Genomic DNA, 72,089 nt, shown 5'->3' on the forward strand with positions numbered 1-72,089 from the left:
AATAACGATAATAATTCTGATATTTGTTAAGCACTTACTATGTGCCAGGCACCGTACTAAGCCCTAGGGTGGATACAAGCAAATGGGGTCGGACACAGTCCCTGTTCCAAGTGGGGATCACAGTCTCAATCCTCATTTTACAGATGAGGAACCTGAGGAGCAGAGAAGTAAAGTGACTTGCCCAAGGTCACACAGCAGATGACTGGAGGAGTAGGGATTAGAACCCATGACCGTCTGACTCCCAGTCCCGTGCTCTAGCTACTACGCCACGCTGCTTCTCTGAAAGTGGAAGGTAGGAAAGAAAGTGTCACACTGACAGGAAATGTTCACGACATAATTCTTAGGCACTCACTGATCCATGCTGCATTGGAGATGCCAAACAGCACTTAGCTCTTGCCTCATCAATTCCTGCTGTTGCACAGCCAAAAAACCATATCCAGAAGGGCAAGGGAATAAAAATGTTTCTGGGAAGGACATTCAGAATGATATAGTGATATTTTTCAAGGGCTTACTATGTGCCAAACACTGTACTAAGCGCTGGTGTAGAGACAAGATCATAGATCCCACGTGGGGCTCACAGTCTAAGTAGGGGGAACAGGGAGCGAATCCCCATTTTGCAGATGAAGGAACTGAGGCGCAGAGAAATGAAGGGACTTGCCGAAGGTCACACAACAGACAAGTGACAGAGCAGGGATTAGAACCCAGGTCCTCTGACTCCTAAACCTGGATACTTTCCCCTAGGTCACGCTGCTTCTCACTTAACTCAGACAAATCAAACTACCAGATAATTAAGTCTCTGACATCCGTCAACCTTCATGAACCAGAAATGTCTATAAAGTACTTCACAACCTTTACGTAACAGTTGCAGCGAAAACCACTGTTCACCTCACGCTCCAGACGAAGCTGGCCCAGCATGGGAAGTAGCGTGGCCGAATGGAAAAAACACAGACCAGGGTGTTAGAGAACCTGATTTTTAATCCTGACTCTGTCACTTTCCTGCTGGGTGACCCTGGGCAAGTCACTTAACTTCTCTGCGCCTCAGTTTTCTCATTTGTAAAATCAGGATGAAACACCTGTTCTCCCTCACTCATAATCAGTCAATCAATGGTATTTATTAAGCACTTATTGGGACAAGAGCATCACAGTAAGCACTTGGGAGAGTACAATACGATAGATGTGATCCCTCTCTACAAGGAGTTTATAGTCTATAGGGGACACTAAGTCACCAGAATAAATTGCAGATAGGGGAAGTAGTACAGTAGAATATATATTTCGAGAGATAGAGAAAGAAAGAGACAGAGACAGAGAGCTAAAGAGAGAGAGAGAGATACTTTTATACATATAAGTGCTGAGGAGCTGGGGTGAGTATTAAACTGCTTATAGGTTACCCAGGTAAGTGCATAATCAACACAGAAGGAAGGGTGGTTTGGGGGAAAAGAGGACTTTGTCAGGGAAGGCCTCTTAGGGGAAACATAATTTTAAGAAGGATTTGAAGATGGGGAGAGTGGTGGACTGTCAGATATGAAGGAGGAGGGAGTTCCAGGTCTGAGGGAAGATTCATTCATTCGATCATATTTACTGAGCACTTACTGTGTGCAGAACATTGTAGTAAGGGCTTGTACCATAATAAACAGATACATTCCCTGCCCATACTGAGCTGACAGTCTAGAGGAAGCTATGGGCAAGGAGTCGGCAGCAGGACAGACGAAATCAAAGTACAGAGAGGAAGCTGTCATTAGCGACAGGATCTATGACCATGATTATCTCCTATCTAATCCAGAGTCTGACACACAGCAAGTGCTCTTATAAGCTCCTCCACTACAGTGTAAGCTTTCGGAGGGCAGGGATCGTGTCTACCAATCGTATTATACTGTATTTTCCTGAGGACTTAGTAAAGCACTTAATAAATACCATTTATTAATATATGCCCTCATAATTATTGTCATCATGTTACTTGTCCCCACACTCCTTTCTCTCTCCACAATTTTCCTCTCTCTACAGTTTTCTTCTCTCCACTTTCCTAAAGAAGCAAATCAGGCTCTGCTTTGAGACCAAGTGGGCGAAGAGAGTCAGGACAGGAAAAAGGGATCTAGAAGGTAAGTGATAAGAGTGAAGCATCGGAGGAAGGAAGGTGGGAAGGATGAGTGCGAAGATGGTACGCATGGGGAAGAGATGCCTCTAAAGACAGTCCTTCCCTTCCCCCTCCTTCTCTTTCTTTCCCCCTCCTTCTTTCTCTTCCTTCACCTTTCTCCGCTAAACACACCCCAACGTGAACATTTTACTCCAGCGATAGATTTCACTCAAAATTGTTTTACTACTAAATAGTTCTGGACCAAATTATTTTGATACAGTGCTTTAGACAGCACAGCCTAGTGGAAAGAACATAGAACTAGAAGATAAAAAATATAGATTCTAGTCACACTTCTGCCACTGGGCTGATGCGTAATCTTGGGCACTTTACTTGACCTCTGTGTACTTCGGTGTCCTCATCTGTAATAAGATGTCTGCTCTCCTTACCCCTCAGACTGTGATCACAGTGCGGGAAAACGACCGGGACTCTCTCTACCTCAGTGCTTACCACAATGCTTGAAAGAGTACTTAATAAATACCATTAATAGTAATAGTCCTTAGCAACCCCAGAAAAGCATAAAAAAGACAACACAATTAGCAGTTAAAACTCATGCCGGTAATAATCACGTAACAAATAGCTATATTGACGTTACACCATATTCACGAGGAAAAACTATCCCAACTACCATTCTCTTTTTCTACAAGCTTTCCTCACTAGCTCATTCTGCTCCAAGTAGAGATGGGGGAGAAAAAAGAAATGATTTTCAGACACTTTTCCCAAATCCATACTTTCTCAAAGTCAGTCCATCAGATTTTTCTACTTTTTATGTAAGAAACTTTTAGTTCACTTTTAAGATTTCTAATTGACCTGATCTACTCACACAATAGTACAATGAAGTGTGTTCTGCAATGAATAGCCTCAGCTGACTGAATCATTCTAGTCTTATTCTGGGTATAGGCGATACGGATTCCAGTTAACGTCAGTGAAAGAGAGGTGCTTGTTTTGATGGACCAATACCACCTGAACAGTCTGCTATATTACCCACAAGTAGTGCTGGATACGTGTTCAGTTTCTAGTCACACAGGAAAAGTTGGGCTTAAAGGGGAGTTAATAATACCTTTCTAATTTTTATAAAAAAAATTTTATTAAAAAATTATACAACAGTATTATGATGCATAAACTTAATTCCCAGAATCAATCAATCAATCAATGGTACTTGAGCACTTTACCATGTGCAGAGCACTGTACTAACCACTTAAGAGAGTACAATTAGCAATTACCACAATTAACAGAAGCGTTCCCTGCCCATAAAGAGCTTAGAGTCTGGGGGGGGTGACATACATGAATATGAATAAGTAATTTAGAACATATAATTTAAAGATACATACTTAAGAACCACTCATCAAGCATCTATGAATTCAATGAGGGCAGCATATTCTGACTGAGGCTTTCAATTCAATAGTATTTATTGAGCGTTTACTATGTGCAGAGCACTGTACTAAGCACTTGGAATATACAATTCGGCAACAGATAGAGACAATCCCTGCCCAAAGACGGGCTCACAGTCTAAGGTTTCATTACATTATCTGCTTTCTTCACTGATAAATAGTTTAAGGAAGCAGAAATGACAAAAATGTCATAGCATCTAATGTCTTGGTCTTCCTTAATATTAATCTTCTACTGTTAGTGTATGAATAAATTCTGTACTGTTATATCATTCAAATTGTAATATAAACAGGGAAGTAATTTTGAAATCAGATCAGAAAGTGAACTGAGATTGCTGGGCTGTTTATCTTTCATCTGATTTTGGAGTTGCTCTTGCTGAGAATGATTTCCCCTGCATAATGTCTAGACAACTTGTATGCAATCCATTGCCCACAGACCATTCTTAAAATAGCAATTTATTTGAAACACTGAAGAACCGAAGATGGGAATTTATCTGTTTGGGCCAATAACATTTCTTTAGTTCCTCCTCCAAATCAGACTCGTTTCTGTTTGACACTGGATCTGCCTTTAGAAGTCAAAGATACTTTTCAAATTTCCTAGTGAAAATCAGATGTGAATTTTATATCATTTAATTTATTAAATTTATTTTTGAATAGCATTTCCCATTGAAATTGAAGTAAAAAATAAGCCTCTCCAAAACTATGCGACTTCGCCCCATGGTTCCTGAATATTTTAAGGGAAATTTGTAAAAATTTGAAGATGATCAATTGTTCACCAGACAAAAAGAAATTATTAAAGATGGACTGGAAAAAGGAAAGAAATGAATTGCCTTAAAAACCGTGCTTAGTGGTTCCTACGAAGGAGGAAAACAAAACAACATTTTGTGAATACAAATCTACCCTTTGAATTCTACAATTATATTTACTTTTTAAGGGCTGTATTATAGGAGCTTGCTAAAAGAAGTATCCTTTTGTGAAAAAAAATAAGTTATGGTCTGTACGCGGCGGGGGTGGGGGGAATCCTTCATAACCTTGAAAAGTTAATTCCCACCATATTTTACTTTATCACATCCAGTGGCCTGTCTGGCATTATCTCTATATACCTGCTAAGTTTAACACGTTTCAAACAACACATTGTATTTGTGACAGGTCAAAATAAACAGCAACTCTTACCCATGAGAAAAAGAAAAGAAATCAGGGCCTGAATTACGGCTGAGTATTCCTATCTAGGAAACAAAAATTCTCCTGGCAGGAATCCTTCCAAATCCTAAAGCTTCAGGGCTATTTTTGTTTCTCATCTGAACAGAGCTGTGGCTGTTGAAGGAGGAGAAAAAGGGGGAGGTAGGAGGAGAGAGAATGGTGTGAGCGTAGGGTGCATGTAATGTGTCCACACACACACATACACACACGCACACACACACACCAAAGTACTAATAGTATACAGAGTGAGGTAAATCAATATAGTTTGCAAACAATGTGAATTTCATCTTCTGCAGCAAGTTATAATACCCTTAGACCCTGGCCGTAAACATATTTCCTGATTTAAAGTTCTCAGACTGAAAACAAACAGCCCAGCCTCCTGATTTTCACCTACCCCCAAAGTGACATGGCCTCTATATCGGCCTGGCCTCCCTACTGGCCTGGCCTCCGTAATAATAGTGATAATAAGTGGTACTTGTAAAGCGCTTACAATGTGCCAAGCACTGTTCTAAACACTGGGGCAGATAAAAGTTAATCAGGTCAGACACAGTCCCTGTCGCACATGAGCCTCACACTCTCGTCCCCATTTTACAGATGAGGTAACTGAGGCCCAGAGAAGTAAAGTGGCTTGCCTGAGATCACACAGCAGACATGTGGCTGAACAAGTATTAGAACCAGGGCTGAATCCCAGCCCTATGCTCTTATCCACTAAGCCACGTTGTTTCTCTGGCCTCCCTAACGGCCTGGCTCTCCTAGATGTTTTCAAAATGTCTGATAATACTGGAATCCGGGGAGACCCAATCATTCTATTGTATTTATTGAGCACTTACTGGGTGCAAAGCACTTTACTAAGCACTCACCCATGACATCAGGCCCAAAGTTTTGGATAACGGTGGCCCGCTCCACATGTGTTTAGAGGGTGACACTCAGCTGTTCATAACACCGGTCACTGGGCAGAGGTTCAGGACGCAATGCCTGCTCCCCCAGTGACCGCATCAGACCCAGGCCTGGGGAAGGGAAATCCAATCCACTTCCAGTCAGTGAGAGAAGAATCTGTAAGACTTGGAGATTCGCCCCCCTCTCTCCCTCCCTCCTCGTACCCTGCCGAATCATTGCCACTGGTTCTATTAATAGTGCTCCTTGTGATAGGGACTTCCTATGTGCCAAGCACTGTGCTATGTGCTGGGAGTAGATACGACACAATCAGGTCGGACAAACTGCCTGTACTTCACGAGGCTCACAGTCTACGGGGGAGGAAGGACAGGTCCCCTTCTAGACTGTAAGCTCGTTGTGGGCAGGAAATGTGTCTGTTTATTGTTATATTGTCCTCTCCCAAGCGCTTAGTAGAGTGCCCTGCATGCAGTAAGCATTCAGTAAATTCGACTGAATGAATGAATGAAGATATTTCATCCCCATTTCGCAGATGAGGAAACGGCGGGATAGAGACGTTAAGAAACCGGCCCAGGGTCACACAGCAGGCAAGCAGCAGAGCCGGGATGAGAACCCAAATCTCCAGACCCCCAAACCCGTGCTCTTTCCACTAGTCCACGCGAAAAGCCCCCCTTTCCTCTTCTCCCACTTCTTCCTGCATCACCCTGACTTGTTCCCTTTATTCATCCCCCTCCCAGCCCCAGGCCACTTACGACCAGATCTGTCATTTTTTCATTTCTATTCATGTCTGCCTCCCCTTTATACTGTAAGTTCCTTGTGGGCCGGGAGCCTGTCTGTCTAATAATGATGATGGTATTCGTTAAGCGCTTACTATGTGCCAAGCGCCGTTCTAAGCGCTGAGGTAGATACAATATTCATTCAATAGTATGTATTGAGCGCTTACTATGTGCAGAGCACTGTACTAAGCGCTTGGAATGTACAAATGAGTAACGGATACAGACAGTCCCTGCCCTTTGACGGGCTTACGGTCTAATCGACGGGTTTACAGTCTAATCTAATACAGGTTGCCTCATGTGGGGCTCACAGTGTTGATCCCCATTTTACAGATGAGGTAATTGAGGCCAGAGAATGATGATGATGATAATAATAATAATAATGGCATTCGTTAGGAGCTTACTACGTGCCAAGCACTGTTCTAAGCACCGGGGTAGATACAAGGTAATCAGGATGTCCCACGTAGGGCTCACGGGCTTCATCCCCATTTTACATTTGAGGGAAGTGAAGCCCAGAGAAGTTAAGCAATTTGCCCAAAGTTACGCAGCTGACAAGGGGCAAAAGTGAAATGAGAACCCATGACCTCTGACTCCCAAGCCACTAAGCCAGAGAAGTTAAGTGACTTACCCACTTAGTGAGCAAGTGGGACAACCTGATCACCTTGTATTCCCTCCCCACAGGGCTTAGAACAGTGCTTGGCACATAGTAAGCGCTTACCAAATATCATCATTATCATTATTAGCATCCGCCACAGCTCTGTGTGACAGGGGGGAGAAAGAGAGGGCGAAGGACGAGCCCGGGGCAGCTCTCTGGAAAGAGGAATGGATGTTTCTTAGACCGGTCCATTAAAACAATAAAGTGAGAGCTGTAAAGAAAGGTGCCGGCCCGGCATTTCGGTCCATCCCAGAGTCCAGTGCAGGAAACCTCTCTGCGCTGATCCCAGGGGCAGATAAGAGGCCGCCGAGCCACCGACCCCGTCTAGACTGGGGACCTCACAAGTCAAACCAGTTGTTTGGATTTTCGTCTCCTAGATCTCCCAAACCGATCAGGGGGAGACACTGGGATGCAATCTTTTCTTCTTGATCCTGCTGCTCTCCCAGCGGCTGCAGGGGACATCACCTCTCTGCTCCTCTGCGCAACTCTGCGCACCTCTCCATACTTGGGCCTACCGGGCCTGGACACCACCACTGGGGGCCTGGTGTTCATTCATTCATTCGGTCGTATTTAGTGAGTGCTTACTAAGTGCAGAGCACTGTACTAAGCGCTTGGCGGATGGTGATGAATACAAGGTGATGAGGTTGTCCCACTTGGGGCTCACAGCTGCAATCCCCATTTTACAGATGAGGTGACTGAGGTGCAGAGACGTTAAGTGACTTGCCCAAGGTCACACAGCAGACAGTTGGCAGAGACGGGATTAGAACCCACGATCTCTGATCCCAAGTCCTTGCTACTAGGCCACGCCGACAGCGCCTCCGCCACTTTTCTGCTGCGTAGAGAACGACGGGGCCGGGAAAATAGCCGCCGAGGGTCAGTTGAGGGGACGGCCGAGAGGAGACGAGAACAAGGAATCGGGATATCGCGCACCTTTGGAGAGAGGCGGCTGCCAGTGACGATGATGATGGTGATGATGGTATTTGTTAAGCGCTTACTATGTGCCAAGCACTGTTTTGGGGGAGTTACAAGGTTATCGGGTTGTCCCAAGTGGGACTCACAGTCTTAATCCCCATTTTACAGATGAGGGAACTGAGGCACACAGAGGTTAAGTGACTTACCCAAAGTCACCCAGCTGACAAGTGGCAGAGCCAGGATTAGATCCCACGACCTCTGACTCCCAGGCCCGGGCTCTTTCCACTAAGCCACGCTGCTTCTATGTTTCTCAGTGTTCTTCTGCATCCGTGACCCCATCGTTAATGAGAAAAAATCACAGCAGGCTGTGAGGAGGAAAAAGGCACGCAAAACATAAAATACATATATTGCAGTGAATATTGTATTCGTAGACATAAAACACACACCTATCTATACACACAAATGTACACATAATTATCCATGTACATTATACACTAACACATAACAATTATGTATACATAATGTATAAGTAATACATTATACAACTATATGTATAGCATATTAATCCTTTTTTACATTCTATATTCTATAGACTATAGGATATATATTATGGGGTAGTATTACATCCAGAACCTATGACAAATTATATATGTGACATACCTACATAATAAAGGATGCAAAAAAAAAGATGTATTGTTACGTAGAACGTTTATGTTGTATAACGTAAAGGATGTAAAAAAAGGATGAAAAAAGGATAATATGTTATATAGAACTTGAGCCCGTTGTTGGGCAGTGATTGTCTCTGTCTGTTGCCGAATTGTACATTCCAAGTGCTTAGTACAGTGTTCTGCACATAGTAAGCACTCAATAAATACGATCGAATGAATAAAAAGTTTGTGTTATTTAACATAAAGGATATAAAAAAGGATGTAGTGTTCTATAGAACATTTATGTTATATAACATAAAGGATGTAAAAAAGGATGTAATGTTCTATAAAACATTTATGTTATATAACATAAAGGATGTAAAAAAAGGATGTAATGTGTTCTTTAGAACAATTACGTTATATACCATAAAGATGTAAAAAAAAGGACGGAATGCATTCTGTAGAACATTTATGTTATATAACATAAAGGATGTAAAAAAGGATGTAATGTGTTCTATAGATCATTTATGTTATATAACACAGAGGATGTAAAAAAAGATGTAATATGTTCTATAGAACATGTATGTTATATAACAAAGGATGTAAAAAGAGATGTACAATGTTACACAAATATATATATATATAAAATATTACATCCTTTATCATAGATACTGCCTGTCCTATATTATCGTGGAGTGTTACATCCTTATATATTACATATACTATATGCATAGACTATATACAGATAAAGGTCGTAATAGTTCAGGACGATCAAGTCGCGAACAATCAGTGGAATCTTCCCCCTCGCCCCACCCCCACTTTTCTCCATGCGAACCGACCCCTCCGTCTACACTTGAGAAGGCTCCGGGAGGTGTGGAGAGATCCTCCATCACCAACCGGGACATTGTTAGCTGTTAAAGTTTATGTTTCTGGCGCCTGAGCTCAAACACCCCTTCGGTGGCTTTCTCCGTTATCAAGAAAACAACAATCAGAAAGGATCAGTAAACAGGATCTACTCGCCAGCGCCCTTTCTTAAACTACTTGCAGCTTAGTGGGGGAAGACAAACAGCAGGAGTATTCTTGGCCGAGTTTGCCATTTTAAGAAACCAATATTTAAAAGATCGTTGGGCGACTCCGAATGACAGACCGACCTGGGTGGGGTTTAAGCATCTCTTGCCCTCGCGCAGACTTTTCGGCGTTCCCACGCTAGCTTGATTCGGGAGACGATCGAAAAAGCGTGAACGAATAAGCTTCGCACCTAGAGAGGGGGGGATGAGCCGCCTTTACTTTCTCTCCTGAAGAGGGAACGGAAATTCCCAGGCACGAAAACTCACACTCACTGGTCACTGCTCACCTGAAGGGGCACCGTCATTTCCACCACCACCGGCCCTTTCGTCCCCGTGGCTCCGCCGATCTACATCCGAGCGAGTGAAATATTCAAACGGGGAGAGATCTGATTATTCCAATCGGATTCCCACGGTTCGGAATCCGGATCGGCTTTAGGTGGACGCAGTCAAAATAGGGAGGGAAAGGAAGGTCCTTCAGAGAGAGCAGATCCAACCACCGGTCGGTGATGAGAAAGAAACAGTGTCTCGGGTAAAAAGCACAAAGGGTTGATTTGACTCACTAACAAGTGAAAAAAAAAATAAATAAACCGTCCGTCCGAAGTTTTTAATACAGTCTATAATACAATATAGTATTATTTTAAATCGGATTTATTGAGCGCTTACTGTGTGCAGTGCACTGTAGAACGGTGCTTGGCACATGGTAGGCGCTTAACGAATACTATAATCATTATTACTAAGCGTTTGGGGGAGTACAATATAAACCAGACGCATTCCCCGCCCACGACGAGCTCACTTTCTCACCTGACGACGGGAATAACGAAGTAAGAATTATGGTACTCGTTAAGCGCTTCCTATGTGCCAAGCACTGTTCTAAACGCCAATCTCTGGGACCCGTGGACTCGACGCCCACCCCACATATACACGAGTACACGCCAACACACACCAGCCCACACGCATCTTCCGACAGGAATTGTTTTCAACGAGAAAATGGCTTGGGGTCTCAAGTTATTCATTTCGCATTTCTGAAGGCCCCGAACTCGCCCTGGACGAACGTTCTCGGGACAGGACGGGTCTGGTGTTGGAAGAGAAAATGCGGTAGAAGTCGAATAAAACGGTCGGGGTAGACAAGGGACGAGGGAATCCTGTATCCTCCCAGAGGCATTTATGGAGAGACAGCGAAGTGTCGTCTGCAGGCGCATTGGATTTTAGCTGCAGAAGCAGGAGGAAATTAGTCGTAATGTCCAGAAGGACGGATTCGGAGCTTCGAGGAGGGGGAAGCAGGAAGATGGGGGAGGGAGATCAAGGCTAATAGCAAGCAGGAGGGATTTTATGAGCAGAGTACTCCACATGCTCTATCTGCCCCACAGATAGGGAAAGAGAGAAAGTGTGCTTGGGTGACCTCCAACTAATAAATACGCGGGGAATCAGAATAAACTCCTTCTCGGGTCCCTGAACTATTTAGCATCTAGGTCCTGCGTGTGTGTGTGTGTGTGTGTGTGTGTATTTTGTCTCTTTCCAGTTTCGTAGCAGACATTTGGGCTACCCCGCAGGTACAGAGGCGGAAACACACAATCCCTTATCTGTTAGAAACATAAACACACGCCCACAACAAAAACAACGCCATTGACCACAACGATAATTTTCAGCATAAAGAGCCCTAATGAGACACCCCGGGGCGCTTTCTCCTCCCTCGCCCTAACAAGCTCACCGAATTTTTTTTTTTTGGTTTTTTTTTTTTTTTTTTTCCCCCGACCTTGGGGGAAGAGGCTGATTTTCACACCCCGGTGAGTCTGGGGGAGTCGGGCGGCGGCTTGGTGGGGGAAAGGGAGAGGAAATTTGTCAGAGTCTCTGTTAATCCCATGCCAGCCCTTGTCCTCACCGCAAACTGGAGAGGTTTGCAAAATCCTTCCACCGATGGGAAAGAAAATAAGAAGACGGGGGTTTGGGGGGGGAAGGGGGGTGGAAGGGGAAGGGAGAGAGAAAGAGGAGGAGAGATAGGGGGGAAATCAGTGACTTCTCTTTTTTTTTTTTAACAGACAACCACAAGCCATCATTACGGTCGGCCATATTATTACCACCGTCAAGAATTAGAGCCAACAATCATGGTAATCAGCGGCCATGTCTAATGCACTGTAGCTTTTTTTCACTGCAAAGTTTGTTTTCCCTGCCCCGCGCCGAAGCCTGCAATTAGCCCGTTATGCAGAAAGCCGCCAAACAAAAGGCTAATTGAAGCTCCCTCCTCGCAGCAGGTTTGGGGGGTGGGGGGGTGGGGGGTGGGAGGCGACTTAGAGCCCAGAAAAAGACTTGGCCCTGCCCTCATCCCACCCTTAGACTCCCCCCTTTCCCCCCCCCAGGCACTAGCCAAGTGGCTTGTGACCGGTGAATCCAGCACGCAGAACTGACCGGGAAGGACCAGCCAGCTTGAGCAGAGAAAAAGCCGAAAAGCCGAGGCGTGGAAGGGCTCCTGGCTTGCCCGGGGAGGAAGCCTCCGGGCTGACCAGCTTCTAGCTTCATTCCAGTCGCCAGGGCCTGTACAAGGGGCAACCGGGCCAGCAGGCCACGGTCCCGGGGGGAGGGGAGAGGAGGGAAATTACAGGGAGCGATCCCTTAGGGATAATAATAATGATAGTAATAATGGCATTTGTTAAGCGCTTACTAGGTGCCAGGCACTGTTCTAAGCGCTGGGGTAGATAATAAGCTAATTGGGTTGGACGCAGTCCCTATCCCACACGGGGCTCGCTGTCTTAATGAATCCCCATTTTCCAGATGAGGGAACTGAGGCACAGAGACGTGGAGCAACTTGCCCCAGGTCGCACAGCAGACAAGTGGCAGATACCGGGATTCGAACCCCTGACCTTCTGACTCCCAGGCCCCGAGCTCTATCCACTAGACCGTGCCTTTTGCAATACGAGAGGCGGCGCGAACAAGAGACGGCCCAAACCTTCTTATCCAAATAGAGCAGCATTTTTCGAAAGGCCACGAAGAATAACGCCCATACCTGGCCGACTCCTCCGAACGAGCCTCTTCGACCTGAAATGCGGTCCCGGGATGCGCCTCGAGCAGCCAAGCCTTTGCAGAAACCACTCGAAATTAGGCCGGGGCGGGTGGAAGGGGTGGGGGAGAGAGAGAGGAGGAGAGAGAGGAGGTCCTGAAAGCAAAATACGGGATCTCATTTTCCGAAAACAAGAACGTTGTCACAGCTGAGTGCTAACGGCATCCAACCAGCTTTGATCCACTCCTCGACCCGAAATTTACAAGCCGGACCCTAGTTAACTACTTGCCATAAAAGATCACACCTACTGTAAGTCGCCCAGGCCCGCTCCCATGCAATATTTGATTTCACGTGTCTAGCAGCTAACTTGTTAACATATAAAAGAGGGACCTGGATCGCAAGGTTTAGTTCTTTATCTATGCCAAATGTTTATTAGTGAAATCGTCCTGAAGATATGATTCTACATATGGCGCTTTTATTTCACAGAATATTTAAGAAAAAGGACAACACATAGAATTGGACACAGAATTCAAAGACCACGGTACAACCTTCTTCTCCTTTTTTTTTTTACTTCAGCAAACAAAAAAAGTCAAATGACATGAAAAGTGGCGAGTCTTCCGACAATAAATAATAAATTACTTTATAATTTTTGCAATGCAAGAGCGAACAAAAATGTTTCCTTTTTTTCTCTTTATTTCCAGAGAGAGAAAACAGTCGTTTTAACCAATAACTATACACATCTTTGGGGGAAAAGTTCTTGGACGGACACGAGTCAAACACAATCCCGAGACGCTTGTGGCAAAATAGAGGTAACCTTGTTGCAATGCTTTCTAAAGTTGGTTTTTAAATCGGAATTCAAAAACCTTTAAAGTCGCTTCAGACTTCTTGATAGAGGATGGATCTCAAAAACAGAACAAAAGAGAAAGAGAGAGAGAGAGAGAAATAGAAACCAGCTATGGGGCATGCTAAGAGACCTGGTTTTTTAGGCAAGCCCGTGGAAGAGTTCACTTTAAGCATTTCAGACCCACGCTGACCCGCAATCCTTGCAACGTCGCTTTCCATGTCGACAGCAGCTTTGTCTCTTTCCCGGATCTTGGAGGAGCTCCGGTTTGGCAAGGCAACGACCAATATAGAAACAGCACCATTCGGGAATCGATGAACTAGGAAAAATCTCTTTCCCTCGGTTCCTCTCTAGATGTGCAGTGAAATGAAAATGCTCTTTTTTGAGATCCGCGAATATAAATCCTCTACGTTTTTAAAAACTTTTTTTTCAGTACTCCTACTTGGATAGCGTTTCTGTTTGTTTGTTTGTTTTTTAAATTCTAGTAAAATCCCATGATTGTCTTCACAGTGTTGCTACCATATCACTTTGTCATTAAAACAGACTTCGTGCGTTTCATGGAGCGCTCATGTCTAGATTCAGTTTTCGTTAACTCGGTTGTTAAATACTTTTGCCGCAGAGTCCGACGGTGTAACTTCCCACTTGCTCCAACGGGGAAAAGCCAAGCGGGAAGGAAAAACAAAACAAAACAAAAATCCCTCATTCATGCCTCGATCGGACTGGCTACCATGCTGTTGGGGGTGTCTGGGAGCTGAGAAGACATCGATGCTACTTCACTCCCGGTAGAATTGGAACCGGGGCCTCCTTCCGAAAAATTAACCTGCAGCGAAGACGGGAGACAGAGAAAGGAAGGGGGTTAGTCCTGAGCCCAGCAGGGAGGAAACACGAGTGGGGCAATGTTCAGGCCTGCTGGGTCAGCCCAGGAACCCAACTCCGGGGAGACACGCGTGGCTCTGTACAGACGCCACGGAGCAGAAAGCGATCGCGGGCCATTGGATGCCACTGATTTCCCAACACGATGTGGCGTTCTCGAGGGGTTCCCATGTTGCTTCCCACAGTTTTTTGGTTTTTCCCAGCCCTTGGGTCACTGGAATCGCTGGTTCTCTCTCTCTCTACACCAGGTGGGATTAGAAGGACCCTCCGGGCCATGGGAAAGGAGAGGTCCGTCTGGGCGCTGCCTATACGGACCAACAGCCGAGACGTCCACTGCCTCTCCCCCCGCCCACCTCGGCCCCGACTTCTGGACGCCTGTCCTTCACGTGGATGCCACAACCCGACCTTAAACACTTGTCTTGACCTCCCCCCGCCCCACCTCTCCTCTAAACATCCATGAAACTCACCCACACTCAGCCAGTCCCCCCAACACCAGACCCCGCCCCCCCATGTTTGAGTCTGTGAGCCCCATATGGGATAGGGACTGTGTCCGATCCTATTACCTTGTATCTTCCCCAGCGCTTAGAAAAGTGCCTGGCACCTAGTAAGCACTTAACAAATACCATAATCACCCTTCTTTGCCCTGTAATCTGTCTCCCTCCAGCTCCCAAAGACCTCCAGGCCTCATTATGCCCGTATCCGCCCCCCCGCAAACATACACATCCCCAGCCCCCCAACATTGACTGCCAGTCAATCCTCCCGGGGGAAGCCCGGATCGGGAGGGAGACAATGAGGGCCTTTCCCTGGGATAGGGGGAGGAGGGACGCTGGTTAGACACCCCCGGGGTTTCTTGGGGACACCATTGTTATTCAGGACTCTCTTCTTTAAACACACACGCACACACACACACACACACACACATTAATTAAGGTGTAAAATTCAGTGACTAGGTGACTCCGAGTCCCTACGGTCAGGTGGGGTGGAGGAAATGTGCCCTCGGTAATTTGCAGCTGTAGCGCAGAAGCATCTAAAAGACCTTATCTTCCTGCTCACATCCACGGATGGGGTCCATCACCACCACCAATTCAACAACAACAATAACAATAATAATATGTTTACTGAACACTCACGGGGTCCAATGCTTAGTGCTTAGCACATAATGCCTGAACCAGTACCATCAAGACAATTACTAAGCCACATGGATACCGGTCGGGACCACCGTGGCTCCCCACTATGCCAAGTGGGTGCATTGGTGCCCCGAGGCCCTGGCAGTGACTGAGCAGGCCGCATACCCTCCTCGCCCGGTAGGGCATTTATGCCTAGACATTCATGGTAGCCTGGGGGCGGCGCATCCAGAGAGAGGGGCCTAGTACGTGTGAGCTCGCCATTCACACACCAACACTGCAGCGAAGACGCTCCCGGGCCTCTGGGGCGCCTGCATGTGTACACACACACACACAATCACACCTTCACAAACTGGGATCCTGACGGCCACTGCCCACCTCTTACAGTCTTTACAATCCATCCCTGAAGGCCGGGAATGATTAGAGATCGGGGTATCGTGGTGGGGAGGAAAGTTCCTTGTGTATGTGTGTGTCTGTGTGTGATTGTCGTGGGCCTGGGTGCCGTGGGGATGCCCTGGGGGGGAGGAGGTGATATGGAGGATGCTTGGGAGGAGGGGGTTACCGTGCGGGGTTGGCAGGGGACTACGAACAAGCTTCCACGGATTTGGGGCGGCGGCATGTGAAGGACCAGCCCGAAGGACCGGATTGGGGAATCAGCGACCTCTCCACACCCACCTGCGGGGCGGCCAAGAAAGAGTGGGGTGGCTTTCCGGCTCCCTCCCCCCGCCCCCCACCCGCCCCTCACCAGTTGTTGGAAGGCGGGCTGATCGATGTCGCTCTGCAGGGCGAAGTCGCTCAGAACTTTCCAGGGCGGCTGGTAGCTCTGCACCTCCACGGGGTTGGCCTGCAAACCGCCGTCGTGCCTCTCCGGGCTGGCGGCCACCATGGGGGTCCCCGCCATCCCCTGGATATTCTGCAAACGAAGCCCACCCCCGGGGGTGGTGGGTCAGCGAGGGGAGGGAGAAGGCCCCCCTTTCCCTCCTAACCTCCCACTCGGCCTCTGGCTCAGTTCTGCCTTCTCAGGGCACAGTGGTTGGCACTGCCATGCCATGTGCCCAGCCAGGCATCCACGGGATATGGATCTGCCATGGGTCTGCACACGAGTGGGACTGTGTATGTGTGGCTTTGTGCCTCGTCTTTCCTCTCCAACTCTGCCCAACCAGTCTGCCCAGCTCCTCCTCTCTCCCAGCACACAAGCATAACACCATCCCCACCAACAAAAAATGCACAGCCCCCCAAACATGCACGTGGATGCCCACACAGGGGAGCCCAGCTGGACACTACAACCTGTGTTGCCTCTAAGCAAAGACACACAAGTGAACTCGGCCTCCAGCCTCCTGAGGTCTGTAATGCTTGTGACACTGACCGGGTTCGGCCCAGACTCACGAATCACTGGCCCAGTCCCCTATACCATCCTCCCTTTACTCCTTTCCTTCTGCCCCCTGCCCCCCGAGGGTTGCCCATGTCCCCACAATCTACCCAGGGAGCAGAGGACCGGAACGAATCAGAGGAACGGAGTTCCAACCCCAGCTCTGCAACTTGTCTGCTGCGTGACCTTGGGCAAGCCACTTACATTCTCTGGGCCTCAGTCACCTCATCTGTAAAATGGGGATTAAGACTGTGATCCCCATGTGGGATAACCTGATGACCCTGTATCTACCCCAGTGCTTAGAACAGTGCTTGGCACATAAGCGCTTAACAAATACCTCCATTAGTAGTAGTAGTAGTAGTAGTAGTAGTAAGCGCTTAACAAATACATTATTACAATTATTGGCTGCTGTGTGACCTCGGGCAAGTCACTTCGCGTCTCTGGGCCTCAGTTATCTCATCTGTAAAATGGGGATGAAGACCGTGAAACCCGGGTGGGACAGGGACTGCGTCCAAACCGCTCGTCTCGTACCTACCCGGCGCCTGATACACACCACAACAAATACCATTTAAAAAAAAAATAATAAAAACCCAACCGGGATCGTGGTTCGCAAGAAAGAGTCGGTCGGTTCCACGGGCCCTATCTTATCTCCGAATTCTGCACCCTGGGCACCCTTTCCTTCACCTCCCGGGCCCGGTCACCCCAGCCCAGGGCCGGAGGGTCCAACCGGGAGTCCCCCTCACCGTCTTGTCGTTGGGCTGTTGCTGCTGCAGCTGTTTCATCATGATGCTGCGCTTCTTGTCCTTACAGCGCTTGTTCTGGAACCAGACGCGGATGACCCGGGGGCTCAGCCCGGTCATCTCCACCAGCTGCTCTTTCATGAGGGCGTCCGGCCGCGGGTTGGCCGCGTAGCAGGTCCTCAAGGTATGCAGCTGCTTCTCGTTCAGGACGGTCCGCACCCGGGTGGTCTTCTCCGGCTGCTTGTGGACGTGGGGTCGCAGGGCGGGCTGCCTGGCGGAGATAGGTTCTGCTGTAAGGGAAGAGCAGGCTCGTGGGTAAAACGGGAACGAGCCGAGCCGGCCGGACACCGTGCGCTGTGCGCTCCGCGCTGCGGGCTTTGGTCGGGGTGGGGTGGGGTGGGGAGGGGAGGGAGGGAGGGAGGGAGGGAGGGGGCCGTCGCTTAGATTCGAGCCCGCTGCCTGAGCTGACCCTGGAAGGTCCTGGATGTCCAGGGCGGTGGCTGTTTCTGGCGGTGGAGACAATAGGAGGGGATGGATGACTTGGCTCATCCTCTTCTTCGGGTCCGGCGTCGCCCACTCCACAGGGAGAGCCGTCCTCCCACCCGCGCCCTCTCCGCCCCTAGACTGGAAACTCCCTCCATCGTCCCCGTGGTGGAGAGAAGACAGCCCCCTCCTCCCCAGGGACCCTCACCAGACCCCCGAACCCGCAGGGAATCGAGCCAGAAACGCACCCCAAAGAGGGATCCCCAGAGGCGCGTTAATGCGGGGGAAGGGGAATTCTGTCATTTAGCGCTTGGGCCACGACCTTGCCGAGCCTCCTCTCCTTCCCAAGTGGCCACCGAGCAGGGGGGGGAGGCTGTTGGGAAGCTGCGGGCCGGGAATATGGGGAGTCCCTCCTGCCATTTCCCCGGGTGGATGACTGCCGAAAGCGCCCCTCTCCATCCAGGCGATCGGGCCTGCGGGCTGCCGCTGAAATCCGAGGAGGCCCGGGGCCAGGCGAGCCCGGCTCCCCGCCTTGGGTTGCCGTGGGCCTCTTTGCCATCCCAAACCGGCCCCTCTTCGACGGCGAGGGGGCCCGTCCCTGCCCTATCCTTCTCCAAAAGTCGAGTTCCTAAGAACCCGCTTGGTTCCAAATCTCCCTCTTGGAGAAGGGAGCGATAACGCGTTTTTACGAGCCGGGGAGGGGCGGTCGGGACCCGAAGGTGGAGACGGGCTACCCAGCCGGATCGAAGATGAAATTCTCAGCAGACCACGTAAAACGCTCCAAGAAGTCGGCTTCGCTTTAAAACGGCAATTACCGCCGATTAGCTCGTTGACAAGTTTTAAATTACCGCTGGCCGCCGCTGGCCTGCAGTCATTAGCTCTGCGGATCCGGACACCCTCTTTCGCGCAAAGATCCTTCGGAATCAAAATCTCCCTCGGCGTGTGGGCCACGTTTTAGCGGGAAAGGATTCGAAGGAGTGCTCTGCACGCGGTAGGCGCTCAATAAATACGCCTGAATGAATGAATTCACTCCCCGAACATCCAGGCTTTCTCACCTCTCTCTGTAGGAGAGGAACGCTCCGAGGCCGAGAAGGCCACGGCTGCTGAAGGCTTTAATATCCGACGGATGGGTGCGTGATGGCTTTCTAATAAACCGTGGTTGAGAGGTTAACCGTGACCGGGAGTGTAATATATCATAGGTGGGTACGCGTGTGCACGCGTGCACACTTTAAAGGTGAATAGAGAGACGCATCCACGTGGAGCATTTGCGAGCACGCTCGGTCCTGCAGATCCTCCGGGTGAGTGTTTTTTATGGAAGACTGTGTGAGCCCCACGTGGGGCAACCTGATGACCTTGTATCTACCCCGGCGCTCGGAACAGTGCTTGACACACAGTAAGCGCTTAACAAATACCACCGGCATCGTCATCATTATTACTAGGCTGACAGACGGCGGGTCGGAGAGAAAAAGTTGAAGCGGCAAGGAGACGGCTCCTCTCCCTGGCTGGTTTGGGGCTTATTCTGGAGGGGAGTGGAGGGGAACGGATCCAGGCGTTTCCAGCTCCTGTGCTGCATGCAAGACTGGGGGGGAGGAGAGGTGCCCGAAAAATACCTGCCATCTGGAGCGGGCGGGCGGGATGCAGGGGGCTGAGCGGATCTCCCGCGCCCAGACTGGCCCTTTCCACCACATCGTGATCAGCCCGGCAGAAGAGCCCGTCCTCCCGCAGCGCGAACTCGTCCCCGGGGATGAGCTGGCGGCTGCAGGCCACGCAGCGGAAACACTCGATGTGATAGACCTTGGAGCGGGCGCGCATCACGAAGTCGTTCTTGCTGAACCCGATGCTGCACTTGGCGCACTTGATGCCGTATAGCCTGTGCGGGCCCACCCGGGGTAGGAGGGATGGAGGAGGAGGGGGGAGAGAAGAACAAGGACAAAGAGGGTTGGCTTCATTCCCCCCCCCCCCACCCCCCCCCCCCAGGAGGCACACACGTCCCCCATTTGGCGAGGAGGAAGGGGACCCCGAAGTGTCCCGGTGCGCGCTAGGGCGCGTTTCTCCCTCTCTCTTCCCCCGTCTCCCCGCGTCCCCCGGGCTGCTGCTTCTCCTCCTCCTTCCCGGCCCCGTTGCCCCTCCTGGAACCCCCTTCCAGCCCCTGTGGCCCGCACCGCTTGGAGAGGGCCGCATTCCGTTCCCCGCGGCGGTCAGGTCTCCGGGACACCTCAGTCTCCTCCAGTTGCAAGCCCGGCCGCCCCCCGCCCCCAAATCCAGAAGCACAAACATTCAGCTCGCCAGTCCCTTCCTGCACCCTCTCCAAGGAGGCAGGAGTTCAGCGCACAGGACACCCTCTCTGGGGAGCGACAACGAACAACAACCAAAAAATAAAAAAAAAGGCACCAACCCTATCCTAGTCCTAATCTGTTTTCTCCATCCTGGGCTGGCGGGAGACGTCAAGGCCCAGATCCAGACCCGAAAAGGGAGAGACAGCGGCTAAAGACTTCCTTGCTGGCATTTCAACAGCGCTAGGCAAGCAAACAAGACACCTTGTTGGTTTAATCCTCGCTGCCTATTCACATGACCCTTCCCCTCTTTAAAACTCAAAAGGAGATGGTTCTTTTTTTTGGGGGGGGGGGTGGTTAGGCCCTCTCTAAGGGAGCAGGAAATCAACAGAAAGCGCACACAAAGGGACAACGGACGACGAAAACAGAGGGGGAAAAAACTCCCTCTGGAAAATGCAGGCTAGGAAAATGCAGGCTTTTTAAAAACCTCTTCTTATTAGGTAGTTATAAAAGTGATATGAGCGAAACCTTGGCTTTAGAGAAATAGCCGGTCGGGTTCAGTATCATTTGGAAATAAACGCGTCGTGAATTCAGCACACGCAAGCGTGTACCTATCGTGGCAAAAAAAAAATTCTCTCCACTCGGGTATTCCCAAGCTTGCACACTGAGGTTAAAAACACATTCCCGCGTGGGGTAAGCAACATTTCCCAGAGGGCTCGAGTTCTTATTCACGACAACTAGCAATCCAAATACCAGTTTAGTCGTCAATATTACAAGATGGAAGCGAAAAGGGTTTTTTTCTACTTATATAATCATGATATAGTCCAGATACTCTTGGCCTTTCCTTGAATACGCTAAATTTTATACCTCGGTTTAAATGCGATGCTTTTAACGCCTCCCTCACACACAACCCCTCAAATGTGTAGAAAACTTTTGTTTTTTAGAATAGTAATAGCTCTTACGTTTACCCTGCCCAATTATACAGTTATATTATGAACTCAAGCGGATGGAGGGATTGTTTTTACGTAGTATAACAAAGACATCCTCTATTCCGTCAAAAGGCTGGACTAAAAAGAAACTTCCCATAGAATATTCGAGTTAATGAGAGCTAGAATTATTCTCCGGCGCTGTAGTTTAATAGAACGAATTCCTGGTTTGTAAGGCATTCGGGAAAATCAGAAAAAAAACCCAAAACATTTGATGTTTTGAAAGGAAAAATTTGGGATAGAGGCAACTATATGATCGCTTTCTTACACGAACTAAGAAAAAATAAAATTCGATAAACAATGGCTTTGGCCGACGTCTTTCGGGTACTGCTGATTATTTTGTCATCTATATAGTGGGGGGGGGGGGGACCTGAATTTAAACGACAGCTGAAGTTGGCATCACACGATAAATACTAAAATAGCCCGAAGTTGCTCTTGGGCTTTTACTCGTGTCGGGGATTGGCAACTCACACATTTTATCAGTTACCAGATTTTAATGTGAGGAAGGAAGCAGTTCCATTATCTAAATATACCGATTGTTCGAGGACAGATGATGGGCAATTTGATCTGCTCTGTCTAATTCATCAGGACCGATAAGATAAGAGAGAAAAGACAGTCAGATGTCACCGAAGGGTTAATATTTAAAAAGATTAAATGTCAGTTAATTTTGCAGAGAATATATGAGTTTCGTTTTGCAGTGGTTTGTTTTTTTTTTCCAAAAAGGAGTCCTTCCTCTAAACCCGATGAACAATACCTTTGTTTTTAGTGGGGAAAAGTTCGTCCACAAATGTGATTTCTTTGAACTTCTGTTTCACACTGAATTCAAGTGGGGAGCAAATCTTTAAGCGATTCCTAGCGCACCTCACGTAAAATCCACTCAGACTTCTTAAACTCCCGAGAGTTCAGACGCCTCCAAACCCGTATCTAAGAGATTAAACCCGAACGAGTCTCTCCTCGGAACTTGTTTATATCGCCATTCGAACACCGCCCCTGCAGACAACCTCTGTTTCATGGACTGTAGTTGTTTTTAATACAGAGGCCGAGGACTCGCATTATTAACTTTTCCTCTAGGCTTCAAAAGTGAAGGGTGTGAACAAACAAGGCGCATCAACAAGGGGAAAACAATCTTTCAAAATAAGGAAATAGTTGTAAACGGCGTACCTGATATAATCTCTTTTACAGTAGGTTTTACCATCTCTAACAAAGCATGTACAGGTCTCGTCCAGATACTGGTTACACTCGGCACATTTCAAACACGCCGCATGCCATTCCAAATCCGGAGAAACCCTCAGAATATACTGATCGTGAATCTGATTGCCGCAACCAACACATAGGGAAATCAGACGTTTTTCTGAAATGAAAATAAATACATGATTGACTCGGCGCTCACTCTCCTACAGAGATAAACACACTTTCAGCGTCGTCCCCTTAGAGGGTAAACTCTAGGAGGGTTTTTGAAAGAGCATTGCACTTTTGGGTGGTAATTGGAGTGTGCCAGCAAAACCTTGACTCGTTTTAAAAGGAGGTGGAACGTATGTAAAATGCAGATCTGAATAGTCTTCGGTGGGATGGTGTCCCCCCCCCCCCCAAAAAAAAAGCCTAGCAGGCAATCAGAACTGCTCATTCGTATTTCTCTGTCCCCTCTCTGTGCCATGATCTTTGGCCAGGCTTCTGGAGAAATCCGAGTGGAAAGGAGAGGATTTTGAGCCGGTAGCGTTCGGTGACCGCCCGAGTGTCTACACTGCCCCACCAACCCGCTCTTGAAATGGAAAGGGGACGGAGGGTTTAGCAGAACCCGAGCTCGACGCGGTTCTCCGCCCCCCGTTCCCCTCTCGCGGCTCAATCCCGGGGGGTCGGGACAGAGCAATGACCCCGGCTTCCCTGGGAAGGGACCCCCTCCCTCTTAGACGCCCCCAGCCCCATCCCGGCCAGCTCCGAGGAGATGCGGGATCCCGGAGGAGAACGGAAACGCAAGGTATGGGCCCACCCGGGCCAGACGGAACCGACAGCAAGCATGCACCCCAGGCCACCAGACAAAAATCGTAATGAAAAAAAGGACATATATTCCTCCCTCCCCGGAGCCAGTTCCCCCGATCCGGCCGGCTGGATTTCCCCCAGGCCCAGGACCGGCCCCGAGCCGTTCCGACGAGGTAGAAATTTCCTTCGCTTACTTTTTGGTGGATCTCCCATGTCGCCCATGTCTGAGAGAGGGTGTAATGTCCACAGTGAAATGGTGCTTGGAAAGTTGCTCAGAGAGCCGAGAGGAGGCTGGGGCTGAGTGGGAGAGGGGTGGTCGGGCAGGGTGGCCGAGGGGGTGCGGGGCGCGCCGGGCCGGGGGTGGGGAGCGGGTTGGGGGGGGGGGGGTCGCCGGAGGAGAGGAGAGGAGAGGAGAGGAGAAAGGCGCGGTGGCGAGGGGCGCAGCGGAGAGGAGAGAGGGACTCAATCCGGCTCGGGCACCTCTTCCTTATCTCTTTCTCAAACTTCTCTGCTCCAACTCAGCTCCATCTCCATTGGTGTGACGCAGTGTGAGGGGACGTCAGCCCAGCTCCCGAGCTCATTGGCCGGGGGGCGGCCCGGACCAGCTGTTCTGATTATCATATTGCAGCCTCCGCGACCCGTGCGCCACTGGACCCTGGTGCGCCCTCGGGTGCGCAACGCGGGCGCGCAGCGCTGGATCCCCTTCTCCTCGCCCTCTCCTGCCCCTCTCCCCCCCTCCCCCCCCCACCCTCCTCCCTACACACCCCTGGACTCGTCCCCTTCCCCCGATCCCCTCCCAGCTGACCCCCCACCCCCCCTCCCTCGTTGACCCCGTCCCCGGGCCCAGGGCTCCGGTCACCTTAGCGGTGACTCCGGGAAGAGCCCCGCCGGACCGGACGCGCTCCGGCCGGGAGACAATGGAGGGGCGGCTCTTGCGGCAGCGGGGGTGGTGGTGGTCTTCGCCTCCTCGCCCTCCCCTCCTCCCTCCCCCGGGCTCCCTCCCGAGCAAACTCGACCCCCGAGGGTGGACCGCCCAAGGCCGTCCGTCTGGCCGTGCGCCTAGGTGCGTGCATGCACGCCTGGGGATTTATCCATCCTCAGTCTGAAGCTTTTTTTTTTTTTTTTTGCCGGCTAGAAGGATGGGAAGGAGGGGGGCTACCGGGTCGGGAATATGTCCTCCTACTTCATCAAACGTGGAGACCCTCAATCATCCACCCACGGGAAAGCGCCCTAAAGAGGTGATTCGATGCGCCTTCCCGTCTCCTGTCTCCCCGGCTCTGAAATTTGCCACCTCTCGCTGGCCTCGCCAAGCCAAGTCCGGGAAGCCTCCCTGGCCTCCAGGGAGCTCCGATTTTCTTTTCTAGAGGGCTTGTCCGGTCTTCCAGAGGGTCCCCTCCCCCTCCGCCCCAAATAGGGGTGCGGGGGTTGTTGGGGAAGCCCTTGGGGGGGGGGGGAGGGGGCGGGGAACTCGTTTCTGGGTATCTCTTGCCGGGCCCAGGCCGGTCGCCTTTGCAGAGGGGGTAACCTTGGTCAGCTTGCACAGATGTGAGCTGATTATGCGGGGAAAAGGGGGGACGGGGAAGGGGGTTTCCCTCTCTCCCTCGAGTCTCCTGGGCAGGGGTACCTGATAGAGCCAAAGTTGTTCCCTCAAGAGCACTGGCACAACGCTCCGGATATGGTGCGAACGATATATCTATATGTCCATCTCTCTTTCTTTCTCTCTTTCTCTCTCTCTCTATTCTAGATGTATAGAGATAATTATGTACATGGATAGAGATCTCTTGCAGAAGGTTGGGCAGAACTAAGTGACGAAGAGTTTAAAGAGCTGGGAAAATATTAATTGTATTTTTAAAAAACCCACTTAAGACCAAAGTTTTGGCCTCCAGTCCAGTTAGACCGAATGCCTCGTTAGGAAAAAGGCGGAGGTTGGGAAGGTGACCACCCTCTGCAGCGTGCAGAGGGGAAAGTGGCTTCCTGCTAATAAAAAGGAAGATGCTGACTCCAGTAAAGATAACCAAGTTGACTAAAGAGCAAAGGTACCAAGATAGCGCCTGGAGGTAAAGGGATGATTTTAAGCGAATATATCTGGGCATCCCGACTCTAGAAGATGTAAGTAAATACTGGAAAACGGCCCCTAATCTGGCAGCTCTCCCCTCCCTCCCTCCCTCCCGCCCTCCCTCCCCCTCCGGCCCCCACCCTTTCCCCCTTCCAGAGCCGGGGGTTTTTAGCTCCGTAAACCAATAAGCAATTACAAAGAATTATTGCTGATGATGGCGATTCCAAGCAGACAAGCTGGCATGCGGCTGAGGGAAAATCTTCAGTAATGGGCAATTTCGCCCTAACAGTGGAAGACAATGCGCTTTTCTGTTGTCAACCCACACCAATACTGTAAACAAATATTTTGCTAATGAGTCCCCAACCTGATGAAGAAATTCCATGGAGACATGTAAGGAAACCCAAATGGGAGATTCGATGCGGTCTGAACTTCACTTCCATTCTCTGCTGCACCTCGCCAGAACGTTTCGCCTCTTTCGATCGAAAACTTGTTATTATCGCATGACACGTGTAAAACAATTAGGATGGCATGCAGTATGGTATATGTGATATCGGAAAACCGCTCCCACTTTAACGCAGTTCTCTTAAAAATCAATTATCATCAACAATATAATCTCCAGCCTTATTAACCCGTTTCAGACTTCTTTCTTATAGCCTACCCATCCCCGTATTTGTAAAAAAAATGCAGTTATGCGTGGGTTATTGTAGAATAAATGAAGAAGCGATTAACAATTTAGGCAATCTCTCAAGCATCTGATCGCAGGAGCGACCTCGTGTGGCCGAAAGGGGAACGATCCTTTTATGTCACCAATCGACGCATCTTTTGACCTTTGTGTATTTTCTGTTTGGTCAAAAAGAAATCCTTCGACAAAGGGCCGTACGAGCCCCTTCCTCCAGCAAAGAAATAGCGTGTATCGTTATTAATTACGAAAAGTCCCAACGGGGCAAATAGCATTCGTTTAAGAAAGCCATCCCAAATGTTTCTCTACAAGATTAGTAGGCTGAACACTTGTCCTTGCATAGAAGCAAAACATAACGCCTAGATTGTATTAATTTCTTCGTTGGTCCTTTCCCTGTCAGTGTTTCGTGCTCGTCTCTAGTCTTCTTCCAGTTTGAGCACCCTCGACTGAGCCGAACTTAAACCTAAAATATATTCCCTGGCTCTCTGAAGCATGCAATCTCTTTCTAAAGGAGGCTGAAAAGAAATGACCCCCGCAAAACTTTTTTTTTTCTTCTTGTTTTTGACAAAACCTCAGGTCGAGCGGATTGAATTTTACGATGGATCGACGGTAATTGGTGTGCAGTAAGAGAGAAACCTGTCTCCGCCCCCCAAAAAAAACCAGGATGGGAAAGGAAAGGAGGGCTTAGATCACGCTTTCGCTGAGCTACTGATTTGCTTACTGCGATTTCGATTCGCGTTGGGCTTGAAGGCGAAGCTCTATATTTAGCAGACACCAGAATCGGGCTGAGATAACGGACTAAATGACTCTCTCGGTCAGTTCACTGAGTCAGGTATTTAGAGACAAAGCCTACTGAAGGACTTCTTATATTTTATGGTCTCCATGTACATGTGATTTGGAAGACATAAAGCGGGATGTGTACGTATTTTTTTTCCCCATTCGGAAAATAGGTTTCATAGGATGGTTAATTCTGCTTTTCTCTCTTGTAGTATATATATATATATATATATATTCCTTTCTGTGTGGGCGTCTCTCAAGGAGTGTGTGGCTATTCAAGCAATCACACTATCTTTCACCACATTTAGGGGTTAGACGGGATTTTTGCGCTTGAAAAAGAAGTCCTTTCGTGCCATTAGAAATATATACTTTTTTTTGTTGTTTTGTCTCTTCTACTCTTCTTAAAGACTTTGAAATGCAAGCTTTCCATTTCGCTTTAATCAGGAGGAAGCCGAAGAGGGGGAGGAAAGGGATACATGGTTTATTTTCTCTCATCGATGATCGAACCAAAAATGATTTCAATCAATTAAAGTGCTTATTACTTTGGCTCACAAGCAACGTAGATTCTGTGTGCTTGACTTTGTGCAATCGATCTTTAACGAATGTTAATTGTTTTCTCACCCTTTAAAACAACTCTACCAAGAGACGTTTCCATTCACTTTGTGTTACGCTTTCGGCTCCATCTTCGCCAACAAGTTATAATAATAATAATTAATGCTAAGGATGGTATTTGTTAAGCGCTTACTGTCTTATTTTAATCCGTTGCCGGATGTTTTATTCTTAGTGGATTTAGGGAAGGGGGTGTGGAGCATAGAACTACAGTATTTTTGCGGGGGGGGGGGGATGGGATTTCCCTAAGAGGAGACACGAAGTGAGAAAAACCCTCGCCCAAATTCAGTTCGAAAAGGTGCCTTATTTTACCAGGTGTTTTCCCCGTTTTCCGGACGGGATCGGACGTCTGATGGAGCGTTCGCCAAGTTGATGTCCACCGCCTCGGGAATCCCCCTGCAATTTTCTCCAGGAAAATGGGCAAGGGCTCTTCTCCCATCGAAATAGCAAGCAGTGCGTCAGAGAAATCAGTCACGGTATTTATTAGATTCCTGAGAGAGGTAGCTTTAATCTTCCAAATCCCGATTGCTGAGGTGCAGAAGAAAATGTTCTCTATCAGCATTAAATCTCTCTGGCCACCAACGGGACCGGCCGACTTTCTGGAATAATGATAATAGTAATGATAATGATGGTATTTGTTAAGCCCTTACTATGTGCCAAGCACTATTCTAAGCGCCGGAAGCCCGGACCCTTCGCCAATTCGGTATTTAAAGCGGTTTTTTTTTTAAAAAAAAAAATAGCACCAACGTTTGAGGACGCAGCCCGTGTCCACTGCAGCCCCTCCTTTATCATTATTATTATATTAGTAATAATAATAATACTCGTATTGAATGAGCGCTTACTGAGCGCAAAGCACTGTACCAAGAGCTTAGCCTTGCGGTACAGCATCTTCATTCATTCGATCGTATTTATTTAGCGCTCACTGTGAGCAGAGCACTGTACTGAGCGCTTGGAATGGACAATTCGGCAACAGATAGAGACGATCCCTGCCCGACAACGGGCTCACGGTCTGTGCAGGCTGAGTGAAGGGCTGGGGGAGGGGGAACTGCTGAAGCTGACCCCGAAGTCCAAAGGTGACCCCTTCAAACAAGTTTGCCTGGATCGGGGAGGGCTTCGCCCCAAGGAAATCGGGTGGAGAGCGTTGGTTAAGCGCTCACTCTCTGCCAAGCACTGTTCTGAGCGCTTGGGATAGATACGAGGTCAGCAGGTTGTCCCACGTGGGGCTCACAGTCTTCATCCCCATTTCACAGATAATAATAATTAATGACGATGGCATTCGTCAAGCGCTTACTCTGTGCCAAGCCCCGTTCTAAGCGCTGGGGTAGATTCGAGGTCATCGGGTCGTCCCACGTGGGGCTCACGGTCGTCCCCATTTTACAGACGAAGTCACTGAGGCCCCAGAGAAGCGAAGCGGCGGCAACAGGGTCACACAGCAGACAAGTGGAGGAGTCGGGATTAGAACCCACGTCCTCTGACTCCGAAACCCGGGCTCTTTCCGCCGGAAAGGCCAGGCTGCTTCTCACTTGGCTTGGCCGGCTGGAGGCTGAGCCTCTGGAGCGAGATATTCCTAGCCCAGATGGTACAGCCGGGTTCCCGCGGGACAGGGTCTCTGCAGGACAGCCTGCCCCGCCGCTCAGCTTCCCCCGCTGGACAGTGGCCCCCGCGGGACAGCGTCCAGTATAGGACAGCTTCCCCCCCCCCCCCCGGGACAGTCTCCCCCGCAGGACAGTGTCCCCCTGCAGCAAAGCCTCCCCGCAGGACAGCGTCCCCCGCAGGACAGCCTCCCCCTCAGGACAGCCTCTCCCGCAGGACGGCGTCCCCCGCAGGCCAGCCTCTCCCGCAGGACAGCGTCCCCCGCAGGCCAGCCTCTCCCGCGGGACAGTGTCCTTCTCAGGGCAGCCTCCCCCGCGGGACAGCGTCCCTCGCAGGACAGCCTCCTCCGCAGGACAGTGTCCCCGCAGGCCAGCCTCCCCCGCAGGACAGCCTCTCCCGCAGGCCAGCCTCTCCCGCAGGACAGCGTCCCCCGCAGGACAGCCTCCCCCTCAGGACAGCGTCCCCCGCAGGCCAGCCTCTCCCGCAGGACAGTGTCCCCCGCAGGCCAGCCTCTCCCGCAGGACAGTGTCCCCCGCAGGACAGCCTCTCCCGCAGGACAGTGTCCCCCGCAGGACAGCCTCCCCCGCAGGCCAGCTTCTCCCGCAGGACAGCCTCCCCCGCAGGCCAGCTTCTCCCGCAGGCCAGCCTCTCCCGCAGGACAGCTTCTCCCGCAGGACAGCGTCCCCCGCAGGCCAGCCTCTCCCGCAGGACAGTGTCCCCCGCAGGACAGCTTCTCCCGCAGGACAGCGTCCCCCGCAGGACAGCCTCTCCCGCAGGACAGTGTCCTTCTCAGGGCAGCCTCCCCCGCGGGACAGCGTCCCTCGCAGGACAGCCTCCCCCGCAGGCCAGCGTCCCCCGCAGGCCAGCCTCTCCCGCAGGCCAGCGTCCTTCTCAGGGCAGCCTCCCCCGCGGGCCAGGGTCCCCCGCGGGACAGTGTCCGGCATCCCCACGCAGGGAGGCCGGGGTGGGCGGCAGCGGGGTGAGCGCAGTGTGGGAACGGGACCCTTAGGAGAAGGGGCAGGGCCCGTCACCCGGGAAGGGGGCCCGGGCCGGACAAGGCCGGGATGCGGGCTCTCCCAAAGCCCGTTCCCTGGCTCGGCGGGCCGCTTGCCAAGCAGCCCGGCCCACTCGCTGGACCACGGGCCCGCGGGTCAGGAGACCTGGGTTCCAATCCCCGCTCCGCCACTTGCCCTCGGCCCAGTCACTTCACCTCTCGGGGCCTCGGTTCCCTCATCCGGAAGACGAGGATGGGGACGGTGAGCCCCCCCACCCCCCCTCTCCCCCCCACCGTGGGACAGGGATTATGCCCCACCCCGTCATCTTGTATCCACCCCAGCGCTTAGTACGGTGCCCGGCACCTACTGCGCGCTCAACGGGTACCATGATAACGGTAATTATTATGATTATTGTTCCCCCCGCTCTGGACACGCGGCCGCGGGGGAATCGAGGACTGGTCCGGCGAGAAGGGAAAAGACCAAAAAAAAAAAAAAAGGTCCCGGTGCCCCCAACCCCGGATTGGGGTGGGTTTTGGGGGGGGGTCCGTGGGCCATGCGGGGCGGAGGAGGTAGTGAAGACCTCCCTTCCCCCCCCCCCCAAAGAATCATCCCAGAGGGACCCCACCCCTGAAGCGCAAACCCTCTATTTTCTGAGCTGTGCTTTCTCTGATAATCCTCCGAACCCCCGATCCTGGGGTGGGGAGAGGGTGACGATAATAATAATGATGATTATTACGGTATCTGTTAAGCGTTTACTCTGTGCCAGGCGCTGTATTAAGGGGGCCGGGGGTAGACGCTAGGAAATCAGGTCGGACACAGGTCCCGTCCCTCGTGAGGGTCGCCGTCTCCGTCCCCCTTTTCCAGACGAAGTCATGGAGACAAAGAGAAATGAAGTGACCTGACCGAGGTCGCACAGCAGGCGGGTGGCAGGGTCGGGATTAGAACCCATGACCTCCCGACTCCCAGGCCCTCGCCACTGTGCCGTGTACGGTGGGCTTGGCTGGAAAGGGGGCGGCCTCCGCAGGTCCCATCCCAGCCCCCCTCCCTCTGCGATTGCCATCGCCCACTGTCCCCCGTTGCCACCCCCGGCCAGGTCCCACCCCACTGAAGGGGTTTGGGTGGATCCCGGCGGGGAAGGAGCAGAGGGGAACGAACGGCATGGCCGAGTGGCAAGAGCACGGGCTTGGGAGTCAGAAGACGTGGGTTCTGATCCCATCTTTGCCATCTGTCTGCCGTGTGACCTTGGTGAGGTTGGTATTTATTAAGCGCTTACTAGGTGCCGAGCACTGTTCTAAGCGCTGGGGTAGACATGGGGGAATCAGGTCGTCCCACGTGGGGCTCCCAGTCTTCATCCCCATTTTCCAGATGAGGGAACTGAGGCCCAGAGAAGTGAAGTGACTTGCCCACGGTCACGCAGCTGACAAGTGGCAGAGCTGGGACCTTGGCCGAGTCACGTCACTGGGCCTCAGTTCCCTCATCTGGAAAATGAGGAATCAGACCGGGAGCCCCACGTGGGACAAGCTGATCACCTTGGATCCACCCCAGTGCTTAGAACGGTGCTTGGCACGTAGTAAGCGTTGAACGAATTCCTTCACCATCATTACAATAATAATAATAATAATAACGATAATGTTGGTATTTGTTCAGCGCTTACTAGGTGCAGAGCCCTGTTCTAAGCGCTGGGGGAGATGCAAGGTAATCAGGCTGTCCCACGTGAGGCTCACGGTCATAATCCCCATTTTACAGATGAGACAACTGAGGCCCAGAGAAGTGAAGTGACTTGCCCACAGTCACACAGCTGCCATTATTATAGGAGGGACAGGACCGCCCCGTGGCCCCGCAGATCGGCACACGCAGCTCTCGGCAGCCCCATCCGAGACTGACACTCCGGGGCAAGCTCAGTGCTTCGCAGAAGAGGCAGCACCCAGAGATGCCCTTGCCCAGAGATGCGTGTCCCCGTCCAGAGGGAGACTGAGGACCGGGGGGTGGGAAGGTGAGAGGGGGTGGGAAGGTGAGAGGTCAACCAGCGTTGTCGAGACACAAAGAATCATCATTTTTTTTTTTTTTCTGTCGGCGTTTTCAAGTCTTTGTAGATGGTCCTTGTTGCGAAGCAGCCCAGGCTTAGCTTGTTTCTGACACTAAGCCAGAAATGGAAAGAGACCCCTGCGGTCCCTGTAGCTGGGGCTGCTATTCCTTTAGAGCTTGGCATGAAAATAAAACCACTTCGTCTCTACTCAGCCTCATGCACGGGTGTGCATGTAAACTCCTACTCCTTTCCCTCTCTTCTTTCCCCTCCTCCCTCAGTCCCTTATTTTTCCCCGTGCAGGCTTCTCTGTTGATTTTATAGCGCACCAAGCGAAACACAGGATTGTCGCTGTATTCCCTTTCAATCGACGACTATTGACTGACACCCGGGAAACCTCTGTTCAGCAGAACTTGAGACCGAAAGAAAAGAGACAGAAGTCACGTTAAAAATTCTGGAAGGGTTCAGCAAAACTCGAGACCAGAAAAAGACACAGAAATCGAGTTAAAAATTCTGGAAATGAGAATGACACAGTAACTGTAAAGTGAGACGGGAGTCTAGAACAATAACAGTCAAAATGCGCTTATTCTCCTGCACCGATTCAAGGTATCGCATGCTGATGTACGGGAAGATGCGCGTTCATAGACAAGTACTGAGCCCCCCAATATGTAGGATTCAGTTCGACTTTGTAAATAAAATTCTAAAAAAAATTCTAGAGAAAACTTGCTTCTATTCGGCATGACAGAATTTGGGGAAGCTTTGAGCATCGCACACTTTCACCGTTTTTAAGAGTCCCCTCAGAAAATAGAATTAGAAACGAATTAGATTACCTATGGTCAAAAATGAAAGGTCAGTTTTTTCATATTAAGAATGGCCAACTTATTTTGAATGAAAAATCTCATGTAATCTGTGAATCTAAAAAGATGATATTCCTGTCATGTTTTCTAATGATCCCTTATCAATTAGAAAGAAACATATCAATAAGTGATAAAACATGGTAAAGAAAAAAAAAACTATAATAAAAGTGCTTGTGGTTTTACTTTGCTGGAACACTTTTTAGGTAACTACAGAGTTATCTATTCAAATGGGTTGTGCTAATTTAGTAAAATTAAGAGATGCCATATCATCACTTCACTATTTCCATGTCAATCTCTGGGTTAGCTGAACGTGGAAAGGAGAAAATATCTATCAAAATGAGTTAATTCTTGATATCTTAACGCATAGGTATTGACTCAGATTATTTGTTCTTTTTTTTTTTTAATTTTACATCCCTCCTCTCCCTCCCCTCCACCCAAACAAAACTTTTTCTGAAACTGGAAAAGGGAAGCAACGTGGCTTAGAGAAAAGAACACGGTTCTGGGAGTCAGATGAAATGGGTTCTAATCTTAGCTCTGACACCGATCCGCTGTGTGATCTTGGGCAAGTCACTTAACCTCTCTGTGTCTCCGTTTCCTTATCTGTAAAATGGGGAATTAAATCCTCCTCCTCCTTCAGATTTAGATTGAGCCTTATGTGGGACATTTTGTAACCACTCAAGAGCTCAGTTCAGTTACTGGCACAGAATAAGGACTTAACCAGTATCATTAATAGTAATAAAAAAACCAAAACAATACCAAAACAACAACAACAAAATCTGCTGACCTCAGAGTCCGAATTTGGCTGTGAGACTACCAGGAAGGGAATTCCAGTCTCCCCCTAAATTGGGATCCAGAGACTGTCTTCTGGCCTCTCACCAGTACACGCAGCAGACGAGAGCAGGTGGCTCTTCATTTGTTTCCATTTGTTTTATCTGCTCCGATTATTACTATTTACTGATCACTTTTACCCTTTGAACACAGGGGTAAGAGAACTCTGAACCCATTGAAAGGCAAAATAAAACCCCGGGTAGTAAGACGTATTATTTTATGGTTTCTATTTATGACAACAAATGCATGACTTACCCTTGGATTTCAATAGTTCCAGCTGAGAAAGAATGCTGAACTATTTATCTTCCATAAGTAACTGTTTTATATAAACATAGCTTTATTTGCATAAACTCGTTGTGGGCAGGCACTGTGTCTGCTAATTCTGTTGCATTGTGCTCTACCATGAGTATTGCACAGTGCTCTGCACATAGTGAGCACTTAATAAATACCATTGCTTGATATGCAATAATTCATGCTTTTTTTTGCTCAATTTCTACTAGACCCCATCTATTCCATATTTTAAGAAAATCTATGCAGGAGAAATTTGATGTCTCAGTAGCATCCCTTTGGATGATGATGAATTTGAAAATATGTCACTGCTCAGTAGTATACTGCTGATTTTTTGTTTTCACAATAGGATTTAAATGGTTTTAAATGGGATAGGGGACAATGTGCTGTTTTAGAAATTTAATGTCTCAGTAACATCCCTTTGGATAATGATGAATTTGAAAATGTGTCACTGCTCAATAGTATACTGCTGATTTTTTGTTTTCACAAGAGGATTTAAATGGTTTCAAATGGGATAGGGGACAAGGTGCTGTTTTATGGATTTTGGGACCATTTTCAAAATTGAATGGGCGCTCTCCTTTTTCTTTAAGATCAGCAGGAGCCATTAGTAATAGTAATGAAAGCCAATGTACTTATCACATAATTTAGATTCCAGTGGGGCCCAATAAAAAGTTGCTTTTAGAAGCCTTGTATGTTTCTTCCAACACTGGGATGCCTGACTTATATTTCAAAACGCTATATGATGTTTATGCTACCATCACTTTTCTCTTGTTCAGTCCCGAGCCTTCACGGAGTCACCAAAGGAGGCCAAAATCTGATCTATCGTTGTGGATCGAGAAGTTATAAACACGATCCAACATATTGCAGCTCGACCCTTTTATATTTTGGCTATCAACAAACAGTGAGCCAACGGCGTGGAGGAAGAAGTTACTAACTCCAAGATCACACTGAGCTTGTGTGGTTAGAAAAATGTAAATGACTATATGTGTGTGTCTAAAAGACAGAGGTGGGAAGTGTGTGTAGGCAAGAAAGGAAAGAAAAGGAATCGATTTAGAGAGGAGGAGCAGAGGAAGAGGAGCTGGAAGCGGTTCGAGGAAAGAAGTAATCCTGAGGAATGGAGGCGAAGTGTCGAGCTGATAGAATTAATGAGGAATTAAAATGATAGCAAGGAGGGATGGAAAAAGAGCAATAGACAGGGAGAGTTTTATTTTACACTGCCACTGCCACTTGAAGCTGCTCTCAAGCCAATTTTTAGCAAATGACTGTATTTCTCTTCATAATTAATTTTTAAAACAAATTACATTTTTATTCCATTTTAAAGCATGCTATCATAAAATGTAAACAGGACTAACGGTAAATGTATGAGCACTGAGTAGACACAGTCTCTTCAGGTCCACAACGATTGCTGCAAACATCATTATACATGAAGGATTTTGTTCCTGTATGCGACACTGGAAGGTTAAGAACTGAATACAAGTGCTAGCTGGATGATATCAAAGATTAATTACCATCCCGGGATTTTCTTAGATTCTCACTCGTCCATAAATTGGATTGCACTAGACATTGTGGGAAATGTGATTCACACCCGAAATATTGTTCGCCAGCAAAAATGAAGGAACATATTACGCAAACCAAGCTGGATGCTCCAGTTAAAAAAGGATAACTTGAAGGTTTGCCAGCATCGTTTCGGTTAGGACGTCCAGTTTGGCCTTCCTCCTCTTTCTGCGAGAGGCCTCTGGGCTGGTTCGGGTGAGAGAACGTGAACGACGAATATGACAAGAATCTACAAAAATCGGGTATCCACCCACTTATTCGAAGAAGATGAGGAGAGAGTAACATATAGTTCTTGGAGAACTTTTTGAAGGTCACACAGTCACCCTGATCTGCACATGTGGGGAAACTAACAAGCCTGTAAAAAGCTTGATGTGAGTCAGCAATGTCCCATCAAAGTCAACCCCGACTAGAATCAAACTCCAGTTAAAAGACAACTACCTTCGGGAAGAAATATGAGACAGACCGTCACAGTGGGGAGGAGAATAGGGTATTAATCATGGTAAAAGGCAGCACGAAAAGGATGGAAAACTTTTGCCAAGCATGACAACGTTTCTCCACTAACGTGTTTAGCAATGCATGCTTTCCAATAGAAAGATGGACTGAGGTCAGGTTGATTTGAACTGCGCACAAGGAAGCAGCTGCTAAGTGTACCACATGGCAGATGGAGAACTCTTATCAGATTTTTCTAACCTGAAATTCCCTTTCAAAAAAAAATGGACATTGATTTGCTTTGCAATATTAGAAACCTGAGTGTTTCGGAACCACATGTCACCCAATTTCATCTCCTACTCCTTGTGGCTGTGTCTGAAGGATATTTTTTTCCCCTTCATTTTGTTTTTGGCCTTTACAAAATGATAATAAAGGATTATTACTGAATAGAGATACATCTTAGAAAATTTATTTTCTAATATTTTCCTAATGAGTGCAAATTCTATTCTAATCGCTACAAACTGGGGTCATTTATTCTGAACAAGTAAAGTAGAAGATCAGAACGATCTTTATTTTATGTAAGCACTTTGAAGCTAATAATTATTTGCAAATATCTTAATTTAAAGCGGTGATCTAATCATCTGAAATGCTGAACCTGGGATCTGGAGAAAGGTTTTTGGTTTTTTTTCCCCTTCAAGTCATTTATGGTTGGTTTCCCATATCGATGGATGTTTCCTCAGTGAAGCCCTGAATATACAACAACAGAACCCTTGCCATCGGACACAGGGTACATTTTGGTTTCCCATCATGCCCTGGGCTAATAAAAGAATGAGGATGGCATGTATGGACTTGCAGAGTGTGCTGGGGAGAGTTAAGCACTTGAATCCAGTGACCCGTAAAAGTGGCTTCCATGTCAACACCTCGTCGTGGGCGGAGAGTATGTCTGTTTGTAGTTATATTGTACTCCCCTGAGCACTTAGTACAGTGCTCTGCACATAGCGAGCGCTTAATAAATATGACTGAATTAATGACTGAATTAATGAATGAATACCAGGGGCAGAAGTAATAGGCCACTAAGAACTCAGAGGCCCACCCTGTATTTAAGTCAGACACTAAAACATCCATCCTGTTTCCCACTTGTGCGTCCATGCCCAGCACTTTACTACATTTCCCAAGATAATAATAATAATGATAGTACTTGCTAAGCACTTACTGTGTACCAAGCACTGTTCTAAGTGTTGGAGAAGATGCGAGGTAGTCCGTTTGGACCCAGTCCCTGTTCCATGTAGGACTCACACTCTTAATCCCCATTTCGCAGATGAGGTAAATGAGGCCCAGAGAAGTGTAGTGACTTGCCCAAGATTACACAGCAGACATATGACAGAGCCAGGATTAGAACCCATGATCTTCTGACTCCCAGACCCGTGCTCTATTCACTAGCCACGCGGCTTCCTCCCCACATCCAAGTTTATGGATTCATTCATTCAATAGTATTTATTGAGCGCTTACTATGTGCAGAGCACTGTACTAAGCGCTTGGAATATACAATTCGGCAACAAAGAGAGACAGTCCCTGCCCATCGGCGGGCTGACAGTCTAATCGGGGGAGACAGATGGACAAAAACAAGACAATCACGATAAATAGAATCAAGGGGATGTACACCTCATTAACCAAAATAAATAGGGTAATAAAAAATATACAAATGAGCAGAGTGCTGAGGGGAGGGGAAGGGAAGAGGGAGGAGCAGAGGGAAAGGGGGTTTAACTGAGGGGAGGTGAAGGGGGAGCAGAGAGGGAGCAGAGGGAGCAGAGGGAAAAGGGGAAGCTCAGTCTGGGAAGGCCTCTTGGATGAGGTGAGCTCTCAGTAGGCGTTTGAAGAAGGGAAGAGAGTTAGTTTGACGGAGGTGAGGAGGGCGGGCGTTCCGGGACCGTGGGAGGACGTGGCCCAGGGGTCGAAGGCGGGATAGGTGAGAACGGGGGACGGTGAGGAGGTGGGCGGCAGAGGAGCGGAGCGTGCGGGATGAGCGGTGGAAAGAGAGAAGGAAAGAGAGGTAAGAGGGGGCAAGGTGATGGAGAGCCTCGAAGCTCAGAGTGAGAAGTTTTTGTTTCGTGCGGAGGTCGATAGGCAACCAATGGAGGTTTTTGAGGAGGTGAATGACAGGCCCAGAGCGTTTCTGCAGGAAGATGATCCGGGCAGTGGAGTGAAGAATAAGCTGGAGTGGGGAGAGAGAGGAGGGAGATCAGAGAGGAGGCTGACACAATAATCCAGTCGGGATATTATGAAAGCTTGTACCAGCACGATAGCCATTTGGATGGAGAGGAAAGGGCAGATCTCGGCGATATTGTAAAGGTGAGACCGGCAGGCCTTGGTGACGGATCGGATGTGTGGGGTGAAGGAGAGAGACGAATCAAGGATGACACCAAGGTTACGGGCTTGAGAGACGGGAAGGATGGTCGTACCGTCCACGGTGACAGGGAAGTCAGGGAGAGGACAGGGTTTGGGAGGAAAGATAAGGAGCTCGGTTTTGGACATGTTGAGTTTTAGGTGGCGGGCAGACATCCAGGTGGAGACGTCCCGGAGGCAGGAGGAGATACGAGCCTGAAGGGAGGGGGAGAGAACAGGGGAGGAGATGTAGATCTGGGTGTCATCGGCGTAGAGATGATAGTTGAAGCCGTGGGAGCGAATGAGTTCATCAAGGGAGTGAGTGTAGATGGAGAACAGAAGAGGGCCGAGAACTGACCCTCGAGGAAACCCTACAGTTAGAGGATGGGACAGGGAGGAGGAGCCCGCGAACGAGACCGAGAATGAACGGCCAGAAAGATAAGAGGAGAACCGGGAGAGGACGGAATCTGTGAAGCCAAGGTGAGAGAAGGTGTGGAGGAGAAGGGGATGGTCGACAGTGTCAAAGGCACCAGAGACGTAGAGGAGGATTAGGATAGAGTAGGAGCCATTGGATTTGGCAAGAAGGAGGTCATGGGTGACCTTTGAGAGCCAGTGATTAAATAATCATTAATTTCTCCCTGTGTATGATAGAAAAAGGGTGCAGGGTCATAGGTTCAGGGAAATCCTTCCTGAACTGGATTCTGCCAAGGGACCAAAGGGCTCATTTTGCTGGGCTCCTGATGGCTGGTTGACCTAGCAAATGGAACAGTGGGAAGAAGCAGAGCATCCTAGAAGTTTTCATAAGCTTCAAGGCAGCAGGGAAGCTATTTATAAGGGTCACAGCTATCCCAAGACCGCACCTATTTTCTTCAGCCTGGAACGTTATGTGTGTGTATACATATCTAGATATGAGCATATATCTAGATGTGTGTCTGTTTGTATATGCATGTATACACACACACACAGAAACACACACACACATTCTGAAAATGAACAAATTTCGTAGGTGCAATACATGGGAGGTCTCTCTCTAAGCCTATTTACATCCATCCATTCATTCAATCGTATTTGTTGAGCGCTTACGGTGTGCAGAACACTGTACTAAGTGCTTGGAAAGTACAATTTGGCAACAAATAGAGATAATTCCTATCCAGCAACGGGCTCATGGTCTAGAAGGGTTGGGGGGATAATAATGTTGATATTTGTTAAGCGCTTACTCCATGCCAAGCACTGTTCTAAGCACTGGGGTAGATACAAGGTAATCAGGTTGTCCCACGTGGGGCGCCCAATCTTCATCGCCATTTGACAGATGAGGTCACTGAGGCACAGAGAAATTGAGTGACTTGCCTAAGGTCACACAGCAGACAAGTGGCAGAACAGGGATTAGAATCCAGGACCTCTGACTCCCAAGCCCATGCTCTTTCCACTAAGCCACTCTGCTTCTCCTATACATTTATGTATATATACATATATAAGTACATATACGTATATACATACATAAAGATAGAGATATGTCCTTAGCTGTATTGTATTTATGAAATTTGTCCTTTTTGTCCTGTTAAGCACTTACTATGTGCCAGGCACTGTATTAAGCACTGGGGTAGATACAAACTAATCAGGTTGCACACAGTCCCTGACCCATATGGGGCTCACAGCCTTAATCCCCATTTTACAGATGAGGTAACTGAGGCACAGAGGAAGTGAAGTGACTTGTCCAAGGTCACACAGCAGACAAGTGGCAGAGCCGGAATTAGAACCCAAGTCCCTGTGACTTCCAGGCCCAGACTCTTTCCAGTAGGCCATGCTGCTTCCCTTCATTTTCGGAGATGATGTTCCTGAGGGGGAGAGTGTTCCAGAAAGATGGACACTTATGGTATTTGTTTAATGTCTACTATGTACCAAGCACTATAGTAAGTGTACTATATTAAGTGACCAATTGTTCCTGTCCCATGTAGACCACACAGTCTCTATTTTACAGAACAGTGTATTAAACGTGTGGGAGAGTAAAATGTAACAGAGTTTTGGGGTTTTTTTGTGGTATTTATTAAGGGCTATTGTGTGTCAAACATCGTTCTAAGCATTAAGGGAGGTACAGCCAGCGTGGCTCAGTGGAAAGAGCCCAGACCTGGGAATCAGAGCTCATGGGTTCGAGTCCCAGCTCTGCCACTTGTCAGCTGTGCGACTGTAGGCAAGTCACTTAACTTCTCTGTGCCTCAGTTCCCTCATCTGTAAAATGGGGATTGACTGTGAGCCTCATGTGGGACAACCTGATGACCCTGTATCTACCCCAGCGCTTAGAACTGTGCTCTGCACGTAGTAAGCGCTTAACAAATACCAACATTATTATTACAAGATAATTAGGTCAGACATAGTCCTTGCCCAAATATGGGGCTCACAGTCTAAATAGGAGGCAGAACAGGAGAAAGAGGCACAGAGAAATTGACTTGGTCAAGGTCACAGAGCAAGCAACTGGAAGGGTCGAGATGAGAGGCCAGATCATCGAAGTCCCAGGCCTTGTGGAGGCCTTGCTACTTCTCATGGTAGAGTTGGTAGGTATGTTCCCTGTCCACAAGGAGTTTACAGTCTAGAGGGAGAACCAGACATTAAAATAAATTACAGATACGAACACCAAAAGAAATTACAGATGTGAACATGGCAATCGCTGTGGGGCTGAGGGGGTTGAGCAGGAAAAGTAGCCCAGGAAATGAAAAGCACGAGAAGCAGCGTGGCTCAGTGGATAGAGCACGGGCTTGGATGTCAGAGGACGTAGATTCTAATCCCAGCTCCGCCACTTGTCTGCTGTGTGACCTTGGGCAAGTCACTTAGCTTCTCTGTGCCTCAGTTACCTCATCTGTAAAATGGGGATTAAAAGTGAGCTCCATGTGGGACAACCTGATTATCCTGTATCTACCCCAGCGCTTGGAACAGTGCTCGGCACACAGTAAGCACTTAACAAATACCACAGTTATTATTATTATCGTGTTTTATCTCTAGTTTCTAGGTCGACCATTGTATCCTCAAGTGTGCTAGTTCAGTATAGGCTGCTTTAATGGTATTTTTGAAGCACTTATTACGTTTCAAGCAGTGTTCTAGGCACTGAGGTAGACACAAGTTAATTAGGTTGGACACAGTTCCTGTCCCACATGGGGCTCACAGTCTAGGGAAAAAGCAGAAGTAACAGAAGTGGGATTTGAACTTATGCCTCCACCAGGGAGACCAGAACTCCAAATTACAGGAAGTTAGAACTTTGAGTCTGTTATACCAACTCTGTTATATTATATTCCCCCAAGTGCTTAGAACAGTGTTCTGCACACGGTAAGGGCTCAATAGATGTGATTGATTGATTGATTGATTGTCTGGCACCTTTGACCACTTGGTTTTCTTCCAGTGATGATGGAGAAAAGACTAGATTTGACATTTAGTAACTGGTACGTAGTAAGCGTTTAACAAATACCACAATTATTAATTATTACTTAAGAATCTGGCATGACCTGCCACCCAGGTATGGAGTAGCTGAAGGACTTGGGGGAACTTTACAGTAAAAAAAAATTACTTAGTGCTTTCCTAACCCAGCCAGTGGACTTGAATTCTCAGCCCTGTTTGCCACTTTTCTGCTGGGCGACCTTGGGTGGGTCACTCAATGTCTTTGTACCTCAGTTTCCTCATCAGTAAATTAAATACGTTTCCCTCTTAGACTGTGAGCCTCATGTTGGGAAGGTTCTGTGTCGGACCAGATCGCCCCAGTGCTTAGTACAGTGCTTGGCACATAGTAAATGCGTAATAGATACCTCAGTTATTAACGGATAGTGCTGTCTGTCCTGGCCCTTCCATTCTTTCAGCTCCTTTCCAATCAGCAGTTTTGCAGCAGCTATAAAGCAGCATAGAGTATCAGTCAATCAATCAATGGTATTTATTGAGTACTTACTATGGACAGAACACTGTACTAAGTGCTTGGGACAGTACAATACGACAGAATTAGCGGATACATTAGAGAAACAGCATGGCTCAGTGGAAAGAGCCCGGGCTTGGGAGTCAGAGGTCGTGGGTTCAAATGCCGGCTCAGCCGCTTGTCAGCTGTGTGACTTTGGGCAAGTCACCTAACTTCTCTGTGCCTCAGCGACTTCATCTGTAAAATGGGGATTAAGACAGTGAGCTCCACGCGGGAGAAGCTGATCACTTTGTATTCTCTCTGGCCGTTAGAACAGTGCTTTGCACGTAGTAAGCGCTTAATAAGTGCCATCATTTTTACATTCCCTTCCCATAATGAGCAGGAAGTTTTGTACTTCTAGGTGTTTTTATGGGGGGATATTTTAAGTAGTTGTTGGACTACTAGTATTTACTGTAGGCTTACTGTTCAGCAAAGTGTACTAAGGCTGGGAAATAGTAAGCAAGTTGGAACTAGATGTTGTCCTTGTCCTTGAGGGGGGACTCACGTTTCTATTATAGGCAGCGAGCATCTCTTGAAGAAACAAAAAAAAAAAAAGCTAGGCTTGTGCAGCAAAGGGAATTCAGCTGATATGCGTCCCAGATTTGCCTTTGTTCCAGTTTATCAAAACCGAGTCACATAAACAGTCATATGCCTTGGCTAATATCAACAAGATTTTCAGAAAAATTTCAAGCTATGTGAACATGTTGTTTTCTTGTAAATGTTTATCCTTTCTGATAATCTCCCAAGCCTCTATCATTTAAGAAAGACTTTGCGCATATTTACAACTCCAGGCATTGGAGAACAGAAAAAGAAATATTGATCCCAGTTCTCCCAGTACTCCAAGATATTGCTGCTATTTTAGAAAGGCCAAGATCCTCCAGACCCCCTAAAGATTGTTTAACACATTCTGCACCCAGAGTCTGGAAATATTATTTTTGGGGGCTACAGAGGATAGCTATTTTACCAACTTATATTAAAGCACAATGCAAGAGATTAATGCTATCTTGTACTGCATAACACCTTTCAATTTTTTCACATTAATGATCGCTTAGTGTACACTAAATGAGTACTTTTACATTAATGATCTCACTGTATTCTTACAGTATTCCTGTGACAAAAGGAGAGGCAGGTATTATAATTAGCCCCATTTTACAGATGAGAAATACTGAAGTCCAGAGGGGGTCAAGTGACTTATCCAAGGTCACACTGATGGTAGAGTTGGACTAGAACCAACTTTTCTGATTCCCAGCCCCATGTTGCAGCCGTGAGACCCTCCTTCTTCGCATAGTAACTGGCCTCAAAAATAGTTTTGTGTATTTTTAATGTTATTTGTTAAGCACTTACTATTTGCCAGGCAGTGTTTTAAGAACTAGAGTTGATACAAGGAGATCAGTTTGGACACCGTCCCTGTCCCACATGAGGCTCCCAGTCTTAATCGCCATTTTACAGATGAGGTAACTGAGGAACAGAGAAGAGAAGTAACTTGCCCAAGGTCACACAGCGGAGACATGGAGGAGCCGGGAGCCAGGTCCTTCTGACTCCCAGGCCTGGGGTCTATTCACTAGGCCACACTGCATCTCAGAAAAACCAACAGTTGTATAGGGCTGCAGAGTCACCTGTTTATTTCTCCCTGCTTGATTTCTTTCCTCAAGTGTCCCTGTCCACGACTTCTCATCTTTCAGTGTCTCTAGTTCCAATTCATGTCCCTAGAGCAATCCCTACTCTGTCTATCTCTCTTTGGGTCTCCCCATTATTCATTCAGTAGGATTTATTGAGTGCTTACTATGTGCAGAGCACTGTACTAAGCGCTTGGAATGTACAAATCGGTAACAGATAGAGACGGTCCCTGCCCTTTGACGGGCTTACGGTCTAATCGATCCCACCCATTGCCCTCTTTAAACTGTAGGCTCCTTGAGGAAAAGGATCATGTTTATCCACTGAACTGTACTGTCCCAAACAATACAGAGCAGCATATGCAAAGCAGAGTGGTTTAGTGGAAAGAACCCAGTCTTGGGAGGCAGAAGTCATGGGTTCTAATCCTGACTCTGCCACTTGTCTGCTATGTGACCTTGGACAAGTCACTTCACCTCTCTGTGCCTCATTTCCCTCATCTGTAAAACTGTGAGCCCCATGTGGGACAGCCCGATTACCTGTATCTACCCCAGTGTTTAAAACAGTGCTTGGCACGTAGTAAGCGCTTAACAAATACTTAACAAAACAAATTATTATTATTATTGTTGTTACAGTGCTCCATGCAATGTAAGTGCTCATATGGCGGAGCCGAGATTAGAACCCAGGTCCTTCTGATTCCCAGGCCCCTGCTCTACCCACTATGCCATGTTGATAATAATAATGATAGGGAATGTGTCCATTTATTGTTGTACTCTCCCAGTCGTTTAGTACAGCGTTCCGCACACGGTAAACACTCAAGTATGATCGACTATTAAACGCTTACAAGTTACTAAGCACTGAGGTAGATACAGGTTAATTAGATCCCACCTGGGGATCACATTCTACATATTTATTCAATAGTATTTATTGAGCGCTTACTATGTGCAGAGCACTGTACTAAGTGCTTGGAATGTACAATTCGGCAACAGATAGAGACAATCCCTGCCCAGTGACGGGCCCAGGGTCTAATCGGGGGAGACAGACGGCAGAGCCAAACAGAATCAAAGACAACATAATCACGATAAATAGAATCAAGGGGATGTACACCTCATTAACAAAATAAATAGGATAATAAAAAATATATACAAATGAGCACAGTGCTGGGGGGGCGGGGAAGAGGGAGGGGGAGAAGCAGAGGGAAAGGGGATTTAGCTGAGGGGAGGTGAAAGGGGGAAGGGGGAGGAGCAGAGGGAGGAGGGGGAGCAGAGGCGGAGCAGAGGGAGCAGAGGGAAAAGGGGGTAGCTCAGTCTGGGAAGGCCTCTTGGAGGAGGTGAGCTCTCAATAGGGCAAGAAAGAACAGGTTTTGAACCTCCATTTTGCAGATGGGAGAACTGAGGGACAGAGAAGTTTAGTAACTTGCCTGAGGTGAGATTAGAACCCAGATCCTCTGACTTCCAGGCCTCTGCTCTTTCCACTAGGCCACTAGTTTCAAGCCCGGCCTCTGCCACTTACTTTCTGTGTGACCTCGGGCAAGTCACTTAACTTCTCTGTGCCTCGGTTCCCTCATTTGCAAAATAGGGATTTAAACCTCTTCTTTCTCCTACTTAGACCATGAGCCCCATATGGGACCTGATTGTCTTGTATCTATTTCGATGCTTGGCACATAGTGAGGACTTAACAAGTTCCACAATTACTATTAGTATTGTTTCAAGTTTATGAAGATTGCGATGGGCAGAATACATTGCTTTAATTTGTTATACCCACTGAAGATTGAGTGGAGATTTTTTTTGGAGAGAACAAAGACTTTCTTGAGAACTATGGAAATAGCCCCTGAAGGTGGGAACTTTTTCTATCGAAATCTTGAAGGAATGAAGAGACACCGTCTTGTCTTGGATGGACCAGTTATTTCGATGTCCTAAACTGGGAGCTGGATCCCCTATTCCAGTTCTTGATTAGGGCTCTTTATCCGAACAAGAAAACTACCGGTCTACCGTTTTTTTATTTGAGTACAATTTTAGAGAGAAAAAAAACTTACAGTGGTTTTTAGTCTCATGACTCTCAAATATATTTATGACTAAAGCTCCTCTGTTTTTAATCCTAAAATATTAATTACAGATCACAATTGGAAACGCTAATTACCAACCATATTTTCCACTTTTAAATCCTGAATTTTTTTTCTATCTAGTGTACCTGGGCACTTCATTTTGATATATTTCTCTCATTACCATAAGCTCAGTTTCATAAATGAAATGTAGGAGGGGTTAAAATGATCTTTAAAATAACAGCCCTGATTCCTGTGCATTTTCCTTTTGCCACATGCAATCCCTTAAAAAGAGTTACTGATGTCTGCGAGCTGGCAAATTGTCAGAACCAAATCAGCTTCCTTCAAAAGTGTAGTATTTAGCGTGTTCCCCGGTGACTGGAGAATGTGTAATGTTTTACTTAAAACTCTAATTAAGTTTAAATTAAAATTCTTTAGGTTTTCAATGGGTGAGGGAACACTTTGGTGCCTTTTTCACTTAAATGTTACGCTTACCAGCTAGACCGGTCCAAACCACCCCCTTGCAACTTAAACGGTTATTTTGGTGTAGGCATTTGGTCTCGGCATTTGGCCTCATAACACGAGCAAAACTACTACTAAACTTGGCTTCACTTTTCTCCATTAGAACATCTCCTTTTAGTCATATGCATTGCAAGAAAAAATAAAACAAAACCTTCCCTTTTCATGAAAAACTCACAACTTCGGGGTCTTGTCTTATGCTGTCGAGATGCCCCCACCCATAGGGATGCATGGACACATTTCTCCCACAACGTCCCACGTCCATCTGCGATCTTTCTCGTAGTGGATCCATAGAGTTTTCTTGGTCAAAATAGGAAAGCACTTGACCACTGCCTTCTTCCACGCATAAAATTGAGTCTCCACTCTCGACTCTCTCCCGTGCTGCTGCTGCCCAAAACAGGTGAGTTTTGCCTTGTAGCACATTGTCTTCCACTTGTTAGCCACTGGCCAAATTAGGAATGGAATGGGTAGGTTTCTCCCTGACTCTCCTTCCCATAGCTGAGACTGGTAGAGTTCTGGAAACTCTCCAGGTGCCACCTTGAGAGGGGAACTTCAGAGAATGAACGCTTTTTTGTAAGCTTTCATCACATAAAATGTGTACCATCGTAACTGCATTCACACACAACACACACACACACGCATTTATACGTAACTGTCCTTTGTTTTTGAAGATGATGCTACTGATAAGATCTAATCTATGAATACAAGTATGTATTCATCCTCATTTATAAAACCATCTACATTCTACTGAACGTGTAATCTATTCCCGCTAAACGAGTTCTTTTCTTGTTAGACTTGCAGGCAAATTTCTTATCTAGTTTTTTTTTTTAATTGAAGCTATTGAGCACACACGGTTTAAGATCACAGTGGAATTTTAGATCTAGGTTTTACAATACAAGTAAAATCAATTCTCAAACCACCTTCCTGCTGATTTCTTCTAAAACAGTTGTGACAAATGACAGTTTTTCCTTTTTTCTTTCATTCCGATCCTTAGCTTCCATCGGTTTTCAAATTACATCCTTTCATCCCTTTATAGTCCTTTTTTTTATACTGGAATACAAGTGCTTTAGTTTGCTCACTATTCAGCATCTTTGTATATTTTAAGAATGATGGAAACTCGCTTTAAGATATTTCTACTACCAATATTTCATTTTCTTTTATGTTACCAATTATGAAACTCTACTTCTCCATTTCTCTCCTTAGACCTTTTCCCTTAGATGCCTGAAGTCACTGGGACTTTGAATCTGTAGCATTGCATTGTACTGTAGCGTTGTATCGGCAGCATTGTAGGGAAGCAGCATGGTCTAGGGCTACAACACGGGCCCGGGAGACAGAAGGACCTGCGCTCTAATCCAGGCTCTGCCACGTGTCTGCCTCGTGATTGGGCAAATCACTTCACCTCTCTGGGCCTCAGTTACCTCATCTGTAAAATGGGGATGAAGACCGTGAGCCCCTTGTGAGACAGGGACTGGATCCAGCTTGATGATCGTGTATCTACCCCAGTACTTAGGACAGCGCTTGACACATAATAAGCGCTTAACAAATACCATCACTATCATCACTTTTATTTTAAGTAACGAATGCTAACACTAGTGGACTTACCATTCCTCTTTCTCTTAAGAGAATTTTGTAATTTTAGGCATCCATGGCTTCCCATTAAACGGCATCCTGAAAAAGTATGGAGAAATGTTGTCGATTTTTTTCCCTCTTTGCAGTTACCTAAAGCAAACTATTAATGAAAGCATTGTAGGAAGGGATTACATTTTGAGGGACTCTATACCAAATTCCTCAGGGAGACTCCTCTATTATCTTTTCTTTGCCCTTTCTATAGCTACTCTAGAGCTCCAATGAACACTGCATGTCATGCCTTTGGGCATATTGATGTTCACTTTCTTATTTGTTCTGTCTCCTTATCACTGCAAATCTCTTTATCTACCCACAATGGGCCAGTCCTTGCAAGGTAGAATTGAAGTTAGGGAAACATGTAAGCATTTCATTTTTTGAGGGGGCCGAATGCTCTTAGAACTGTGATTCATTAACCTAAGGACAAGTGCGCTGTGACCTAGTGAAACAAACACGTTCCCAAGAGTCAGGGAATCTCAGTTCTGCTCCTGTTCTGCCTCTTGCCAGCTGTGTGAACTTGGGCAAGTCACTAAACTTCTCTGTGCCTCAGTTTCCTCTTCTGAATAATGGGGATTAAATATCCATTTTTCCCACTTCTTAGTCTGTGAACCCCATGTGATACACGGACTGTGTCTAACTTGATTATCTTTTATCTACGCCAGCCCTCAATACAGTTCATATTCATCAATAGTCACATATTCATATATTCACACATTCATCGATCAATTAATGGTATTTATGGCGTGCTTATTGTGTGCAGAGCACTGCAATAATAATAACGTTGGCTTTAAGCACATGCTCTGTGGCAGGCACTGTACTAAGCATTGAGATAGATGCAAGTTAATCAGGTTGGACACAGTCCAAGTCCCACATGGGGGTCACAGTTTTAATCCCCATTTTCCAGATGAGGTAACTGAGGCCCAGAGAAGTGAAGCGACTTGCCCAGGATGACACAGCAGACACGTGTCAGAGCTGGGATTAGAACCCCGGAGCTTCTGACTCCCAGGCCCGTGCTTTATCCACTAAGTCATGCCTCTTCTCTAACTGAACAAAGCTCTTGGGAATACAATACAGTAGAATTGATAGACATGTTCCCTGCTCACAGTGAGTTTACAGACTAAAAGGGCTTTAAGCCTTTAGCAAATAATACCATTATTATTTTTCAACCGATCCTAAATATCTTAAATTTCCCTCTATCTCTCTATTTCTTCTCTCAATTCTCAGCAATAGCCTTCACAAGTTCTTTGTTACCGTTTGCAAAACATCTGCCAATGCAAATTCTGGTATTATTATGATGATGATTATTATTATTTCATTCCATCCAGGATCCAAAGAACTAGAAGATGATCAGGGACCAGGAAATGCAACCATGGCCCAGAACATGGGGAAGGGATTTTCCAGTCAACTAATCGATCATATTTATTGAACACTTCGTGCAGAATATTATACTAAGCTTCTGGGAGAGTACAATGGACTTACTGAATGATAATGGTATTTGTTAAGGGCTTACCCTGTGCAAAGTACTGTACTAAGCATTGGGATGGACACAATACAATCAGATCAGACACAATGCCTACCCTCCATGGAACTTACAATCTAAAGGGAAGGGAGACAGGTATTTTAGAACCCTTTTAAAGATGAGGAAACCGAGGCATGGAGAAACTGCCTAAGATTGCACAACAGATGAGTGGTGGAGCTGGGATTTGAATCCAAGACTCCTGACTCTCGAAGCCCTCGTGGCTCAGTGGAAAGAGCGTGGGCTTGGGAGCCAGAGGTCATGGGTTCTAATCCTGACTCTGCCACTTGTGTGACTTTGGGCAAGTCATTTCACTTCTCTGTGCCTCAGTTACCTTATCTGTAAAGTGGGGTTGAGACTGTGAGCCCCACGTGGGACAACCTGATTACCTTGTATCCCCCCAGTGCTTAGAACAGTGCTTGGCACATAGTAAGTGCTTAACAAATGCCATTATTATTATTGTTATTCCAAGAGGCCATAGTGGATGACAACAATCTTTTCTCTCTACTCTGAGTGTAGAAGGAGCAGCGATGGCATCTCAAACTCATTCAATCGTATTTATTGAGCACTTATTGTGTGCAGAGCACTATACTAAGCCCTTGGGAGAGTCCAAGAGAACAGTAAGCAAACACATTCCCTGCCCACAGTGAGCAATTTCTCCTTCTGTATGACATTCTGTTACAGGCCTCTTCAAATTGAATAGTCTTCTCTTTGACTTTATTTTTCACAGATAGGAAGAGGAACGAAAGAATGCCTGTTGTTTGAAGAGCACATATTGTCCCTCTCTGCTTTAAGGCTGATTTCTGGCTTGTTCATTGAAATTACTTTGGATCCAGTCTCACACATCTGGACAGAGTTCTCCATTTTAGAGATCAGCTGTGCAAATTTAAGGGCAAAACTCAACTCATACTGTGTTTTGGCTCTTTTCGAGAATCAGGTTCACCCAAACCATTTCAATCTTGGCTTTTGCACTGCTTGATTAAAGAATTGGCCTTTATTTGAAAAAGGTCTTTTCTGAAAAGGTTGAATTTTGCCATTATTTTGTAGTGAAGCCAGAATTCCAACAGAGGCTAAATGAGAAGCACTGAATTAGTTTATTCCCTCAGCCAGATTTAAAATTAGTTTTTTTGAGTTGAAATGATGGTGCATGTAATGTATGTAGCCATTGTTTCTTGCTCATGTGGAGTATTCCAAGAAGCAGTAGTCTTTATTCTTGATGAACGTGAGGCCTAAACCCTTTGTTATAAAATAACATATAAATGCTCATTCATGCCAAACAGGAAATTAAATGCATAAATTAAAAATATGGGAGTAAAACTTGTGCAGCCTTTTATACTGAAATTTCATTGGAAGCAAGTAACAGTTGCTTCTAGAAAAACAAAACCTGAATCTCTGAGCAAGTCTTGAAGTAACTCATTGATTTAAAGATTGAAAATGTTATTTCTTCATGGTGTAGCAAAATTTTACTTGAGAGAGATTTTATTTAGTGCTAATCATTATTTTCATCATCTGTTTTCATTACAATAAGCGCTCAATAAATCCCACTGATGAGGATCTAGATAAAGTCATTTAGCATTTTGTTTTTTAAAGATTTAATAGCCTCTGTTAGCTGTTATTTTATAACAGGGTAGGTGATATTTTCTAACTCATTACAGCATTATTCTTAAAAACAATGCCTAATTTGGGAGGAAAAAGCACTAAGGATATTTTATTTTGTAGAGAGAACAGAAGTTGGAACAAAAATGCACTTTAATATTAAGCTTCTTGAGATTTTAAAACATCCGGATTTTTAAAAAAATTCTTGAGGCTATTTTTAAGACACTGTGATTGTCAATTTTGAAAAGGACATCAATCAGTTGTATTTATTGAGCGTCTACTGTGTAGCAAGTTCCAAGTACTTGAGAGTACCTGATCTATGCCCTCAAGACAGACTTAAGCCCGTCACTGGGCAGGGATTGTCTCTATCTGTTGCTGAATTGTATATTCCAAGCGCTTAGTACAGTGCTCTGCACATAGTAAGCGCTCAAAATATACGATTGAATGAGTGAATGAATGAAAAAGTTTACAGTTTATAATTTAAAGAGAGGCAGACAAAAAAGAAATTACAGAATAGAAAGGTGATTAATTTAATTTTTCTTAATGATTCTTTTCTTGTACAAAATGAGGTTACATGTCCTGTCTAGAAACAATTAGTGGAACTCTACATACTCTTAAGTTTGTGAAATATTTGGATCCAAAGATATAGTTTCCATCAGATCAAGAGTTGTGCAAAGTGCATAGACCAGGAGCCTGGGAGTCAGAAGGACCTGGCTTCTAATCCTGACTCCCCCACTTGTCTGCTGTGTGACCTTGGGCAAGTCACTTAACTTCTCTGTGCCCTCAGTTACCTCATCTGTAAAATGGGGATTAAAACTGTGTGCTCCAGGTGGGACAGGGACTGTGTCCAACCTGATTAGCTTGCATTTACCCCAGCACTTAGAACAGTGGTTGACACATAGTAAGTGCTTAACAAATACCATCATTATTAAATTCCTGTTCTCCCTCCTACTGAGACTGTGAGCCCCATGTGGGACAGGGACTACATCTAACCTGATTAACTTGTATCTATCCTAGTACTTAGTGACTGACATGTGGTAACCACTTAGTAAATGCCATTATTACTATCATTATTGCTAGTAGTATATAGGGCAAAAAAGAGTAGAGCCTTCTCCCCCCAGCCCCACAAAAATGGATCTGTGTGATTGTTTCCAACCCATAACGACTCCGTGGACACACTCTCTTCAGAAACACATACCTGAAAATTTCAGTGTGTTTAACACTATCTTCATAACATCCTTTGAGGAAGAGAAATGGTAGGACTGCCTGTCTCCATTTTCTAAAGAAGTTGAAATTGGGAAGGAGGGCCCAAAAGTCTTTGAATGGAAGAGGCTTTCATGGAAGCAGGAACCTTGGCATTCAGGCAGTTACACTTATCCCTTGATTCTGGCCATTAGTATACACCTAAGTAAACTCAGATATACTGAAAGCAGAATTCTTTTTAAAACTAGAGCATTTTATAGCTTGGGTGGGCCTGGGAGTCAGGGGTCCTAGTTCTAATCCTAGCTCTGCCGTGGCCTGCTGTGTGACCTTGGACAAGTCACTTAACTCATGCTTGTTGTGGGTAGGACCACATCTACCAACTCTCTGTGATATACTCTCCCAAGCGCTTAAATACTTGGGAGTATTTAAAATAATACTAAATATTATTGGGAGCTAAAATGATTTAAACAATACTCTGTCCATAGTAAGTGCTGAATAATTACGATTGATTGATTAACTTCTCTATGCCGGTTTCCTCATTAGCAAAATGAAGTTTAAATACCTGCATTCCTCACTTGCATTATGACTCCCATATGGGCCAGGGACTGTGTCTGACCTGATTATTTGATATTGATACTCTTTATTGCTATTGTTCTTGTCTGTCCGTCTCCCCCGATTAGACCGTAAGCAGGGACTGTCTCTGTTACCGATTTGTACATTGAAGCGCTTAGTACAGTGCTCTGCACATAGTAAGCGCTCAATAAATACTATTGAATGAATGAATGAATACCTCCTCCTCAGCTTGGTGCAGTGCTTGGCACTTGCTAAACACTCAACAAATGACACAATTATTATTATTATTATCAGATTTTGGAATGTCTGCCCTTTAGAGGAAGCAGAGTAGAAAATGGCAGGCAGTAAGTTTGATTGATAACTCTTTCCTCCCCAAGAAAAATAAAATCTTCCTGCATTTTCAAACTATTTTAAGAACGTGCATTTATAACTATAGCGTTATTAAGCATTTAGCATGAACTAAACACTGGGGTAGATATACATTTATGAGATTGGAATCAATCACTGTCCCCCGGGGATTCACAATCTAACTTATTCCCATTTTGTAGAGGAAGAAACTGAGACCCAAAGAGGTTAGATTTGCCTATGTCATTCAGCAGGTCAATGGTGGAGCAGGGATACTCTAACCCCTGCTTTTTCTGACTCTTCCTGCACCTGTGCCTTTTCACTAGGCCCCACTGCTTTAAATATATTTCATAAATATGTTAAAATACTCCAACCTGGGCTTTTTTTGAACTTCATTTAACTGTGCTAAGTCAATGGTGGATACATATAGAGGTTCAAAACCAGACCTTTGGCTGCCTCTTCATTACTTCTCCTATACAGTACTTATCCTTGCAGTTTCCTTTTTATGAATGCACAAACAAAACATGATGAATTAAACATGCTATTGGATGTACTTTTTGGCAAGTCCCAAAGATGTAGTAATTGAAGACAGTTATTATTACCAGCTGTACAATTCTAGTCATAGTAACATTTGAATAATGCCGGAGAAGTAAATTAGGTGTTTTGGATTTAATGATACTGTCCATTAATCTTCCTTACTCGATAATTTAAACTGATTGTTTTAGATGAATTCACTTGTAGGGGAAGCAGTATCCTGCTTAAAATAATTTCTTCCACAAGATAGAGGAAAAGTACGGAAAGAAAATTACTAAAGGGAAGGAGCAGACAGGTTGAAGACAATGAACACATTAATTGTTCTGTTTTCTGACTTTTCACAATACAACTGAAGGGAGCAAGGGAAATGAGCAAGAGGAAATGAGAAGCTGTTTTAGGGACGAGTCTTACTCTGAAGACCACCTTTACTGACAAATTTTTAGCAGCTGTTTGAAATTGTCTCCATGTTTTCTGATGAAGTTTCCCTTTTCTCTATTAATTAAAGGCCACGAGATTGAATTAGTCCTTGATTGTTGGAGTCAGTATCTATTCTTCTTAATTTCCTTTAATTTCAAGCAACCTAGATTTTCTCATAACAGTACGATGGGAAAGGTTTGGTCCAATTGAATTGAAAAGCAGTCTTTAAGAGGCACACATTTGCCACTTGTATCCAAAACTTTCATTTGAATAATAATAAAAAAAACATAAATACAGCTTTGATTATGAAAATGTTTTTACATCAGCCAAAAAAAGTCTACAAAAGCATGTTATCATCCTCAAAATGCTTTCTCCATAAGTCTTTTCAATAAGCTATATAATGCGTTTCATATTTTGAAAATTTTGGTGCAACAAAATACATGTATTTGTAGTCATGAGATCACATTAATATAATAGATATCCTACTTGGATAATGATATTATACCAACTTCATTATTTCTTTATGTTCAGGGAAATCTGGCAACAAAAGCAAGCTATCAAATAAGAAACCCATTTCCAAGTAGAACAGTTTTCCTTGTTATTTATACTACAAAAGTCTTTTTTCAATAATATAGAACAATTTAGGATTTACGGAGTTCTATTTCCGAATTGAAGGCAAGTCCCAAGGCTATAGATGCCAGTTGTTTAGTTGAACTTGCAACTTCCAATTTATAAATAAAGGTAATGAAGTGTGCTGCTAAAATACATACATTGCGGAGCAAAGCACATTAGAATCACTTGCCAGCAAATATTCATCAGTGTTCCTATAGAATTGATGTTTTATAGGCTGATTGCTTAAGAAGCATAATAAATATTAGTCCTTGTAGACTATTCAGTTTGCAAAACACAGCAGAATACATGATATTGGGATCTGGAAAATTGTCTGGTTTCTAGCTTGCCTAGGATGAATTTTGCATGAAAAATACAGGAGTTTGTTTTCAAATATGAAATTATAATATATTGTTTACCTGCATGCATGCTTTTTATAAAGAGGAAAAGTCTTGTGTGCAAAGAAAAAGTCCTTAACAAGGTATTAATTTAACGATCAGAGAACTGGAATAAGACATTGACTAGAGGGATATAAAATACGTTGCTATTTCACTATCTTCCAGAGGAGAAACCTTATGGAATATACAATCACAGGATGAAGTTAGTTCAAGTATTATCTTAAGACATGAACACTAAAAGCAATTGATTCTATCAAGCACTGGCTGTTGATGCCTTTGGAAATGTCCTGTTTCATTCTTCAAGAGTTCGGGGTACTTTTCATTCTAATATTTTTACTATCACTAACTGTGATGCTTTAAGAATCAAATATTATTTATTTACTTATGGCATTTGTCAGGCAATGTGGTAAGCACTGTTAAAGTGCTGCAGAATAGATTTAAGATAATTATATCAGACCCAGTCGCTGTCCCTTATGGAGCTTACAGATGTCTTATAATAGTGTGGGTCATGTTGCAGTATAAATTCTGCATGATAATGTATATTCTAATATTTCTGGGTTGTTACTTTAACTCTTTCCTTTGTAAGTTCATTGATGGCTCTCTCCTAAATTCCTAAATGGCTTCAAAACTGAGCCCTTTAACTTTTTCCACAGTTTTCACAATTTCTGATATTTTTTAACAATAATGTTAGTCATGAGCCAACGTTAAAATTTTATGTTTTAAATTTCACGTGACCATTTTAATAGTCATACCTCCTAACACACATGTTTGCCTATGACAAGCCTGGAACATAAAATGAAATATAAGCTCAAAGCCATCTAAAATTTCTTCATCTAAGAGATATGGTTTCAGTCTCTGGGTAGTTTTAGAGTTTGCAAGCATGGAATCCTAAGCTAATTCTATGAATAAAATTCACAGAAAATTAAGGGATTGATTTTACAGCTACTTGTGAAGATTAATGACATATACCACTTTCTTGAGTATTGCATGGCACAATACAAACTCCAAATAAAAGTTAAAACAGAAATAAAATATAATCACAATTTAGGCTTTATTATAGGCACATTTCAACATCAGCAAATATCCTTGGTTTTGTATTTTGTAATATAATAAATTCTTGAGAAAATACAATTTCATTTTCTTTTGGGATGCCCATGACTTTTACTCATTCACTCATGAAAATAATGAGTTGGGGAAAATAATCCATTTTACCATCGCTAGGTGGTCTGATTAAATGAGTTAAATGAGTTCATGAGGTGATTCTCCCACACAAAAGCCAGAAGAGCACATCAACTCTTCAAGTTGTCATAAATTTACCCACACTCTTCCACTTTGAATACTGTAGTAATATTTTTTGAGATGACACATGGCTATAGAATTTTCCAGAGATCAAAAATTACATGGTAAATCTGGCGATGGTAAATCTGGTGTCTGGACGAATTTCTTCAATAGTGTTCTTAACCCTATCTGAAAATTCAGTCACGGAAATCAGTCATGAAATCTACATGCACACTTAAGGAAGTCCTCTTCCATAAACCCACTAAAAACAAGAAGGGGTCCTACTTCTATGGGAATCTTCCAGCTATCATTTTGTAATGTTGGTTTCCCAGTAACATTAAAGACTTATTTATTTCCTTTTCTTAGAATGCAGGATGCACAGGACTAATTTTATATTCATTTACTGAAATATTGACAGGTAGTACTAATGCACAGAATTAAAGGCTTCATTTTTCTTTTCCATTTTTTCCTGAACTGAAAATTGGGTATTTGATATCATAAAATGGCAATCTTCTTTGCCATTTATTTACTTTTTCTACTTCAGCTACAAGCTGTGAGGTTCGAGGTGAGTTCACTTGAGGCGAGTTTATTGAAGATTTTTGTTTTAATTAGTTGAAAGCTGGACTCCAATTCAGAATAATGTAAAATCTCCTTTAAATATTAGTTTCCAAATCAATATCAGAGATTATCTACAGTTCTATTTTTACTGGTACATTGAAAAAAAAATGGCTTTTCTACGTAAGGCATAAAAAGGAAAATTGACTCAAATTTGAAATTCAGTTCTACATATTTTGAGATTTTACCCCATTGCCTTTTGGAGCTAAAACAAATCCTACTCTGAATTAGTTCAAATGAGAAGGACTACTGACCTCATTCTGAAATTCAAAGCAGCATGTAAATCTGCTTTTTTAAAAAAATTAAAACAACTGTTAGAGACGTGAAGCTTAAATAGCTGAAGCCAAAATGAGTTTAAATTACTATTTGTGAATTTTATGGAGAATGTGATGTCGTGTTTGGGATGTTGAAAATAGATCTTTCCTCATTTAAAGAGGTAATGAGGCAACTTACTCTTGTCACAGGCAATTCAACTGTACAGCAATGATGCTGACACTTGCTTTGCCTGTAGAAACCTGCAGGCTGACTTGTATTTTGTGTCTATCAACTATTCCTCAGGGAACAAACCACAAAAATTACTGTAGCAAAGTAGTAATTCAAGTGTTAACAACCCTGAGGCCCTGTCTGGAGTCATCCAACAAGATGTAAGTTCCATCTATTTATAAAATTTGGATTGTAATCTAATATTTTGGGGGGTGTTACAATTGTTAGCCTTAAGTTCAAAAAGTAAAGAGCAAATCTTACTTCTCAAACCCAGCTGAGAGTATATTTCTCAGTTGGCAATTTTGTTCCCCGAACCCACTGAAGAGATAGGAAATCTATTTTTTAACCCGCTGGGTCTTGGAATCTGAGAAAGCTAGCCAGATTTCAACTCCTACGGTAGCTGTGTCTAATTTAACAGTGGTAACGTGATCATCGGAAATAACAAGGCTAGTATGAATAATCTATATAGCTGTCCTTCGTATTTGAAGGGAACACCACAGATAGTGAAGTTCACCAGCGAGGGCGGGTGTGCTTGTGTGTGTTGGGGGGCTGAACAGGTCAGTGTGAGATTCCCATTCCCAGCCACAGTGAATCACCAAAAAATTTGTTCCTTACTGTGTTTCACTTAGTATCTCAAGCTTCTTGTGCTGTTTTCTTTTTTTTGCTCCTTGTCTCTCTTTCCATACAAAGCTTTTGCTCCAAGAGAGTCATTCTTTTCTTGATGTCAGTGTCCCATACTGGAATATCCTCAAAAACTGACTCAAGTTTTCAGCTGGGGTGCATGTTTGCCTGGGGTTTTGTTTCACTCTAGGCTGTAAGTTCACGGTGGGCAAGGGAGATGTCTGTTTATTGTTATTCTGTACTCTCCCAATGGCTTAGTACAATGACCTGCACAAAACAAGGGCTTAATAAATACGATTGAAGGAATGAATGAATGAATGAGTGAATGAACTATGTCCTTAAAATGCTTCCTCTGCCCTTCTTGCTTTCGGTTTCCCAATTTCAGCTCTCCTCAAAGCAGCCGTTTGGATATCCTGCTGTCATTCACTCTCCTCACATGTCCCTCTCAGCACAATTAGGTTAAGATGAGCATAGTTTTGATGGTAGCAGAATGACTATTTTCCAGAATTTAGTCTTTTCATAATGAAACATACTCTTCCATTTGGGATTCCCAAGTGTAGAAATATATCCCCAGGAGCTGAAAAGGAAAGATCAGTCTTCATCCATACACCTTCTGTTTTGTCTGACTGATAAGCTCCAACAGGACTGTTGGTCAGCTTACTCATAATAATAATAATAATAATAATGGTATCTGTTAAGTGGTTATTTGTCAAGCACTGTTCTAAGCTCTATGGTAGATACAAGTTAATCATGTAGATACAAGTTAATCAGAGAAGCAGGGTGGCTCAGTGGAAAGAACATGAGCTTGGGTGTCAGAGGTCATGGGTTCAAATCCCAGTTCAGCCGCTTGTCAGCTGTTTGACTTTGGGCAAGTCACTTAACTTCTCTGTGCCTCAGTTACCTCATCTGTAAAATGGGGATTAAGACTGTGAGCCCCACATGGGACAACCTGATCACCCTGTATCCTCCCCAGTGCCTAGAACAGTGCCTTTGCACATAGTAGGTGCTTAAAAAAGGCCATAATTATTATTATTAATTTTATTATTAAGTTGGACACAGTCTCTCTCCCACATGGGGCTCACAGTCTAAGTGGGATGGAGAACAGGTATTGAATCTTCCATTTTACAGATGAGGGAACTGAGGCACAGAGAGGTGAGGTGACTTGCCCAAGATCACGCAGCAGGTACGAGGCTGAGCCAGGATTAGAACCCAGGTCCTCTGACTCCCGGGCCTGTCGCAGTGGATAGACTAAGGGCCTGGGAGTCAGAAGGTAGTGGGTTAATAATAATGTTGGTATTTGTTAAGCGCTTACTATGTGCAGAGCACTGTTCTAAGTGCTGGGGTAGACACAGGGGAATCAGGTTGTCCCACGTGGGGCTCACAGTCTTCATCCCCATTTTACAGATGAGGTAACTGAGGCCCAGAGAAGTGAAGTGACTTGCCCACAGTCACACAGCTGACAAGTGGCAGAGCTGGGATTCGAACTCATGACCCCTGACTCCAAAGCCCACGCTCTTTCCACTGAGCCACGCTGCTTCTCTAATCCTAATCCTAATTCTAATCCTAGTTCTAATCCTAGCTCTGCCACTCTAAACCCTGGCAAAGAGTATGCAGGTAGGAATTAGACACGGTCTTTGTACCTCAAGGGGCTCATATACACTAGGAATGACTGACCCTAATTTGTTTTCTGGGTTTTGATGTTTATGCTGTGGTATGAAGTCCGTCACCCCCGTCAGAATTTGTGAACATCAAAAGAATCAGGATGAAGGATCATGAATGTAGAGAATGAACCTGAATCATTTTACATAAGCCTTATTAGAGGGATTGTTTTTTGGAATTTAGACTCAACATTTGGAGGTTGGAAGCTGTGTGTCTTACTGAAAAAAGCATATCATAGTTCTTAAGCAACTGTGTTACCAAGACTGTGATATACAAAGAGCACTGAAGAATTTCTCCGATGCAGATGGGAGCATAAGAAATCAAATGAAGTACAAAGTCAAACCCTCCTTGTGTGTTTCCCATTTCCTCAGCTGTAAATTCTTCTGATTCATTTGTGCAAGATTCCAAATTCCTTTTGGCTGCTAAATAAACCTATTTTTCCTCACTCTTTTTAAGGAATCTGCAGTGAGTTATTATCCTGGAGAAGGTACATTCTCTCTGACCTGCATGAACTATTGTTTTAATGGTATTAGTTCCTGGCACCTGACCTGGCTTGAAGTGCTGACATCTGGGAATAGAACACCTCTTCATTCCTTGAAACAAACATGATTTTCCTGGCAGCATTGATGAAAGTACAGAGCACACTGAGAATGAGGTCTGGAAGTAGTAAAACAATGCAGAGTAGGACAGAAATAAAAACCTGGAAGTGTGATAGGAGTGAAATTCCAGCCTAAATGGCCTGATGCAAAGAACAGAGAGGGGAAGAGTAGAAAATTTAATTGGGAATAGTGACAAAATGAATATGATACAGCCTATGATAACATACACATACAAACACACACACACACACTTACGTGACTGGGTAAATAACAATAATTGTGGCATTTGTTAAGGGCTTATTGAGTGCCAGGCACTGGTCTAAGCACTGGGGTGGATACAAGTAAATCGGGTTGGACACAGGCCCTGTCCCACATTAGGCTCGCCATCTTAATCCTCATTTTACAGTTGAAGGAACTGGGGCACAGATAAATTAAGTAATAATTATAATGGTATTTGTTAAGTGCTCACTATGTGTGAAGCACTGCTCTAAACACTGGGGTAGGTACAAGCTAATCAGGTTGGATCAGCAGCGTGGCTCAGTGGAAAGAGCACGGGCTTTGGAGTCAGGGCTCATGAGTTCGAATCCCAACTCTGCCACTTGTCGGCTGTGTGACTGTGGGCAAGTCACTTAACTTCTCTGTGCCTCAGTTCCCTCATCTGTAAAATGGGGATTAAGACTGTGAGCCCCACGTGGGACAACCTGATTCCCCTATGTCTACCCCAGCGCTTAGAACAGTGCTCGGCACATAGTAAGCGCTTAACAAATACCAACATTATTATTATTATTATTATATAGTCCCTGCACCATATGGGCCTCAGAGTCTTAATTCCCATTTTACGTCTGAGGGAACCGAGGCACAAAGAAGTGAAGAGACTCGTGCAAGGTCACATGGCAGACAAGTGGTGGAGCTGGGATTAGAAGCCAGGTCCTTCTGACTCTCTGACACTTGCTCTTATTCACTAGGCCACACTGCTTTTCAACCATCTGTTTGGTTTTAAAGTAGAATTTCCAGAGTGTAAAGTAGGAAATTCAAAGGTGTCCAATAGAATTTCATCACCTTCAAAGTGTTTCCTCACAAAACACTTGCCAAAGTTTTCACATGTTCATAATATGCATGAGGGGAAAAGAAAAAAAAAATGTTTATTGCTATTGAGATTTGGAGGAACAAGCGCAGTAAAATCCAGAAAGGACTTGCAGCAATAATGATTTCAAAATTCCAAAGGATAATAACAAAGACGACTAGAGATGTGGTAAACAGGACTTGTGAAGAAGGGTTAAAAAATTGGGATGGAGAAGAAGAGTGGAAGAAACAAATGGCCATGAAATACATTCAAATAATTTTACGGAAGTTAGACACCAGCTTCTTTCCAATTTCACTGAAATAGAACAGGTGGAAATGAATTGGAACTCAGTGAGATATTTGCATGACAACAGAGAAGAATGCCCTGACTGAGGAAATTGAATCCCCTCAATTACCCAGGGGTATTTATTGAGCACTTGCTGGGTGTGCAGAGCACTTTACTAGATTCTTGGGAGAGTAAAACATACAAGAGAGTTGGTAGAAGTGATCCCTGACCTCCAGGAGCTTACAGTTGAAAATGAGATTGCTGGTTGTAGATCTACCTGTCAAGGCTTTCCAGAAGAGTAATTCTTAACATCATCAATCATATTTATTGAGCGTTTACTGTGTGCAGAGCACTGCATTAAGCGCTTGGGAGAGTACAATACAATAGAGTTGGTAGGCATGTTCTCTGCTCACAGGGAACTTGCAACTTCTCAAAGTGGCTTAGGTTCAGTGCTACCTAAATCCACCAAACAAAAATATTTATTGTTTGAATGTAGACTGTAAGTTCACTGTGGGCAGAGAATATGTCTGTTGATTGTATTGTACTCTCCCAAGTGCTTAGAACAGTGCTCTGCACACAGTAAGCTCTCAGTAAATACCACTGATTGATTGATTGATATTGAGTACCTACTATATGCAGAACACTGTACTGAGTAACTCGGAGAACACGGTAGAGTTAGAAGACAAGATTCCTGGCATCATTTATAATCTAATGAGGGAGATAGAAAAAAAATAAATTACGGGTAAGGAAAAGAAGAAGATAAAGAATATATATGTGGTATTGTATCTTCCCTAGCACCTCGAAAAGTAAGCTGCACACAACAAGTGCTCTATAAGTACCATTGATTGGTACATGGATGGGTGAACGTCTAAATTATTATTATATTTAAGCACTTAGTTTGTGCCAAGCACTTACTAAGCCCTGGGGTAGATCAAGATGATCAGGTTGGATATAGTCTCTGTCCCACACAGGGCTCACAGTCTAAGTAGGAGGGAGTAGGATATAATCCCAATTTTACAGATGAGGGAACTGAGGCACAGAGAAGTTAGGCGACTTGTTCAAGATTGCACAGCAGACAACCTTGCCGCAAGTGGCGGAGCCGGGATTAGAACTCATGTCCTCCGACTCTTAGGACCACAGTCTTTCCTGTTCAAATAGAGTATGTGAATGGAAATGCACAGATAGTCCCGGGGGAGGTTATGAATGCATTAAGTGCTGAGGTGATAAGTGGAAGGATATGATGTGGGGAGAAGAAAATTAACTGGGGATAGATAGCCTCTGTGAGGAAATGGGATAAAGCTAACCTGTCTCACCGCCATGTGATGGCAGAAGTACAGATTAGTTGACTTAGGTGGAGGTATTACGAACAGAGATGAATCCCAGAGAGTTGCAAACCTATAATAACTGTGGTATTTGTTAAGTGCTTACTGTGTGCCAGGCACTGTACTAAGTGCTGCGATGGATACAAGCAATTCCTGTTGGACACGGTCCCTCACCCCCATGGGGGTCCCCGTTTCAGTCCCCATTTTACAGATGAGGTAACTGAAGCCCAGAGAAGTGAAGTGACTTGGGCACACAGCAGACAAGTGGCGAACCAGGATTAGAACCCATGACCTTCTGACTCCCAGACCCGGGCTTTATCCACTGCACCCTGAAGCTTCCCTAATCTATTACCACTACGACAGTTGTGGTATTTGTTAAGCATTTCCTGTGTGCCAGACACTGTACTGAGCCCTGGGATCGATACAAGCCAAAAAAAAAAAAGAGAAGAAAGTGACTTGCCCAAGGTCACACAGCAGACTAGTGATAGAGCCGGGATAAGAACCCACGACCTTCTTACTTCCAAGCCTCCCAGGCTTGTGGTCTAGCCACTAACATCTTGCTGCTTCTCTGTTTATCCTCTTTGCCCCTGATTTCATGTGGCTGTCCAAGCAAAATGAAGGTGTAGCCTGAAAGGAGTTTTCCACTGGGTTTTTGGTTGCCAACGCAGAAAATCGTTTCAGGTGGAATCATTTCCTGCTAAAACCCAGTCAATTAGAATTAGACACTTCAACCCTCACTGAACCCGTGGGGAGGCTCCACCACTTGTCTGCTGTGTGACCTTGGGCAAATCACTTCACTTCTGTGCTGCAGTTACCTCATCTGTAAAATAGGGAATGAGACCGTGGGTCCCGTGTGGAACAGGGACTGTGTCCAACCTGATTACCATGTATCTGCCCCAGCACTTAGAAGAGTGCTTGGCACGTAGTAAGCGCTAAAAAATACCATAATTAATATTATGGTAGAAGCAGCGTGGCCTAAAGGAAATAGCTTGGGCCTGGGAGTCAGAAGATCATGGGTTCTAATCCCACTCTGCCATTTGTCTGCTGTGGGACCTTGGGTGAGTCACTTCACTTCTCTGTGCCTCAGTTACCTCATCTGTAAAACGGGGACTGAAACAGCAAGGTTCTCATGGGACAGGGTTGCTATTCAACTTGATTTGCTTGTATGCATTCCAGTTCTTAGTATGTATTAGGGCACTTTTAGTACATTAGTACATAATGCATGTATGTACTATGTGCCTGGCACATAATAAGGGCTTAAATACTAAAATTATTACTATTATAAAAATTATATAACATTATGTATAAGTATATACAATATTAATATATTAACACTACTATAGATTACTATGTAATAGTCTGATAAACCACCAACAATCCAGCTGTTACGATGGAATATGATCCTAACTAATGGCTCAGTTCATCACTTGGGCCTATAATAAAGAGTAGACCCAGAGCTGGATTCTTGAGAGAAGCATTTTCTCTTGGGCAGGTTGAGAAATGATACCTTCTTGCTAACCAATGCAGCCACGGTGACTAATGATTGCTTAGAATCCAAATCCTCCGGCGGATCTTCTGAAGTTTAGAAATAAGCTGTTCCCTAGAGCAGAGAAAATTCGCTATTTTTAAGTGTTATATGTTAAGCACATACTATATGCCGGGCACTTTACTAAGCGCTGGGGTGGATTCAGGTTAACAGGTTGGACACAGTCCCTGTCCCACATAGAGCTCACAGTCTTAATTCTCATTTTACAAATGAGGTAACTGATTGGACACAGTCAGGTGAGACACAGTCTCTGTCCCACATAGAGCTCCCAATCTTAATTTCCATTTTCCAGATGAGGTAACTGAGGCCCAGAGAAGTTAAGTGACTTGTCCAAGGTCACACAGCAGACAAGTGGTGGAGTCAGGATCAGAACCCAGATCCTTCTAATATCTAGGCCATTTTCAAGATGTTAATCTTGATCCACCAGAGAGTATTAAATTTTTGCCCATGTGCTCTAGCAATTGGGGCAGGATTGAAGTATATTTCCTACAAGCTGGCATCTCTTAGAGCCCTCAAAGATAGGAGATACCATCATCCACACAGTAGCTGTTTTCGAATGCACTCTGCAAGTGCTGTACTAAGTATCTCTTTAATTCCATTGTTCGGCAAAGGAAGAGGGAAGAAAACTATTCTTGCAATAACCCAATTAGTTATTGAGAGGGTTATATAATACATAAAAGAGAGGGTTATGTGGGAAAACATAATTTCCCATAGGCGTTAATGATAGTTTTCCATAGAAAAAGTGCCTTAATGCATCTAAAGATCCACAGTATTGTCCAGAACAATATTAAAAAAAAGTGATAAAAACACAATTAATATACTTGCAGGTAAATATATACCATTAATCAAAGATTTGGGATCATGTATATAGATTATCTAGTACACACATACTTTTGTGTGTATATATATAATTATATGTATACATATATGTATAATATATGTCCCTCTATATAGATATAAATATATACGTTCATTTTCAAAGTATCATCTTTCATATTGTATTCAACAAAGGTGCTAACAGATCAGTCCTTGTCTTTGCTAAATTGAAATGAGTTTTAATCAAGTTATTCAAATACTTCAATGCAGGGAGGTGTTTAAGTCAAGGTAAACTTTTGCAACATTATCTCATAGTTAGAGAACACGGGAATTAAAGTTCAAAAGTGTCATCTCGAAAGAGTGCTAAAAGAGTGCTATAGTAGAAAGTGAATGAATTACCATTTACTGGGGAGAAGACTTAAAAACACAGATAAGCCTTGTTCAAATAGATGGTAGAGACTGGAATAAAAGTTTCCTTTTGCCTAATTAAATGATTGTGGTTTGTCCATTTTACATGGACTATAAGCCCTAGGCGGTAAGCTCTCTGTGGGCAGGGATCGTGTTTCCCAATTCTGTGAAGCAGCATGGCCTAGTGGAAAAAGCATGGGTTTAGAACTCAAAACCTGCGTTCTAATCCTAGCTCCACCACTTCCATGCTGTGTGACCTTGGGCAAGTCACTTCACTTCTCTATGCCTCAGTCTCTTCATCTGTAAAATGGGGATTGAGTATTCAGACTGGTAGCCCCATGATGGACAGGGACCATGTCCGAACTGATTAAATTGTATCTACCCTAGAGTTTAGATCAGTGCTTGATACATAGCAAGGATTTAGAAAATAAACAGAAAAAACTCTATTGTACTCTTCAAAGTGCTTAGTACAGTGTTCTACATGCAGTAAGTACATAATAAATACGATTGGTTGATTTAATCTTGAAAATCTATGCCTCAGTGTGGTCTTCAGTCAACTAACTGCTGCTTAGAGAAATCGAAGGTGGGAAATTTACCAAGAACCGAATTAAAGAACTCAATAAAGAATATAAAGAACTTGCTATCTAAGAGCGAAAAATGAAGGCACGGGATACGAGAAAGGCATTTTCATTTAAGACCCAGAAGTATACAATGTGATCCACTCGAGTTGTGCCTTTTGCGACGTCAGCGATTGATACGAATTACATACTGTCGTCGGGTCAAGCCACAACAGCCAAACAGCTGTAGCATTTGGTGCCGGGTTTATGTTGACATTCATGTTTTTCCTCCTAGCTGTTTCAGATAAAAGCTATGACATTTCAACCAAATATGCTTCATGATTGCAGGCCGTAATAGGGAGCTAATAAGTTTATCTGGCTTCAGAAGTCATCAACTACTACTATTAAAAATGGTTGGCCGTAGTTACTATCTGAACAATCTAAGTAGTTAGGTTTTGAGGGACACGTACGGACCATAATAGAGCTGTCTAGACTCAGTGCCCGCAGAAGGGTTTAACGCTTTCTCCTCTGACCTAGTTGGCCCAGGCACTTTGGCTTTGGAAACAACCAGGCTATTCTTCGCACTCCGGAAACCCGATTTTTTAAATTTCCCATCTTTTAACCCTTTGGAGAATTTGGATCAAGTTTTAGTCCCTTCAGAAACACTCCACAGCAAGACACGTTTCCCTCAGCTCATGGAGTGAAAAGGCAATCAGATCTGTAAAATAATAATAATAATAATGTCGGTATTTGTTAAGCTCTTACTATGTGCAGAGCCCTGTTCTAAGCGCTGGGGTAGATACAGGGTAATCAGCTTGTCCCACGTGAGGCCCACAGTTAATCCCCATTTTACAGATGAGATAACTGAGGCACAGAGAAGTGAAGTGACTTGCCCACAGTCACACAGCGGACAGGTGGCAGAGTTGGGATTCGAACCCATGAAAGGTAAAAGGAGAAGCTCGGTTCTAAATTGGATAAAAGGGATTATAGACTCTGTCACTAGTTGAGCCATTGCTGAACACAATTCTTGGGAACTAGAGTCAAAACTCAGTGTCACCACGCCACCCTTCTAAAATATGTTTTTTTGGTATTTAAGAATCGCTCAGAAAATCCTATCAGAATTCAGAGAGAAGCTGGCTAATAATAGTAGTGGTATCTGTTAAACGCTTACTAAGCAGCATGGTCCAGTGGATAGAGCCTGGACCTGGGAGTCAGCGGACTTGGGTTCTAATCCTGGCTCCACCACGAATCTGCTGTGTGACCTTGGGCAAGTCACTTCACTTCTCTGTGTCTTGTTCCCCCCTCTGTTAAATGGGAGATTTACCTTGTATCTACCCCAGCACTTAGAACAATACTTGACATATATTCAGTGTTTAAAAAATACCGTTATTATTATTAATATTATATGCCAGACACTGGGGTCAGCACAGGACAATCAAGTCAGAAATGGTCCCTGTCCCATGAGGAGCATACAGTCTAAGTGGAAGGGAGACAAGGTAATGAATCCCTATTTTACAGATGAGGAAAATGAGGCACAGGGAAATGAAGTGACTTGCCCAAGGTCACACAGCCGGCAAGTGGCAGAGCCAGGAGAGAATAATAATGAATAATTATGTTTTTGTTAAGTGCTTACTATGTGCCAGGTACTCTACTAAGCACCGGGGTGGTTACAAGCTAATCAGGTTGGACATAGTTCCTGTGCCACATGGGGCATTTTACATTTTACAGATGAGCGAACTGAGGCACAGAGAAGTGAAGTTGGTATTTGTTAAGCGCTTACTATGTGCAGAGCACTGTTCTAAGCGCTGGGGTAAACACAGGGGAATCAGGTTGTCCCAGGTGGGGCTCACAGTCTTAATCCCCATTTTACAGATGAGGGAACTGAGGCACAGAGAAGTTAAGTGACTCGCCCACAGTCACACAGCCGACAAGTGGCAGAGCTGGGATTCGAACTCATGAGCCCTGACTCCAAAGCCCATGCTCTTTCCACTGCGCCACGCTGCTTCTCAAGTGAAGTGACTTTCCCAAGGTCACCTAGCAGATAAGTGGCGGAGTGGGATTAGAACCCACGACCTTCCGATTCCCAGGCCCCGTGCTCTAGCCACTACGCCATGCTGCTTCTTCAAGCTGCTTCTCGAATCCAGTTGCCCTTGATGCCCGCCCCTGCACTCTCACCACTAGGCTACACTGTTACTCTTCTGCTGCTTAAGAGCAAGAGCACTGAACTGAATAGCTCTTTGTGAAACTTTCAGGACAGGGATTGAATGGGTCACAGAACCTGAGAGAAGCAGTGTAGTTTAGTGACAAGAGCACGGGCTCGGGAGTCAGAGGACGTGGATTCTAATCCCGGGTCTGCCACTTGTCTGCTGTGTGACCTTGGGCAAGCCATTTCACTTTTCTGTGCTTCGGTTACCACATCTATAAAATGGGGATTGAGACTGTGAGCCTTACATGGGACAATCTGATTACCTTGTATCTACCCCAGAGTTTAGAAGAGGGTTTGGCAAATAGTAAGTGCTTACAAATACCATAATATTGATTATTATTATTACAGGGACAAAATGTGTGACCCCAGATTTATGGTTCACCAAAGAGGGGAGATGAAGCAAGAGCTTATATGCAAATAGTACCTCGATTTTTCTCCTTGTAAGTCTTATGCCAAAGGTTATATTGGAGAGTGAGCATACGAATTCTAAGGAAACGATTGTCTGTTGGAAACATTTAAGACGTACTTTCATTGCAAAGATTTCTTTGATTCTTATAAGGTTCTTATCAAATATATAATTTAAGCCTGAGAAGGCAGAAATCGCAAAAACTTGCTGAGTAAATTCCTAGGGGGCAAGGATCATGTCAACCAATCCTGATTCATTCATTCATTCTTTCATTCAATAGTATTTATTGAGCGCTTACTATGTGCAGAGCACTGTACTAAGCGCTTGGAACGTACAAATCGGCAACAGATAGAGACAGTCCCTGCCCATTGACGGGCTCACAGTCTAATCGAGGGAGACAGACAATAATAGTAGTAATAATAATTGTGGTATTTGCTAAGTGCTTACCATGTGCCAGGAGCTGTACTAATCGCTGGGGTAGATACAATATAATCGAGTTGGACACAGTCCCTGATCCACATGGGGCTCACAGCCTCAATTCCCATTTTACAGATGAGGTAACTGAGGCACAGAGGAAGTGAAATGACTTTCCCAAGGTCACACAGCGGACATGTGGTGGAGCTGGGATTAGAACCCAGGTCCTTCCGACTCCCAGGCCCCTGCTCTATCCACTCTGCCACGCTGCTTCTCTGCATGTAGAAAATTGTAATCAACAAGTGGGCGAGTACATGCTAGTAGAGTTGGTAGACATGATCCCTGCCTTCAAGGAGCTTACAATCCAGTGTTGTTTTTTACTACTACTACTACTACTAATAATGGTGGTATTTGTTAAGTGCTTACTATGTGCAAAGCACTGTTCTGAGTGCTGGGGGGATACAAGATGATCAGGTTGTCCCACGTGGGGCTCACGGTTTTCATCCCCATTTTACAGATGAGGTAACCGGGGCACAGAGAAGTGAAGCGACTTGCCCAGAGTCACACATCTGACAAGCGGTGGAGCCGGGATTAGAACCCATGACCTCTGACTCCCAAGCCCGAGCTCTTTCCACTGAGCCACGCTGCTTCGCTGCTTTACTACAACAAAGCCTTTCAGAGAACAACTAGATATGTAATTTTATCAGCCATACTTACACATTTTGAACTCACCATCACACTCTTTTTGAACCTCAGTGGTGACTAGAGAGGTCAACGAGAAATGTTTCCTCCCACCCTTTCATTTCCATCGCAGTATGTTTAGTGATCATGAGCGAGTCACTAATTCTTGAGTTTATCCATGGAGATACTAGCCTCTTCTGTTTCACAAGTATAAGCATCAAAAGATATTTACTGTCCACACTCTCTTTGGCTCCTGCTCTATGTTGACTTATGATGGCAGCTTCAGGGAGAATGTTAGGAGATTGGGAAGAATTCTGCTATTCTAAATTACATATTCACATCGATACTAGCAAAAGGAAATTCTCTTTGCCTTCAAATATCTGTCTACTTTAATCTAGTTTCCCTCTCTCTAAAAGTCTGAAAATTGACTGAAATTACAAAAGGTAAAAGGCCATTTTCCCCTAGAATCATCTGGATCTCTCGGTGTCGGGTATTGAGCCTTACATAAGGAAGTGCCAAGAAGTTCTGATTTGCAGGCATTTCTGAATGCTGCAATTGCAAAAGCAGTGGCAAAAGTGGAGAAGCAGTGTGGTGTAGTGGGAAGAGCATGGGTTTGGGAGTCAGAGGACCTGGGTTCTAATCCTGTGTCTGCCATTTATCTTCTGTGTGACCTTGAGCAAGTCACTTAACTTCCTCAGTGAGCTCATCGGTAAAATGGGGATTAAATCTGTGAGCCCACGTGGGACATGGCCTGTGTCCAACCCGATTAGCTTGTATCTACCCCAGCACTTAATACAGTGTCTGGCACAAAGTAAGCACCTTACAGTCTTAATCCCCATTTTGCCGATGAGGAAACTGAGGTACGGAGAGGTGAAATGTCTCGCCCGAGGTCACACAGCAGACAAGTGGTAGTGCAGGGATTCAGAACGCAGGTCCTTCTGACTCCTAGGCCTGTGCTCTTTCCATTAGGCAATGCTGCTTCTCTGTTGTACTAAGTGCTTAAATATAGTGCTCCTCACACAGTAAACACTTTGTTATATTGCTACACTGTACTCTCCCAAGCACTTAGTATAGTGCTCTTCAGGCAGTAAGCGCTCAGTAAGTAAAATCGACAGACTGAGTAGTCCTTGCCATATATACTGAGCTTAGAATCTAAGACATAGCCTTGATCAACTTATTATTCATTCATTCATTCATTCAATAGTATTTATTGAGCGCTTACTATGTGCAGAGCACTGGACTCAGCACTTGGAATGGACAAATCGGTAACAGATAGAGACAGTCCCTGCCCTTTGACGGGCTTACAGTCTAAATTGTTGTTTGTACATAGCATATGGACTTGGCAAAATTATAAGAATTCATTCAGGTAATTTAGTGACCTAATGTCAATGTAGGAGACAGGATTCAGAATTCTTCTCTCAGAATATTTTTAAATCTTCACTAATGCTCAGAAATAAATTGGTGAAGCTTAAAAAAAAGCAAATTAAAACAATAGTGTCTGTAAATGAATGACAAAGAGGTAATGTTTTGATCTTTTCATAATAAAATGGATTATTTAATTTTATCTTAGAGTAAAGTAAAACAATGATTGTTTGGCTAGCCACTAAATTGTATTCATTATCATTTCAATGGTAGTCATTGAAGTTAATAGGGTACTGAAAAATGAGTTCTTCATTTCATATGATGAAAAACCAAAACTCAAAATATTTTATTTCCAGCAAAGTGAAGAAATTGTTTTCCGGTGACTACATGAAACAGTCTCTTCTACCATTTTTCAGCTTTTCTGTTTCTTTTAAACATGCATTAAAAAGAATATTAAAAATACAGT

At 45.2% G+C, this 72,089-nt stretch overlaps 1 protein-coding gene and 1 long non-coding RNA gene across 2 annotated transcripts; one reads left to right on the plus strand and one right to left on the minus strand.

Annotated features, from left to right (window-relative positions):
* Nucleotides 1–13,306: 13,306 nt before the first annotated feature.
* On the minus strand, nucleotides 13,307–23,646 carry ISL1 (ISL LIM homeobox 1). The gene is made up of 6 exons (XM_029057338.2): nucleotides 23,514–23,646; nucleotides 22,504–22,693; nucleotides 19,694–19,953; nucleotides 17,604–17,890; nucleotides 16,237–16,404; nucleotides 13,307–14,314 (listed from the first exon to the last, which is right to left on the minus strand). Exons 1-6 carry the CDS (start codon nucleotides 23,539–23,541, stop codon nucleotides 14,198–14,200), a joined length of 1,050 nt encoding a protein of 349 aa, XP_028913171.1. The 5' UTR covers nucleotides 23,542–23,646; the 3' UTR covers nucleotides 13,307–14,197.
* Nucleotides 23,647–26,038: 2,392 nt separating this feature from the next.
* LOC114809078 lies at nucleotides 26,039–33,392 on the plus strand. The gene is made up of 3 exons (XR_003756835.1): nucleotides 26,039–26,972; nucleotides 27,756–27,916; nucleotides 32,333–33,392. It is a non-coding gene; the product is annotated as an uncharacterized LOC114809078 (long non-coding RNA).
* The last annotated feature ends 38,697 nt before the right edge of the window (nucleotides 33,393–72,089 follow it).

The sequence above is a fragment of the Ornithorhynchus anatinus genome, chromosome 1 (genome assembly GCF_004115215.2).
Source record: "Ornithorhynchus anatinus isolate Pmale09 chromosome 1, mOrnAna1.pri.v4, whole genome shotgun sequence".
NCBI classification, from domain to species: domain Eukaryota; kingdom Metazoa; phylum Chordata; class Mammalia; order Monotremata; family Ornithorhynchidae; genus Ornithorhynchus; species Ornithorhynchus anatinus.

Excerpts from the sequence above, each read along its gene's own strand:
- ISL1 (XM_029057338.2), bottom strand. The coding sequence starts at position 23,541 with ATGGGCGACATGGGAGATCCACCAAAAA. Across the intron at positions 22,694-23,513 it reads CATGGGAGATCCACCAAAAA|AAAAACGTCTGATTTCCCTA; the intron begins GTAAGCGAAGGA and ends TTTTCATTTCAG. Across the intron at positions 17,891-19,693 it reads CCGCCCGCTCCAGATGGCAG|CAGAACCTATCTCCGCCAGG; the intron begins GTATTTTTCGGG and ends CTTCCCTTACAG.